This window comes from Phocoena sinus, chromosome 12 (genome assembly GCF_008692025.1).
Source record: "Phocoena sinus isolate mPhoSin1 chromosome 12, mPhoSin1.pri, whole genome shotgun sequence".
In the NCBI taxonomy this organism is placed as follows: domain Eukaryota; kingdom Metazoa; phylum Chordata; class Mammalia; order Artiodactyla; family Phocoenidae; genus Phocoena; species Phocoena sinus.
Window position 1 is genome coordinate 82,538,767 of NC_045774.1, and position 72,089 is coordinate 82,610,855.

The 72,089-nt window shown below is 45.1% G+C and overlaps 1 protein-coding gene across 6 annotated transcripts; it reads right to left on the minus strand.

Moving 5' to 3' along the window:
- Nucleotides 1-19,397: 19,397 nt before the first annotated feature.
- Nucleotides 19,398-51,691, minus strand: OGFRL1 (opioid growth factor receptor like 1). 6 transcript variants are annotated; one of them, XR_004352495.1, is made up of 8 exons: nt 50,885-51,353; nt 46,319-46,405; nt 45,869-45,950; nt 43,061-43,139; nt 42,905-42,971; nt 42,655-42,800; nt 37,262-38,410; nt 19,398-20,181 (listed from the first exon to the last, which is right to left on the minus strand). XR_004352495.1 is itself a non-coding variant. In XM_032650937.1 (7 exons), the coding sequence occupies exons 1-7, from the start codon at nt 51,674-51,676 to the stop codon at nt 37,744-37,746; spliced, it is 1,134 nt and encodes a 377-aa protein (XP_032506828.1). In that variant the 5' UTR covers nt 51,677-51,691; the 3' UTR covers nt 31,396-37,743. The 6 variants fall into 6 exon arrangements, 3 of the variants coding, with proteins under 3 accessions (XP_032506828.1, XP_032506826.1, XP_032506827.1); XR_004352496.1 differs by lacking the exon at nt 19,398-20,181 and adding an exon at nt 25,457-26,638; XR_004352493.1 differs by lacking the exon at nt 19,398-20,181 and adding an exon at nt 31,396-33,336.
- Between the last annotated feature and the right edge of the window lie 20,398 nt (nt 51,692-72,089).

The following is a 72,089-nucleotide window of genomic DNA, read 5'->3' on the forward strand; positions in this document are numbered from 1 at the left end:
ATGTAGCCGGGACGTCACAATACTGTACATGTAGCCGGGACGTCACAATACTGTACATGTAGCCGGGACGTCACAATACTGTACATGTAGCCGGGACGTCACAATACTGTACATGTAGCCGGGACGTCACAATACTGTACATGTAGCCGGGACGTCACAATACTGTACATGTAGCCGGGACGTCACAATACTGTACATGTAGCCGGGACGTCACAATACTGTACATGTAGCCGGGACGTCACAATACTGTACATGTAGCCGGGACGTCACAATACTGTACATGTAGCCGGGACGTCACAATACTGTACATGTAGCCGGGACGTCACAATACTGTACATGTAGCCGGGACGTCACAATACTGTACATGTAGCCGGGACGTCACAATACTGTACATGTAGCCGGGACGTCACAATACTGTACATGTAGCCGGGACGTCACAATACTGTACATGTAGCCGGGACGTCACAATACTGTACATGTAGCCGGGACGTCACAATACTGTACATGTAGCCGGGACGTCACAATACTGTACATGTAGCCGGGACGTCACAATACTGTACATGTAGCCGGGACGTCACAATACTGTACATGTAGCCGGGACGTCACAATACTGTACATGTAGCCGGGACGTCACAATACTGTACATGTAGCCGGGACGTCACAATACTGTACATGTAGCCGGGACGTCACAATACTGTACATGTAGCCGGGACGTCACAATACTGTACATGTAGCCGGGACGTCACAATACTGTACATGTAGCCGGGACGTCACAATACTGTACATGTAGCCGGGACGTCACAATACTGTACATGTAGCCGGGACGTCACAATACTGTACATGTAGCCGGGACGTCACAATACTGTACATGTAGCCGGGACGTCACAATACTGTACATGTAGCCGGGACGTCACAATACTGTACATGTAGCCGGGACGTCACAATACTGTACATGTAGCCGGGACGTCACAATACTGTACATGTAGCCGGGACGTCACAATACTGTACATGTAGCCGGGACGTCACAATACTGTACATGTAGCCGGGACGTCACAATACTGTACATGTAGCCGGGACGTCACAATACTGTACATGTAGCCGGGACGTCACAATACTGTACATGTAGCCGGGACGTCACAATACTGTACATGTAGCCGGGACGTCACAATACTGTACATGTAGCCGGGACGTCACAATACTGTACATGTAGCCGGGACGTCACAATACTGTACATGTAGCCGGGACGTCACAATACTGTACATGTAGCCGGGACGTCACAATACTGTACATGTAGCCGGGACGTCACAATACTGTACATGTAGCCGTGACGTCACAATACTGTACATGTAGCCGTGACGTCACAATACTGTACATGTAGCTGTGACGTGAACATAACTTTTTGGAGGACATAATACTAACTAGAATTATGTAGGGGTGCTTTTTTAATGACATGAACAAAGCAGTGTTAATACCAGTAAGGTTTCTGAGTCCGCTGTGTTGAGCAAGCAACATGGAACCGTGGATCTAGCCGTGGCCCTTCCACGGACAGCCCACGACACTCTGAGTGAGTCACCCATCCTTTTATCCCTTGGATTCTCCTCCAGCAAAATCAGATCATACTTCCTACTTGTCAATACGCCGTGGGGAGCCCTTGAGAAGCTTAGCCCTGGGATCCAAAATCCCAAGGATATTCGTATTTCTCCTGGATGCCGCCTGGGGTGGCTGCCTAGCTCGCGGGATCCCCAAACTAGCCCCTGTGGTGCAGGAAGTTTGTCACAGAAAATGGTCATTTCTGGACCGCAGGAGGCTAAGCGCTTATCCACAGCTGATTAGGACAGGCATAGACACTTCATTCAAACTGGGCCGACTGAATTCTTCTCCCCGGACACCAAACGGAAAGACAGAAAGGCACACAGAGGTTGGAAACTGTCCATCTAGAGAGTCGGAAGACGTTTCTTTAAAACTCTCAGCTCCTCCCCACACACATCGGAGGGGATTCCTCACCGAGCCTACAACCATCACAGCCGGGGCCTGCTGTGGACCACAGGGACCCACACTCCCCATCCCTTTGGGGGGCTCCATTTGGCAGCCCTCCACCCCACCGAGGGTCGATCACATGCCCCCCAAGACTCATGCCTCTGGGTAACCCAGGAGCCCCATGGCTGGACCCTGGTTCTGGAAGTTGGCCTGGGAATTAACTCTCGCTGGCCGGCACAGCATCTCTTTTGTGGGACTGTAAGAGACTGAGCTGCTGGGATGCTGCTGACACACCAATTTGGGAGCCCTACATCACGCTATCCGTCCGTGTCAGAGAGCATCTCTAGTGGTAAGAATAAAGTTTGTTTTGTGAGACTTTTGTTTCATACGTATGTCTATAGGATTTGTATATATATTCATATAAATATTATTTATATTATACAAGTATTTATATAATATATAGAGATGTTTATGTGAATGTTTGTTATAAATTTATATTTATATATATTGGTATATAATAAATATCTTTATTGTGGGTCATAGTAAAAACGAATGCCCTTGCTGAACTACCCCATTCACCTGAAAATAGATTAATATCTGTAAAACCAGTGTTGGTAAGCAGGCAGTGGCAACACATGCTACAATGTAAAGTTTATCTCCATCAAAACAACTTAGAAGAGGTAGAAACAAAGGAGAAACATCTAGAGCAAGATGTTTATTTACAATTCCATTCATACCGTTCCATTCACAATCCATTCATCACGAGTGAAACAAACAAAATAGATACCTCCTTTCTTTTGTAACTGGGCAGAGCTGGACACCCTTAGCTCAAAAGGGACAAGTGGTAAATGCAGACAGGTTGGACTTCCCTGGTGGCGTAGTGGTTAAGATTCCACCTGCCAATGCAGGGGACATGGGTTGGAGCCCCGGTCCAGGAAGATCCCACATGCCGCGGAGCAACTAAGCCCGTGCACCACAACTACTGAACCTGTGCTCTAGAGCCCACGAGCCACAACTACTGAAGCCTGCATGCCTAGAGCCTGTGCTCCGCAACAAAGAGTAGCCCCCACTCGCCGCAACTGGAGAAAGCCCGTGCACGGCAACAAAGACACAATGCAGCCAAAAAATAAATAAAATTTAAAAAAATAAATAAAAGATAAAATAATCTGTTGTTTCAGTTTTTAAAAAATGCAGACAGGTCACACAGGCCTTGGTTCACAACTGCCTCGCTTAAACAAAGCCAAACAGAGTATCACCTCTAAGCCCATTCGGACATCTGAGTCTGTCATTAACACAAAGATCTCAAAGTATGACCTTCACATGTCATTGCCTCTACCCCATCTACCATTTTGCCTGGCTTTTAAAATCCTATCATGTTACTGATTAATAATTGAAATGTAAAATCCTATAACTGAGTTATTTCTATTAGATTTTTTCATTCCTATGGAAAATAAAATTAGTTAAGATAAGTAAAAAAAACCAAAATTCCAAACAATTTTACATTTGCATGACTCCTAGAAATGTCAAGTCTATTTTTAAATCTTCCTTAATCCATTCAGTCATTCGCGTTGAGAGTCAACCTGTTAGCACTGTCAGTGCCTGGTCAGGCCTGAAAGAAACAGACTCTATGAGTCGAGGCTGAAAGGAAAGTTCTAGTGCACGGAAAGCTGTCAAGTACCTCATGATTTCTTCCAGTTTATGGGTGCTCATTATAACAGCATCCATCCCTCTTAAAAATCCATCCATGACTGTCAGATATTCTTCCTTCAATTAAAGGTTATTCTCCCTGATAATGTTTCCAAAAGGATGCTCCTCTTTTCTTTAAAAAGTGCGGACAGAGGGGCTTCCCTGGTGGCGCAGTGGTTGGGAGTCCGCCTGCCGATGCAGGGGACGCGGGTTCGATCCCTGGTCCGGGAGGATCCCACATATCGCGGGGCAGCTGGGCCAGTGTGCCATGACTGGCACGACTGACGGGCCTGCTCTCTGGAGCCCGCGAGCTGCGACTGCTGAAGCCCACATGCCTACGGTCTGTGCTCTCCGGCAGGAGAGGCCACCGCAATGAGAAGCCCGCGCACGCGATGAAGATCCAATGCAGCCAAAAATAAATAAATAAACAAATAAATTAAAAAAAAAATTTTTTAAGTAACTCAGGAATATACAATAAAAAAAAAAGAAAGTGTGGACAGAGAAAACAGATTTGATCATCACATTCTTTGACAGCTAGCATCACCCAGCCCACTATTTTTGTCTTTGAGACACCACAGCCTTTTTATGTTGGTGCTGTCTCTGTGTCTATGACATCTATCACCACGTACCTGTTAGGGTAAAGCTATGGCACCACAGGGAGAGGCATCGCCGGCCAAATCCCTTGTAGGTTATGTCAGGGTGAGTGATGGTGGTGGAAGCGTGGAGAACAGCAGAAACTGGGAGATTCTAGGATGCTTTAGCGAGATCAGAATTTGTGCAAAGCTCAAGTGTTGAGTGTTTCCTTGAACATTTTTCATATTCAACCTAAGCCAAAATTTTATCTTTAAGCCCAGATCATTCCACAAACCAAGTGACTCAACTAAGGGTATTTTTCAGTATTTCGTTATCCAGTCTGATGGGTCCACAGTAATTCAGTATTTAATTCTGAACCCACTTGATATTTTTAGGAGAGGATCACAGCCTTATAAAGAAAAGGATATAAAGAAAGGGAAAATGCAACGATTGGCTTGTGACTGCTAAGCGCTCTTTTCAGAGAGGGGAACTCTTACCTTAAAGCACCATGCTCCACGTGCAATTAGAGGGCCTAGAGGAGCACCCTCTAATTATGGTGGAACATCTATAACCATGTCAAAGCTGGGTTGTGGGGATTATCTCCAAATGACACTATACACAGAGTCACAGAAATACACCGACAGCGTATTCAACTCTTGGTCACGCAATTTTAAACATGCCCCATTTGCTGGCCCGTTGGGCCTGGGTGGCTTTTAAAAATAAATCCTGTGATCTCCAGTGAATAGCACTTTTTGTGGGTGTGGGTGTTCATGGTTTTGTTAAATGTAAGCATTCAAAATAGATCACAATTTTCATAAATTTGTTTTGGCATTTCCTCAGTTTTTTATAATCTGGGAACTTCAATAGTTGGACGTGGCCGCAAGCTCTCTGCTGTCCTTTCACACACCCCAACCCTAATCCTGCTTTGGTCCTCGCTGTTCCTTTCTCCCTTTGCTGTTCCCAAAGAAGCAGGTCCAACTGACCTGCCCCCCTCACCGCAGAATTAGCGATCCCCTCCCCTTTGCTCTTTATTAAGATGCCATTACAGTCTGCGCTACGTGTTTCGTATGAGCGTGTCTGTCCCTCCATCTGCTGAGAGGACTCAAAGGCAGGGGTGTTACCATTGTCAAACTCAACAATGTTCTCCATTCCCCTCCTCAGATCTGCTGGTACCCAGGGCCCACTATGTACTGTGGCTGCTTGGCGTTGCTCACAATGTTTACGCCCTTGTCGCCCCTTTTGTGTTGTATACTAATCAAGAGTCAGTTTCTTTTATTCCCACCAGACTTACGGTTATTGTAAGTGTGTGATTTCTTTAAACACTAAGCAAATATAAAACGAGTGCAGCAGAAATGAAACATTTATTTCTGTGAAATGTATCCTGAAAGTTTTGGGGAAAAGTAGATGAAGGTGAATCACACAGACACACAGAGCTGTCAAATAAATAATGAGAGATACCACTATACACAGCTGAGGGGAACTCAAACACCTAGAAGGATTCTGTCCTCCGACTGACTGTAGGTATCTTTAAGTCTGTGCTCCATCTTAAAGAAATCACTGTTGAACAGGATAATACGCGAAGGTCTGGTTTCTCTCAAGAACAGGATAGAGATCCAGACTGGAAAAAACAAAGTCTTGGCTTTACATCAAAAGATCGGCAAATTAATTCAAGTTAAAATGAAATGTTTCAGAAATATCCTCTAAAGTTTTCCCTTCTTTAACCTGCTTTTAAACATGAACTAACGAATTCCTGATAAAAGGTCTTCTACTGAACCTTGCGCTGTCCCTATGAGTTTGGGTAAAAACTGAGCCAGACTAAAGCTAGGGAGGTTGTCCCTCCCTGACGGTGAACCTGAAATGTGACCTGAGGTACTGCCAGTGGCCCTGAGTCTCCTCTTGGAGGACGCGGAACACATCAGGGATGAGGGATGGAGATAGGAAGCCTGTGGATTTGGGTCCCTGAGTATTTCTCCCGAGGCCAGGCCTCCACCCTCCATCCCACGACTGGTGACGTGATGGCATCTTTTCCTTCTGCTTAAGTTCACTCAAGTTGGGGGTTTTTTTTGACACGTAAACAAAGAGACTGATCAAACAAAAAAAAAAAGACACCATTACTTTATATACTGTCATTACTATAGAAGGTGTTAGTTGACTCAACAGATAGTAGTGGACATCCCCTCTGTGCCAGGCTCTGAGCTTGTGAACAAACCAGACCCAAGGCTAGACTCTCACGGAACTCGTAGGCTAGTGCCCTGACGGCCGGCATGCATTGCAACTGTTCATTTTTATTTAGCCCACACTAATATTTGTATCATAATATAGATGTGTTTAGTATGCATTAACGACCGGTAGATCCAACATGGACATTAAAGAAAGAATATTTTCAAGGGAGCAGCCATAACCCTGTAGTACATATTGTAGTATATAGTTGAATACCAGAGAGAGTAACTACAGGCTCTAAATCATCTCCCCGGGCAACTGTCCAATGCAGAATTTGGTGTTGGAAGAACCGTGAGATTTAATAAGCATGGAAATTCCTTACATTAGCCTGATATAAATATACACAGGCCTCGTTTGGCTTGATCACTGCTACCACAATGCCTGCAGAGTTGTTAATCTGGGAGAGGTCTACAAATAAGGAAAGTAGAACCCAGAGAAATCAGTGGTCCATTCATGGTCAGCCAGACTGCCCGGGGGGCAGATCCCAGCAGGGTGAAGATACCTGGTAGATCACCATCGGTTGGAGCTGTGTCACTGAAGTTTGTCACCAGTAACACACAACAGTGACACCTGGCTAGCGAGAGAGAAGGGCGTCAGCCTGTTCCCTGCCGGTGAGCGGGGAATCGTGCGCTCCCCGGCACAGCCTGGGGAAGGGCTGTGCCCCTCAATATCATAAGTCAGGCGTCTCCTGTCACTGGGGCCCCAAAGCTGACAATCACGTGAGCTGGTGGAAAAGCCAGGACTCGCCCCTGCATCCTGAGGCTTTTCAGAGAGTTTCGTCTTTTAATCAACTTATGAAAAACGATAGGATAGACTCTCGATCTTTAAACACGGAGAAAGAAGAAAATTTAACTCATAGCTATGCGTGGCCCAAGGGCAATAAACCCGTATCACACGGAGCTCAGTCTGTGGTGTCTGCAGACCCCGTTCTGCCTCTGTTCCTCAAAGAGTAATCGTACTGACCTGGAGGGAATTGTATTTTTCTTCTTTCTTACTTAACTTCTGCTGTGGCTGAGGAGGTTAGTATCCTAGCTAAACTTGGACCTCGTAACGTGATACCGGAATAGGCCAACTAACGTCTTGTTCGAAAACCTAGGATGGGGCTTCCCTGGTGGCGCAGTGGTTGAGAGTCCGCCTGCCGATGCAGGGGGCGCAGGTTCGTGCCCCAGTCCGGGAGGATCCCACATGCCGCGGAGCTGCTGGGCCCGTGAGCCATGGCCGCTGAGCCTGCGCGTCCGGAGCCTGTGCTCCGCAACGGGAGAGGCCACAGCAGTGAGAGGTCCGCGTACCGCAAAAAAAAAAAAAAAAAAAAAAAAAAAGACTTAATTACACACTACACCTAGCTCCTGTTACATTAGCACAAGTTAAGCTCTCGACCCTGCTACCGCCATACACGTATATTTTTATCTTAGATTATGCACTGTTTGATATTACATTATATTATCACCACGTTATATATTTATTGTGTATTATGTTTCTCATATCCAATTCTCAGCACCCAGGAAGCAATAATCACATTGCATCCTGTGTCTCTCTGTCTCTCACAGTACCCCACTGCAGTAGTGAATCAAAGACCAATGCTGCAGAGGTGTTTGTCAATAAAGAAATGCAGTGCCCAAGTGCTGTCCGACATAAATGGCTTTAACAGAGTCATTTTCCACGATCAGGTCTAGGATGTGCAAACGGAAGGAAGTGGTGACAGAAATAATTCAATAACTCAATCTTCAGTAATTCAATATTAAGGCTGGCCACAGCTTTACGGAATAGTCCATTAGAGACCAGCCAACATATGAGGAGTGTGGTGTGCTGTGGTGAGGGAAAACGTGAACTGGGCATGGGAAACATCTGTCGTATTTTGTCTACCCAGCTTCCTTATAGCATCCTAATATCCTCCTGCGTAATTATCTCCCTTCTCACACGCAACCCTGCAGGGAAACTGAATCCAGGCATCACTGGAAGCTCCTTCAACTAACTTCCTGGTAAAACTTCCTGGCAGAGCTAAGGGCTGCTACATCACTTACACCTGGCCAATCAGTTCCTCTTTTCAAGAACTTTGAATTTCAGGCTATGTTATGCAAAGATAGAAAAGAAAAAGAACATTCCAGGGCTGGCACATACATGGAGTGTCCTTTGGCTTCTGCTTCTGAGACCCTCTGGAGGGTCTCTGGAGATGCGTAGGTCCCGTAAGTTCCAAACAGGGCTGTTGTGATCTACCCATAGTTTCTAATGAATTCATTTTAAATAGAACTTAATAATCTGCTGTTTACAACCAACACACTCTAACAACCATGTCAGGCCAATGTTTCCCCAAGAAACGTAGAAATGGAAAACCAGGACACAGTATAGTGTCTGCGAGGGTCGAGTCTGAGAGGATGCCATGAGTTAGAAAAGGGCTCAGAGGAGGCACAGAAGCGAAGGAAGGCTGTGATCATGCCCTGGTCAGAGACAAGGAGGGGCAGAGGAAGCTGACTCATGGGGTAAGTACAAGGACTTAGAATCACAGAATCACAGAAAGGAGCAGATATGCCACAAAGGTCCATGACTCTGACACCTTTGAGTTGGCCTGGCTCCCAGTGGGGGTCCCACTCCCAACCCTTTGTCCCAGGAGAGTCCACTGACTACTTCCCTGGAATGTCCTCGTTTTAATAAGCCCCTCTGCTGTTCCAGAGCTTTCAAAAGGGAAGAACAGCGGTTAAGGTGTGAGTTGTAGGGTCTGCCTTCGTTCCACCTCTCACTCTTTAAATTTCCCTAACCATAAATTCAGGTGCAAATTAGCTATGTCAGAGGGTTTGATGAGCTCTCAGTTAGATAATCCAGGAACGGTGCTCAGCCCAGTGTCATTCCGATGCAACAGTCACAAATCTCATGAACCTCTTAGACTCTCCCTACCACACAGCCTGCTTTGCTGGGAAGGCAGGGCCCACCCTGCCAACTCGCCACCCCAGGCAGCTGCACCAGACTTCCTGAAGATGCCTCCTGACAGCCTGCAAAAGAGAGAGTCAGCGCCCCGGGGGACAGTCTCCGATCAGTGGCAAAGGATGTGTGAGCCAGGCACACACAAAGCCCTCCTTCCTGCATCCTGGACCCTCAGAGATGCAGCTTCTCCGTTGGACCTGTCTGCGGGCGGAGGGTGGGGGGCGTCCCTAGAAGACCTGCTGTGTCCGTCGGGCTCCCACGAAGCAGGAGCCACAGTGCAGTGTTTCACATCCCACCCTTCGTCATTCTCTGCAGGGCTTCCTTCTTCCCCACTCTGGCGCCCCTGGGGTTGCACCTCCCAAATCAACTTCAGGTTTTAAAATTCCTGCTTGCTTCAATCTGTAGATAACTCGGTCTAAGACAGCTACTATTTATTATTAATTGAACTAGCTTGATTGGGTCTCCGTTACTTGAAACAATGGGATCCAGAATCAAAGAATGAGGCAGAGTACATGTTATAAGTTCAAACTAGATACTAAGAAATAGATGAAGCCTTCTATGGCTCAGAGCTCAGACCTAAAGATTCGTTTTGAAGTTTGAAGGTAATTTTGAAGAATTAAAGTAAATAATTCCTTTTTTTTTTTTTAATGAGGTAGTTAACACTTTATTATAAAATAGGCTTTAGGGACTTCCATGGTGGTGCAGTGGTTAAGAATCCGCCTGCCAATGCAGGGGACACGGGTTCGAGCCCTGGTCTGGGAAGATCCCACGTGCCGCGGAGCAACAAAGCCTGTGTGCCACAACTACTGAGCCTGCGCTCTAGAGCCCACGAGCCACAACTACTGAGTCTGCGTGCCACAACTGCTGCAGCCGCGTGCCACAACTACTGCAGCCCGCGCGCCTAGAGCCGTGCTCCACAACAAGGAGACGCCAATGCAATGAGAAGCCCGCGCACTGCAACAAAGAGTAGCCTCCGGTCGCTGCAACTAGAGAAAGCCCTTGCACAGCAACGAAGACCCAACGCAGCCAAAAAAACCAAATAAATAAATTTATTTAAAAAAATAAAATGGGCTTTATGTTAAGATGATTTTGCCCAGCTGTAAGTTAATGTAAGTATTCTGAGCATGTTTAAGGTAGGCTAGGCTGGGGACTTCCCTGGAGGTCCAGTGGTCAGGACTCCAAGCTTCCACTACAGGGGGTGTGGGCTCAACCCCTGGTAGGGAAACTAAGATCCTACATGTACACACTACCATATACAAAATAGACAACCAACAAGAACCTGCTGTACAGCACAGGGAACCCTACTCAATACTCTGCAGTGACCTAGGTGGGAAAAGAATCTTAAAAAAAAAAAAGAGTGGGTATATGCATATGTATAACTGATTCACTTTGCTGTACACCTGAAACTAACACAACACTGTAAATCTTAAAATAGTTTGCTAATACATAATGTACAAGATGCTTTATGTAAAATCACAGATTTTTCAAATGTCTGTATATATATTTGAGTGAAAATCTTAGAGAAACACACATTTAATCAGGGAAACAAAATATTTATTTGTTCTCCCCCGCTACTCCTGCCCTTAAGGAAACTTTCTTAGGCCGTTTACCTGTTTCTCCCCCAAACACTGTGGCTCAAAAGTCTTATTCTCTTGAAAAGAAACATTTGAAAGATGATGGTTTGCATGGAAGATGTTATGAAGAGTGTTTAATAATGCTCTGAAAATGGTTGATGGGAAAGATCATAAGATTATATGTCACAGGCCTGTTTTAAAAGGCAGAAATGCATCTTAAGGCTGAAAGGAAGTAAATAAAAATGTTGACAATGGCAGTTGGTGGTTGGTAAGTGAAAAGTAACCTTAGAGTGGAGACAGGTACGGACCCTAGAACCAGGCAGAACAGGCTCAGACCCCGCTCACAGCTTTCTAATTACAGGTCCTGGGCCAAGTTACCTTCCAGCCCTCAGGTTTAATTTTCTTCTCTGTGTTGTAATCGCTATAGGAATATTATAGGACAGATAGGGGTCAGATATACAGATACACTGAGATCTAGGATGGGATAAAATGCGATTAGGTGGGATAATAGAACCCACCACAAAGGGCCACTGTAGGGAACAAAGGGGGTTTTTCTCATCTCTGGAATCTTGCTATTACTCACCTCGCTGCTCATCCTTGGTTTCGCTCTGTTCGCGCCTTCCATCCCTCACCTCCCACATGTGACCCATCACAATTCCTGTGGGCTCGCCCTTCACAGAGTATCGTGCACCCCTCTCTCCTCCACCTCTACTGATAACATCCAAGCCCCCATCAACCCTCTCCCCCAGATGCCCCATTATCCACATGCCCCCAGACGCCCCATTATCCACCACGCCCCCAGAGGCCCCATTATCCACCACGCCCCCAGATGCCCCACTATACACCACGCCCCCAGACACCCCATTATCCACCACGCCCCCAGTCGCCCCATTATCCACCACGGCCCCAGACGCCCCACTATACACCATGCCCCCAGATGCCCCATTATTCACCATGCCCCCAGTCGCCCCATTATCCACCACGGCCCCAGACGCCCCACTATACACCACGGCCCCAGATGCCCCATAATCCACCACGCCCCCAGTCGCCCCATTATCCACCACGGCCCCAGACACCTCACTATACACCACGCCCCCAGAGGCCCCATTATCCACCACGCCCCCAGATGCCCCACTATACACCACGCCCCCAGACACCCCATTATCCACCACGCCCCCAGTCGCCCCATTATCCACCACGGCCCCAGACGCCCCACTATACACCATGCCCCCAGATGCCCCATTATTCACCATGCCCCCAGTCGCCCCATTATCCACCACGGCCCCAGACGCCCCACTATACACCACGGCCCCAGATGCCCCATAATCCACCACGCCCCCAGTCGCCCCATTATCCACCACGGCCCCAGACACCTCACTATACACCACGCCCCCAGAGGCCCCATTATCCACCACGCCCCCAGATGCCCCACTATACACCACGCCCCCAGACACCCCATTATCCACCACGCCCCCAGTCGCCCCATTATCCACCACGGCCCCAGACGCCCCACTATACACCATGCCCCCAGATGCCCCATTATTCACCATGCCCCCAGTCGCCCCATTATCCACCACGGCCCCAGATGCCCCATAATCCACCACGCCCCCAGTCGCCCCATTATCCACCACGGCCCCAGACGCCCCACTATACACCACGGCCCCAGATGCCCCATAATCCACCACGCCCCCAGTCGCCCCATTATCCACCATGGCCCCAGACGCCCCACTATAGACCACGGCCCCAGACGCCCCCTAATCCACCACGCCCCCAGACGCCCCATTATCCACCGCGGCCCCAGACGCCCCACTATACACCACGGCCCCAGACGCCCCACTATACACCACGCCCCCAGACGCCCCATTATCCACCACGGCCCCAGACGCCCCACTATACACCACAGCCCCAGATGCCCCATAATCCACCACGCCCCCAGTCGCCCCATTATCCACCACGGCCCCAGACGCCCCACTATACACCACGCCCCCAGATGCCCCATTATTCACCACGCCCCCAGTCGCCCCATTATCCACCACGGCCCCAGACGCCCCCTAATCCACCACGCCCCCAAACGCCCCATTATCCACCACGGCCACAGACGCCCCACTATACACCACGCCCCCAGACGCCCCATTATCCACCACGGCCCCAGACACCCCACTATCCACCACAGCCCCAGATGCCCCATTATACACCACACCAAGTGACCTTCTACAGCACAACGCGCCACGTCCCCCCCTGCTCAAACTCCCCAGAGGCCTCTAATCGCCACCGTCCACGGGCGCTCATGACCTTGGTCTGCCTTTCCCATCTCCTCCTCGCCCCCAGCTCACGTCTAGACTCTAACACACACACTGGCCTCCTTCTGCCCTTCGAAGACCTCAGGTCCATTCCTACCTCAGGAGCCTCCTGCCTGCTCTTCCCCTGCCTGGAATGCTCTGGCCCGGGGTCCTTGCATGGCTCATGCCTCCTTATCATTCAGGTCTCTGAGTGCTGCCTTCTCACACTTCACCTCTTTCCTTAGCAGAGCCCACACCATCACTCTTTATTCCTTAACGGTGTATAATTTCGTCAACTGACTTACTGTTGACAGCCCTCTGTTAGTTTGTTCCCTCTTTACTGCATTAGAATACAAGACCCAGGAGAGCAGAGACGTTGCCTAACTTGTTTTCTGCTCTCCTCCCAGTGGGGAACGAATGAGTGAGTGAGTGAGTAACCATGTGCTGTGCTGAGTGTAGTACCATTTTCCCCCAGCATCTCCCGAGAGTTCTACAGAGATCGTGGAAAAAAAAAAAAAAAAAGAAGCTACTTTTTCGTTAACCAGGAAATGTTATTCCTTTAAAAAAAATTCATCTGTCCTAATACTAAGTCTTTGGAAAATTTCTTTCTCTATTGTTCTTTTATGGAATCTTTGGATTTCAAAATGAGACCTGGTTTCTAAAAGACCATACTGTAAGCAAGACAAAGTTGTGTGCCCAGAGTCTAGGCAGAGTGCACAGAGCACACAGCAGGTCAGCTGGTTGTGGTGGACAGCATCAGGGTGGGTGTCCAGAGGGGAAGGTCACAGAGACCAGATGTCAGCAGACAAGGAGCTGGCCTCCAGCCTGAGAGCCGTGGACAGTGGGAAGAGCCTTATGCTGACGACGCAGGTACGGGGCTTTGTAAATGAGGACAGCGTTCTTTAAACTCAGAAGGAAGAAGGAAGTCACCTGAGTCAGCAAGGCAGGCTGGAGGCCAGAGCCCTCACAGGCAAGCCTCCCCTGTGTGAGATGAGTTAAGTCAGCTGCTCTAAAAACAAGCCAAGAAGTGACTGAGCCCTTTTCCAGAAGGTGGTCTGGATGTGATGTCCCACATTGAAATTGTTGCTGTCAATTCTTTGGGTAACACCCAACTAAGGGCACTAGGTGATGCTAGGCCAGGTGAGTCCAGACCTCCTCGGGGTTATTACTCAGGCCCCTGTGGGCTCACTGTGGGTGCCCTGGACAGGCTTCTGGTATCCCTTTATGAGTGTCGCCTTTGCCAGCAATCAGGGTCCCTTGCCCTGGACTCCGGGTCAGGATTGGAGAAAGAAAGTAAGCTGGAGGTTGCCATGAGGTCCAACCTCAGCACTCATGGTCAAGGAACCAGGTTCACTCAGCTAGGGCTCCACCAGAGAATGAGGCTAGTGTGAGATCTGTGGTCATTCTCTAAGTAACTGAAATAACGCCCCAGCCTGAGCGTGAGAGATCTGAAAAAGTCCATGGGAGACCCATAAGTAAAGAGAGAAAGCTGGTTGTCTGCCAGGAAACACTGAGCTTTGCTCCCAGACACCGTCCACGCCACCCACCGCCCGCTGCCTGGTGGACTGAGTGCTGGTCCCAGTGGTGCAAACCCCAGCATGGTCCAGATCCTGCCAAAGCAATTAACTTACATCAAAGAAGTGGACTCAAAATGAAAACAAAGGGATTTCAAAAGTCCAGCTGTGAGTTAAAAAGTGCACAGCTAGGGTTCCCTGGTGGCGCAGTGGTTAAGAATCCGCCTGCCAATGCAGGGGACACAGGTTCGAGCCCTGGTCCGGGAAGATCCCACATGCTGCAGAGCAGTTGAGCCCGTGCACCACAACTACTGAGCCTGCGCTCTAGAGCCCGGCTGCCACAACTACTGAGCCTATGTGCCACAACTACTGAAGCCCATGTGCCTAGAGCCAGTGCTCCACAAGAGAAGCCACCGCAATGAGAAGCCTGAGCACGGCAACGAAGAGTAGCCCCCGCTCGACACAACTAGAGAAAGCCGACGTGCAGCAACGAAGACCCAATGCAGCCGAAAATAAATTTAAAAAGGAGGGGAAAAAAGCGCACAGCTGCTGGTACTAAGTGGGTAAGCTGCTTTGAAAATTGGTGTTGGGTTCATAATGGGACTTGATTATTTCCACATGGTACTTAACAGGCTCATGAAATTCCTCTAATAGGAAAGAAATGTATTTTAAATGTTGGCTGACAGGGAAAATAATACTTTAAATTACTAAAAAATGCAAAAAGATATAGTATGGCAACTTAAGTATATTATATTGATTTTAAACTGTTCAAATAAGACAGAATTGCTTAAGTGACTTTTTGCTATTAATATGTATCCAGTTGATTAGAATGGAGCCTTTTTTGTTTCTAAGAAACTATTTTAGACTTTGAAATAAACTTCAATTATATTTGAAACTGTTGACCTGAAACAAATAAACTGCCAGGTATTTCTCCAGCGAACATGGGTTTATTCAGGATCAGCAGAGAATTGCAATTCGGGGTCTGCAACCGTGGTGAGCCACGTGGAAGGCCCCACACGGTAAGGGAAGGCGAAGGCTTTTATAGAGGGGAAAAGGTAGGAGGGCTGTAGTAAACAAAACATCTACGGCTTTTCATTGGCTGAGTCCTTGTCAGGAAAGAAGAGGACTCTTTTCTCCCTCCTGTTGGGCTCTGCCATCATCAAAGGGTGCTAGAGCGCCCCCTGCTGGCCCCCGCACTCTAATTTAGGTTTCTGTTTATTAATTTTTTTACAAAACCTTCCCGCAAAACATTCACCACAGATTTCCGAGACTCCTTGAGCTAGACATCCTTTGCTGTCTGGATTAATCTCTAACATCCGGACCCTTCTGCCTCTGAATTGTGGCTGGGCCATTCTGCTCTGCTTGGACTTGTTGACATACACATGAACAATCCTGGAGTCAGACTCTCTTGGTTCAGATCCTAGGCCCCTTATTAGCTGTGTAACACTGAGCAATGAGACATGTCTTGGGAAATGTGTGCCTCTCTGCTTGGACCACATAGTTACAGCCCTTAGACACAGAGACAGCTCCACTTTCTGAGAGCTACTGTATGCAAGGCACCGTGCTTATCATTAATACGATCTCGTTTCATCTTTGCCTTTATCTTTGCATTGCTGTGGGAGAAACAAAATTGTCAGCCAACCTCTGGTGTTGACTCTGTAAGAACAGATAATTCCATTTCCCAAGTTTCTCCACTAATTGTTCCGTTCTTTGTGTCAGGGGCTGATGGGCAAAAAATGACCCTGTATTCAATTCTGCTCCCACTCAGCATTTTTATCGGAACTACTGTCTTATTTTAAAAGCCAGTATGTAAAGTACAGCAAAGTTTAAACCCGTTTTTTTCTGGTTTTACCTTTTATTTGAAGTGTGAGAAACGTAAGAAAAAAATGCACACATAATAACTATACGGCTTGCTGTATTTTCACAAACTGTAAACAAGCACCCAGATAAAGAAACAGAACGTGGGCAACGTTGCACACTTTCTTCCTGTCACCAGCCATTCCACGATGGTAACCGCCACCCCAACCTGCAGCCCCACTGACATGGTTTTGCCTGTATTTGTCTCTATGGGATAGAGTCACAGAGGATAAAGTCTTTTGCATCTGACTTATTTCACTCAACTTTCTGTTCGTGAGAATCAGCTCTCCTGCCATGTACAGTTGTAAACAGCCCTGATCATTACTATATAGGATCCCATTCTTAAATACACTACAATTTATTTACAACTTTTAAAGGCAGTTTGATGGGCAGTCTGGCTGTTATGAACAGTCTATGTCCTTTGGTGCACGTATGTGCACTTCCATTGGGCATCCACCTAGGAGTTCAAGGGCTGGGCCACAGGGTATACATATGTTCTGCTTTAGCAGCTACTGTCAAATGGTTTTCCAAAGTGGTTACACCAGTTTACATCCTACTGTTTGTGAAGGAGCATTCCAGTTCTTCCACACCCAAACCAACACTTGACATTTCCCATTCTGTAAATGGTAGCCATTCTCGTAAGGGGATTTTAGCTCATCTCTGCCTTACTCTTAAACCCACACTTTCCTCCGTGGCTGCAAGGTACAGCATGTTCCCTGGCGATAGTACAGGATCACCACCTGCCCAACTGCACTGCACCTCCACCTGGAGGACAAGTGACATGGCCTAAAAATAACAAATCCCACCCCAAAAGCCCGGAAAAGCAACAAGGCCTCCACCTAGTCTCTTGAGAAGGAGGCAGAGAATCAGGTCACACAATGCACAGCAGGATGTCCTGCGGGAACACTCAGCACCGCCCCTCCCAAGCCCCGCTGTCAAGCCCTTCTTCCTCAGGACCCCACCTCTGCTCTCCTCCCCGCTGGGCTCTTCCTGCCGTTCGCCCGTCATTTACGACTTCGGGGCTCTCTCCCCCTCCTCCTCACCGTGGACAGCACCCCTCGGAGTCCACGACACACCGTGTGGCCAAAACCCGGTCCCTCCTCCCTCGAGGTGGGAGGAGCTGCAGATCATAAACATTATACCTGGACATTGCCCCGTATTACCTGCGTGGTGGGGATTCAACGTGCTGCACTCTTAGTTTTTCCCCCTGTCCCCTGTTCCAAGCTGGTGGCCTGTCCTGGTAACCACTTTCCATGACGACTTGGGGGAGGAGGCGGGAGGAGGGGGAGGGGTGGGAGGGGAGGGGCGGGAGGGGAGGGGAGGGGCGGGAGGGGAGGGGAGGGGCGGGAGGGGAGGGGAGGGGCGGGAGGGGAGGGGAGGGGCGGGAGGGGAGGGGAGGGGCGGGAGGGGAGGAGGTGGAAGTGCGGGAGGATGCAAGGCCGGGAGGAGAAAGTGCAGCTAGTCGGCACCAGAAGACTTTTTCCAGCGGGAAAAGCCTTGGCTCCACCCCCCATTTCCAGTCCCACTCCCCCCCCAACCCCCCCAAAGATGTGGGCAGAAAGAAAGAGGCTTCTGAGCACACCTGCCTCTGTCCAGCCCACGCCCAGTCGGGGCCTGGTGGGCATGCGGGCCCTGCGCCCCTCGCCCTCCCTCCAGGCTTCTGTGCAGACGGACACGAAGCGCACCACTGCCCAGTGACCCAGGAAGATGCAGCGAGATCTGGGGATGGTCACTGATCACCGAGGGACGAGGCACCCTGGGTGCTGGCCCCCCTGCCCCACTGCTGTGGAGTGGAGCCCGGAACATTCAAGGCAGCTCCGGTTTTGAAGGTTAACTAGGATATGTCAGCTGGGACCACGATAGCCTGGCAACTAGAGGCCCTTTCCTGACCCCGCTCCCTGTGACCCCTGGATGCTGATTTGATCTGAGGAGCATCTGGGACGCCGACACTGACTGAGATGGGGTTCCTGGAGTCTGATACGGTTGGAGTCAGTCTTTTTCATTTGACTTAAAGGCAGTAAGAACTGGGATATTTCTTGTACACCTGAGTTTACTTCCCACACCTGTGACACATGAAGTTCCTTTTCCAAATAAACCTAGTTTGATTAGTGAAACTATAAAATTGAACTTGCGGAATGACAGTGAGATAACTCCTGTGTAGGTCTAAATAAGAAGATTTTTATTTAGCCCATGTGAACATTCGAATACAATCTTAAATTTGAATGTAATCCCGTACATTTTTATATGATAATTGTTCTTAACAATAGGCTGTAATTCTCATCACATAAAACATGGGGAATTCAAGGTAATGAGTAAAGATCTGACATTTCCAAGTATTCACGTGCGTATTTAAGAAGATTACCTGTCAATCAATGGTTTCTCTTTGTTCCACTGCTTTTTAGGTTGCTGTTTGTTTTTCTTTTTTTTTTTAAGTGAGAAACAGAAACACCTGAAAGAAATATAACTGCTGTCACATTAGCACCTACTCCGAACTCTCTCCAAGTGTCTGCAACTGAAATGTTTATTTTTGAACACACGGCAGTAAATGTTTTCATGACACTGAAGAGTGGTAGTTGAATAATATACAGCCTGATGTTGACAGACCCAAATTAATTATGATTGAAAATGAGAATTAACTTCAAAGTTATTGTGAGGCGCTACAGTCATAATCAGAAACATCCAGAAACACAACGAAGAATTGTTAATGTTATTCTCATTTAACCTAGAATAAGTATGATTTTCTAATAGCTTTTCCTTATGAATAAAAGTCTGGGCAATAAAACAAATATTTATTAAAAACTTGCAATACATTTTTCTTATAAATTTTTCATAGAAATGACTCGGAGAAGGATTATATTATGATAGTGAATCAAATCATAATAGTAAGAGTGACAAAAAGCTGATACCTCAATTATGCTGTGGATTTTTAGGTGCCGTTCCTTTGAAAAGTTTGAAGTAGTTGAAAATGGATTATCTTAAGATATTCTATTTTTAGGAGGATGAAAAGGTAATATGACTATCCCCAGTGCATAAGCAGACTGGAGCACAAAAATTTAATATATTCCTCAAGACCACAGTCAGCCATTAAATTATTCATATACATGTATACTTTAATGCTTCTATGTTTTAGTGCCCCCCCCAAGATTTTACCTTCTTCACATGTTCTGTCCAGATGTGACCCCGTTCCTCAGGCAGCTGGGGAGACATGAGAACAGCCCCTGGGAATCCATGCATCTGTTTCAAGAAAGTGTGAGACAAAAGGCCAAATGGACACGTGGTGTCCGAGGACACTAGTCTCTCTTCCTTAAGTAAAATGAATAGAGAGGAAGAAGAGAGAGAAGGAAGAGGCGGTGACAGGACATCTCTGAAGGCTGAAGCCCAGCGGCAGTCTCCTTGTGAAGTGATTCTGAGGACGGGCAGCAAGTCTGCTCGCGTGCTGGTTGGGAAAATGGCCACCGAGGTGAGGGGTCTGGTCTGTGGGCAGCTCCGGACCCTCATCGAGCCACGTCTTTCCTTCCATAGAGTGTCCATCGCAGGGCGGGAGTTAGAAAACCGCGGGCCTGTGCGCCAAATCCGGCCCGCCACCTGTTTTGTAGAGAACATTTTATTAGAATCCAGCCATGCCTATCTGTTTATGTGTCGTCTTTGGGTGCTTTCACAACGCGAGGCAAAGACTGGCCGCAAAGCTGGAAATATTTACTGTTCACCCCTTGACAGAAGATGTTTCCCACCTCTGCTCTGGGGTGTGGACCTGGCTGTGTCATGGAAGCTGGGTCGTGGGCGTGTGGAAGTTCCAGCTTGTGAAAGGCAGACCGCACACGCCCAAGTACAAGGTCACGCCCCACGTCCCCCACCCACCCAGAGTAGCACCGTCCCTGCTGGACTCACGGGGTGGTGAAGAGTCTGAGACACGACACTCTGGCTGAACCGTGGGTCCAGCTACCACCTGCTGCCAGCGGAACAAAGGGAGAAGAAGTTTCGAGGACAGCCAACAGCCTCCATCACACGCGGTATTTGTTTCGTCCATTTGCCTTAACGTTAATCATTTAAAAGTAGCATCTATCCACGTGTGTCACGTCATAGGCAAATGACCACATTTTATCCACACAGGAAATGCATTTTTACTACAACCAAGCCTATACATTTTCTAGTATCGATTGTCAGATAGAAGGTTGATGAGGTACAATTTGGTGCAAGGTAGGGGAGCTCTAGGGAACGTAGAGCCAAAGCCAAGACAGACAGAGTTTCTACTGGGACTTGCAAGGGTGTGAGCAAGCTGGTCAGGACGGAACATGGCTCTTCCCAAACAGCATCGTGGTGTCAAAGGGCGGCCTTGGGAGTGTGCCAGTGAGTCTGCAGGTGGAAAAGGTGCCATCCAAAATTCTGTTTTGTGAAACCATTCCTTAAACACAGAAGAGTTTGAGGCCCATTTAAAAAACACCACAGGCTTCCCTGGTGGCGCAGTGGTTGAGAGTCCGCCTGCCGATGCAGGGGACACGGGTTCTTGCCCCGGTCCGGGAGGATCCCACGTGCCGCGGAGCGGCTGGGCCCGTGAGCCATGGCCGCTGAGCCTGTGCGTCCGGAGCCTGTGCTCCGCAACGGGAGAGGCCACAACAGTGAGAAGCCCGCGTAACCCAAAAAAAAAAAAAAAAAAAAAATACAGACCACATGCAAAATATCCTATAAGTCTCCAACCAAGCTCCATTTAAAAAGAAAAGAAAAAGTGTATATAAAAAGATCTAACGAATAGTCACAATTCCCATAGGGGACTTTACAGTCCATTTGCTCCACCACCTTATGAGATTAGAAGAAGAAAAGTCATCTAAGCTAATCTTTCTGCTAGGATGGCTCCCTGAGAAAGTTCCACTACCTTCTTGGATTCAATTCTGAATGTCTGGAGCAATGCACTCTCCTCGTCCTTGTCCTGGAGGCAGTTCAAAGGCCTGTGGCGGATTTTCCCAACACCCCTGGTGTAAAAAGTAATAGAGTGAGGAATAGGGGGATAGAAGTCTGGTCTTCACTCTTCTGCTTCTCAGCCACCAGCACCTGCATGATTCTTTCCTCATACTCATTCAATTTGTGTGTCCTTCCTACTGGATCGATGTCAGAGACAGAGCCCCAGCCTCTGAGAGTTTATAATCAAACACAGGAGAGGCTGCAGCAGGAAGGAAAAGGCTCTGGCAGGTGCAGCCACATCAGCCGTGAGTGATGGTGGAGGAGGTGACCTGCCAGCTGGCGTGGAAGGTTGGTGAGAGGTGGAAAGGCCGGGTCGGAGGGAAAGCATCCCACGTGGAAAGAGGGCACAAGCAAAGGGGTAGGGAGGAAAGGATGTAACGAAGCAATGACTGGGTGTCAGGCTCAGCTAGAATATGGCACTCACAGGGGAGCAGTGAGAGGTTAGTCGGGAAAGATAGTAAGGACCCAGACCGAGAAAACAAATTAGTCTGCTGTTAGTAAGCAAAGTGAGGGGTCCTGAGAAGGGGGGTGATTTGATCAAGGACAGACTTCAGAAGGATTACTCACACCACCGTGATTTGTAGACTGGAGCGCGGGTAGGGAGACTAGTTAGAAAGCTAGGACAACAAGACAGATGTGGGAGAGATTACCAATAAAGAACAAATCCAAGGAATTCTTTCCCCTGTGCTGAACATGGTCCAATCACTTATACTGGAGATGCCATTCATGAAAAAACGATGAAGTGACAAAATATAACACTTAAGTTGACAATTTGAAATTGAAAATGAGGGGACTTCCCTGGTGGCCCAGTGGCTAAGACTTGGTGCTTTCACTGCAGGGGGCGCGGGTTCGATCCCTGGTCGGGGAACTAAGATCCTGCAAGCCTCTCAGGGCACAGCCAAAAACAAAAGATGAAATTGAAAATGACTAGAAATGCATTTGAATTTTAGCCATTCGATTTGATGTTTATAAAGATGTTTAACTATGCAACAGGCAGTAACCTGAAACCCTGAGAAGGGTGCAGGAGCCTCCTGTTTATGAAGAGAGAGAATTACTGTCCTCCTCGGTCCTTCACACTTATTCCAAGTTAGAGGGACCGTCTAGGCACTACTGTTCCTGATTTTAAATGGGGAGGTAGTCTATTTCATTTATTTATTTATTTTACTTTATCAAACTATATTCTGCATATAATAAAATGCACCTATTTAAAATGTACAGTTTGATATGTTTGGCAATGTATACGTCTATATAGTCATCACCATAATTGAGTTACAGAACACTCCTTGGACTTCCCTGGTGGCGCAGTGGTTAAGAATCTGCCCGCCAATGCGGGGGACATGGGTTAGAGCCATGGTCTGGGAAGATCCCACATGCCGCGGAGCAAGTAAGCCCGTGCGCCACAGCTACTGAGCCTGTGCTCTAGAGCCCGCGAACAACAACTACTGAGCCTGTGTGCCACAACTGCTGAAGCCCGCGTGCCTAGAGCCCATGCTCTGCAGCAAAAGAAGCCACCGCGATGACAAGCCTCCACAGTGCAATGAAGACTCAACGCAGCCAAAAATAAATAATTGATTTTTTTAAAAAAGATACAGAACACTCCTGTCACCACCTGGCCCCCAAATTCCCTCCTAACTCTGCAACTGACTCCAACCCATCCTCAGGCAACTGCTGACCTGACTCCTGACACTATGGATTTAGTTTCGCCTGTTCTAGAACTTCATGGAAATATTATACAATCATACACACACGTTCTTTTGTGTCTGGCTTTTGCTCAGAATGTTTTTGACATTCATCAATGATGCTACATATATAGTTTCTTCTTTGTAAGTTACTGGATACATTGTATGAATATTCCACAAATTGTTTATCCGTTCATCTGTAACTGGATGTTTGGGTTAATTCCATTTTGGGGCTATTATGAATAAAGCTGTTATGAACATTAGTGTACAGACTCTTTGTGGACATAGGTTTTCATTTCTCTTAAGGAAATACCTAAGCTTGAGTCATATGGAAATTTATGTTTGATTTTATAGGAAACTGATGAAAAGTTTTCTGAAGTATTATAGTATTTTACATTCCCAACAGCAGTGTAGGAGAGTTCCGGTTGCTCCACATCCTTTCCAACACTTGATATCGTCAATCTTTTTCAATTTTCACATTCTGGTAGGTTTGTAGTAGTGTCTCATTGTGGTTCTAATTTGCATTTCACTAACGATTAATGATGTGTTCATGTCTTTATTTTCCTGTCCTCACCATATATATATATATATATATATATATATATATATATATATACATATATGGTGTGTATGTCTGTTTGTGTGTGTATGTGTGTGTGTGTGAAGTGCCTGTTCAAACCTTGTGTGTGTGTGAAGTGTCTGTTCAAACCTTTTGCGCACTTTTTATTGTCACCTGTCTTATTTTTGGGTTGTGAGAGTTCTTTACATAGTCTGGATATGTCCTTCTTCAGACATATGTATTGCAGATATTTTCTTCTGATCTGTGCCTGCTTTTTCATTCAGTTTCTTAGTGGTATCTTTGGAAGTGCAGAAGGTTTTAATTTTAACAAAGTCCAATTTATAAATTTTTACAGATAGGGTTATGTTCTCTTTACAACATCTTTGCCTGCCCCCAAATCTTGAAAAATTCCTATGTTTTCCTCTAGAGGTTTTATATGCTTAGATTTTGTTCTAGGTCTCTGACCCACTTTGACTTTATTTTGGCAATTCTAGGTCCTTTATATTTCCATACATGCATTAGAATCAGTTTGCCAGTTTCTACAAAGAAGTCCTGGGGCTTCCATTGTATTTTCAGATCAGTTTGGGGAGAAATGACATCTTAACAATGAGTTTTCTAGTCCCAGAATATCTTTATATTGTCTCTTAAAATTTCTCTTAACAATCTTTTGTAGTTTTCAACGTATGTATCTTGCACACATTTTGTTAAATGTATCCCTCAGTACTCCAAACAGCCTGCCTTAGAAGTTGTCTACTGCAGAAAGCAATCTTCCATTATTTATTAGTTTTATTAGTTTAATTCCCAGAATAATGATTTCTTCAAATTGATGGTAGAGGAGGGGTGGTAATGGGGGAAGGGTCATTCCCAGTGGGAAGCATTTCCAGTTACAAGATAATTCCCTGCTGTATTAGAAAAAGGTATCTCTGGATAAACACTGACTCCACCCCATTCAAGGGAGACTGCAGACGTGAACAAGTCTTGCTGGTATCAACAACGAAGCTACTTACTAAGACAATTAGATCTTTAAAGTTGAAAGCAGCTCTTTTATGGATTCCTCCATCTATAGATCTATGTGGAGTTACCACTCAAAAATTATCTAATTTATGATGGTAATGGGCACTTAGAAATTTTTTTCCTAGGTCTAGATATTTCTTTTCACAGAATTCCCGTACTTTAGTTTGAATCGGCAATAGCATTTGTGCAATTACGGAGCACTTGTAGGAGGCTATAGATTAAGAGAAATGTTTATCAGCAGAGTTTTACCTAGATGCACAAAATTCTCTTGAAAACACTTTTGGGAAGTGTAACTACCCACTGATCTTTTTGCTTTGCACACAAAAATGTTGATGGTAAAGAGGAAACTAACTTTCTGAACCATCAGGTATTATATTAATTATTCCTCTCACCAAATCCCCTGATGGGTAGTTTATAGATTTTCCTTCATTTAAAAAGTAGATTATTCAAGATTCCTGAAAGAATTATATTACAAATATAATGATAACACATTAGCTTACACAATGCTTCTTCTGTGATATCAATTTTTTCCTCTTAACCATCAAATTAGATAAAGAAGGATCAGGTATAATCTAATCAGGAACCCAACCCTAAAGACAAAGCAAAGAGCAATCTAAAATGTTATACAGAGCTCTGGTTCTGTGTTTTTCTTTATTCCCTTTCTCCTTTACCTCCAACTTTCTCTCTTTTAAATTTTGGCCTTTCAAAGAAAAACTCAGAAACCACAGATATTTAAGAAATACCGACAACAATTATAGTTTATTAACTGCTCTGTACCATGAAAACACAATGCAATTCTATAACTTTCAGTTTCCTCCAAGGTGAATATTATTGTCCCCACTTTACAGACAAAGAAGCTGGAGCTCATGGAGTATCAGTGACCTTCCCCAAGGCCACATGGCCAACCGTGAAGACGGGATTCAAATCACAGAACCCAACGTTTATCACACAGATGACTCCAAAACTAAAATATTTACTTAATTAATTCAACCAAAGGGTGAATAAAAAGGGAGACTACAGCATTTAGTTGAACAGATCTTCCAACCTCCATCTATTTAGGAAAATACACATACAGAAAAGGTGACACCACATCACGGAAAGAGCACAGAGCTAGGGGCTGGGAGCTAGATTCGAGCTAAACCAAAGAGCAAATTGTCACAAAATCGAAGAAACTCTTTAAACGTGTTTCTTCATGAGTAAATGCCAATGTTGGACTTCATGCTTTCTAAAGTCTATTCCAACTCTAGATTCTACCGAACACCACCACCAGCGACAACTTTGTGTCTATTATTACAGGGGTAATATTCTTTTCTCTTTTGAGTTTTACATAAGTGATCTTTTCAACTCAGACTGGAGTCTTTAGAAACACCATAGACTTCTAAGGAGGCTGGAGTCATCGGGGCAGGTGTCCTACTTTCCTGAACAACCTCTGTGGGCTAAAGCCTCCGGGAGACGCTGCTTCCACCACAGCCCGGAGCCCAGAACTGAGATGACCGCGGACAGGAAACTGAGCCCATATGTGTCAGTACTTCTGGTTTCCCGGTGACCACGAGGGCCCAGGGGAGCCGACGTGTCCATGACCCACATAGGCTTGGGGTCTAAATGGTGTGCTTGCTGCTCTACACTGAAGGCTGTCAGCTCCATCACCGGCACCACTGGCCTCAGTACCGATCGCCAGCTGAGACCTTGAACTTCAGCAGTTACCACCTTAGCAGCAGCCTAGCCCAGCCACTCCACAGGCCTGCCCAGAGGACACCCCGGGCATCTTCTCACCTGTTCTCCTCTGCTGCCACAAATGAGCAGCGAGACCATGTCAATGCCCACAGATGCCTTCCTGAGTAAGAAAAGAGAGGCGGGTGTAAAATCCCAATGACTAGTCCCTTTACCAAAAGAAACAGGGTCATTCCAAAGAGGCTGTCACTCCAGCCACGATCCAGATTTTGAACAGTCTGGATGTTTAACCCCAAAGTAGAAATAGGAACAAGAGTGACAGAGGTAGTTCCCGTTGACAAGCCTAAGAGGTCCCCATCAATCAGCAGGGTGGGACTCACGAGGAAGATGCGATGAGCTATTGCGAAACAGATGCTCCATTTTCTCTACATATCTCATTTCACTGTGACTGGTTTTGTGACCTCAAACGATTTTAGAATTTGAGTTCATTACCATAAGCGAAAAAAGGACAAACAAAATGAGGAACCGCCCTCTTCACAAAGTCACGTTCGGCTTGAGTGTTTTTCTAAGTATGTGGCACACTCAAGCCTTTCTTAGGATGGCCTGTAAAAAATGTTCATGGAGGTTAAAGGAATTTGGGCAACAATTTACTCCATCCATGAAAACTTCCATAGGGTTTCCATTTAATGAAACCTTAAGATAAGCGAGTTCTTAGTTTCAATTGGTTGTCAACATATAGGAAAAAGAAAAGCTCACATCGAAGAAGCAATACAACTGGAAAATTAAACATTAAGGTGAAAAGCCATTTCTTAAAGTGTAGCCTTTACTGTCAATCAGAATTTGGTCTAAAGTGTGAAACCAGAAGGGAAAAGTCAGCTCCGCTGTGAACTGCCAAGGAATTGCCTTTATTCTGCCAAAGTTCCAGATGCTTCTCTTACAGAAACACTTCTGTCTCATGCTCTCACTTGTTTATTTCCACGCGCATAACGCAGCCATGCACGGAAACAGGTACTCTATTAATCCACCAAATGTGATTTTTAAATTACTTCATCTTATTTCAGATTTCAAACCAGGCAGGAAAAGTAGGACCGTGTACTCCCCTTTCTTTTTTTTAATCTCGGATTTGAAACTTCCGAGGTTAAAACAACTTTAAACAACTGTTTTAAACTTAAATCAGTTTAAAAGCAATTAATGACATCTGTTACTAAGTGACCCCAAATCAGGAAGAAAGTATGATCCAAGTTGGTCAAACAAAGCATTAAATACTTAGGAAATGTTTCAATATAAATCTTTGTACTGTCATACAAATAATTCATTTTGAAAGCTCTTCGTCTTGTGGAAGACATCTAATTTCAGAAATGGATCCAGAAATAGCTGTCCATATATTCACGCTTGTTTCAAGATATCACTGCTAAACATCTTTTTTAATTCAGTGGCCGTGGATTGCTTATTATGTGCTGGACCCTAGGTTAGGCACCCGAGATACAAGACACACTGTGGCATCTTGGGAAGGCTGCATTCTCTCTGAAGGCAGAGGGAAATTTAGGAGTCTTTACACTAGATAAAGGACTACAGAGGCAGCAGGGGTGCAAACGAGGGGGTGGATTGCAGACAAACTCCAGAAGTAGAATCAAAGAACGTGTTGCCAAACCGGATGAGTTGACAAATGAACGTTCCCACGTAGCTCCCTGGTTTCCTGTCCCTTGGGGGGATCAGGTGATGCCATTCGATGAGCTTGGAAACGTCGGGGGCTCAGCCCAGCCAGCTCCGTGTCATCCCAGAGGTGAGCTCTGAGGAACGGCTTGTGTAAAAAGGCACACGTGGGAGGTGATGACAAAGTCCACTGGCAGAGCCCCGGTGGGTTCTTCCCCAGTGGAAATGTTTGAACCAACTTGAGAGCCTGTCGACGTGAACACTGGCCAGTGGAAAATGCTCGGGGCGGTGAGAAAGCCACTCTCACGGACAGGACTCTAGTCTTGGGTGACACCGCTGCACGGGCCAGCCCCGTCTAAGCTGATGCTTTTGAACCCTTCCAGTTCCCCGACGACGCTCAAGGGTTACAGGGCAAACACAGTGAACTGGGAGCCCGGGCTCCGGTGCCACCTCGAGCTCTTGCATCTGCAGCATTTGAGGGGGGACAGTTGTGTCGCCTCTCTTCATTTTCTAGGACATTAGGATTCACACTCAGTGTCAACTACGGAAGTCTATAATATCCCTTCCCATTTCTGGACAGGGAAACAGGTAAAACGAGGGGGAATTGGTCGAAATGAATGCCAGAGGGAAAAGAAAATATTCAGCTTCTATCGGCGTCAATGAGAATTTATTTCCCATCTTATTGATAAGTGTTGTGTGGTGCATTCCGAAACGATTTACGGTTGAACGAGACAGCGGCCCAGGAACTCTGGTGACCCCATCTTAATTTCACGGTATGAAGATGCTTATAGGTTAGAATTTTGAAAGATGAATATTTATTTAGTAGAAGATTATTCATCCTCCTGGTTCTGGTTGTTAGAAAACAATGGCAAGAAGGCCACCAAGTTCATAGAATTGATTGCACGCACGTTTTTAAACAGTGTTAACTGTTAAGTGGCCTTCTACTAAGGTATGACGTAAATGTCTATTTGGAGGGTTTTAAGTTAAAACTTCCTGCTTCCCATAAGAATCAATGCTGGTGGTGTCCTAAAATAAACTAAGATCATCTTCTGATGCTGATCAAAAGGCTTCAGCTCTGTCCCACACTCCAGCTCTTTCTTGGCAGAGAAGGGAAACCAGTTCAAAAAATTATTCAGGAAGTAATAAAGGGCTATTTTGTACATGCATTACATTCACAATGAGGGAAATTTTCTATCCTGTGAATATCAGTGTGTCTAATATAAAATCATCCATTTTATACCTGGTAGCTTTTCTAGTGAGAACTACATTAAAATAATAAACAAAGCTTAAGATGTTTATTTTGATCTATAAACCCTGTAAACATAGATTAGGCGAGATTGACTTCCATTGAGACAAATGCTGCACAATGTCTGTGGTGACCAAACATCTAGATTTTCTCTAGAATGCTAGCAACCACTATACAGAAGTGTCTTGAATATGTCCCTGGCATTTCACCCACACTCTAATTCTCCCAAGAAACTCACAAAGTAGACACTGTTGCCAACAGGAGACCAGAGACCCTGAGAACTTACGTGACTCACCCAAAGCCACACAGCCAACTGTAAGTGACCATGTTGCTACATGGACCCAAGTCCACCTGGCCTCGAAGCCAGCTCTCCCCGGTTAGACAAAACGCTTCTTTGCCCTTAGTTTTTCCTCCTTCAGGGATTTTTCTTGAAACTCTCTTCCTGACAACAGTGAAATCATCCACTCGGGGATCTCAGACACCCTCTGGGTCCTAAGGTGAGCCACCAGGGCTCCCTTGGTTCACATCAACCACCACTTCTCTGTTTATTCTTTCCTCCTCTACCCCGTTCCTTTTCTCAAGCTGAGAGTAGAACAAACAAGCTATTTCAATCACAACAAAATATGTTACACACCATTTGAGAAGAACATATTTGTATATTCCTCGGTAGTGCTGAACATACATTAAGGTTATAAAAATAGTGGAACGCTAACTATTATAGCAAAATTAGTAAACCCAGTCTTCCTTAGTAAAGTCAGATCCACGCTGGCTCTCTAATCTCTCTTGTGAATAACCTATTTTTAAAACGCTCTTCCAGTTAACTCCACATATTCACGGAGATAATCCCAAGGGAAAGGATCATCCTTACACGTTCCCTGTAATCAGCCCAACTCCTTAGTCAGTCACAATCACGGAGCCTAAACTCACCCACGAGAGGCCACCCTGACCATTGACACTTTTCTCCAGGCTGGGATTTGCTGCCATCCCTGGAACACCAGCTGGCCTTCTCTGCATCCACTTGAGGCTTAAAATAAGGAACGTGTTTTAAACCTCTTCTGCGAACTGTCTCCCGTATTATTTAGATTTTACATTCTTAAAGAAATGTAGACTCAGTCCTGCTTTTTTCACTCTACTGACAATCTCCATCTTTTTAAGATCTTAGGTTGCCTTCTGACATTTGACCCTTGGGGAAAAGCAAACATCTCTATTTTCTGTTACCAGAATGCGTCCGTTCTTCCCTTAGGATGATAATTGCTTGTGTGCGTTGCTCTCTCCCTAAACAGCTCATCCCAAAGGCTGCAGTTAAAATCATGCTTGCTCGCCAGCATGGCTGTGGTTTGTTCCCTCTCTCTCTCTGCGTTTCTCAATTATGCACAATGTGATTTCATTCTGACTCTTACTAGTTTGTTCTTAGTTCTTTCATACGCTCTTTTCCCGCCTCTACAGGTCAGCGCAGGCAAGCTCCAACGTGACGCCTTTCCTCACCTTCATCCCCGCTGTCCTGCGGCAACTCGAGCAACGTGCTCAATGGCATCTCACAGCTGCATTTTTCTTAATCAAAAAATTGTTGTTAGAAGACCAGCTCTATTAAGTGAAAAAAAATCTGTCCCCTCCATGAGTTATTCATTTTCAGTCATCTGTATTAAATATACTTTAAAAACTTTGCATTAGAGAAAAGTGAGGAAAAGAGAGAACAGTAAACATCCAGGTACTTACACGTGTGATCTGCCCTCCAAAATCTCCCGACAAAAATAAATGCCTGTGTAAAGAAGATTTCACTCTTCAAAATACAATATTTATTTTAGGGGATAAAAGGGAAATAATGTTGATCTCATACCATAACCATAAAAACAGTCTAATCAGAGAAAAACAGCAACGTCATTTGTTCCAGCTCTTTAAAAATATTTTAATCATGCAAAATCAGCATAATGCTAAAATGCTAAGTAAGATGAAGTGGCTTTTGGTCATTTTACAGGATGTATATTTGGCAATAGTTATTAAAAATAACAGAACTCTAAATATATAGTTTCAGAAATGATATTTTTAAATACAGCAGTAAACAACAGACACTACTGCACTTTATACATTTTCTGGCATAACACTGCCATACAGTTACAGGATTATAAAATAAGTGTTTCATAGTACCATACAGATCCAGAAACTGGTTACAGCTCCTACCACATACACATGGTATTGCTGTGCACAGACGTGCACGGCATTCTGTAATTCATCCTGCAGGAGATGACAGAGCACAGAGAAGGCCCACGGCTGCTGGAGAGTCAGCGCTCATGCAGGAAGGAAAGCACACATCTTTCTAAGAATCTACCCATTTTCCTGAAATACTCAAAATACAAAGGACACGATAGTTTCCCAGCTGAAGCGGTGACTGGACCCAGTTAGCCGTCTATCTTCTTAGGTAACACGGAAGAGGAGTGGACAGCTCACTTGGGAAACACGGAAACAACCTTCTTATAAAAAGGACAGGGCTTCCCTGGTGGCGCAGTGGTTGAGAGTCCGCCTGCCGATGGAGGGGGCGCGGGTTCCTGCCCCGGTCCGGGAAGAGCCCACGTGCCGCGGAGCGGCTGGGCCCGTGAGCCGTGGCTGCTGAGCCTGCGCGTCCGGAGCCTGTGCTCCGCAACGGGAGAGGCCACAGCAGTGAGAGGCCCGCGTACCGCAAAACAAAAACAAAAGCAAAAAAGGACAAAGAACAAAACGCTTGTCAAACCCTTGCTGTGGTTTCTTGCTCTTAACTGTGGTGCCACACGAGGAAGACGCCATCGCTCTCGCCGGCGTGGGGTATACAGTCACATCGTTAGAAACAGACTAGCGCGGGACCTCCTTCCCGTCTCTGCAGCCACTGCCTCCACTTAACTTCCTGTCAGTAGAACCACGGGCAGAGGAATTAAACCTGGTGGCGCATCATGTGATTATTTCTCTCAGTCTGTGAAAGGTTTCCATCTACTGTGGAGTAAGCGGAATCCAGGCTGAAAATGCGAGCATGAATGGGACTGCTTCCCATTCACACCAGTCCAGATCTCCCTGGCACGGATAACACCGAGCACGTTCCCACCGTAAAGCTTCTGCATCCTCATCTATTCCTCATTCCAGTAAATTCTGGCACTCCACAAACCTACAGTCAGTTACATCTTTATATCTATAAGTGAGTTTCTAGTGACCGTTTCTAATTTTTTGTTTCGATTGTTATTTTCCTCTTCTCCACATGAAACTAAACCCACCAGCACTGAAAAAGGTGTTCATGACCAATGACTGCAGACCTTGGACACTTCTTAGGACCAAAGCTTATTACACAACGAATCTCTCTAGTTAATGTAACTGTTCCACAAACTCCATTATAATTTAAAAACAAAAATATGATAAACTTTATAGCTTCAACATAGTTTTCATATTAAAATATATAAGGTTTCTGATTTGTCTAAAAAAGGTCTCTCAGCATAACAAGTGCGCACTGGTGCCTTTTCCCTTTCACTTCGTCTTTACACTAAAAGAACAACCCCAAATAATTTTTGATGGAAATCAGAAGTTTTGAACTGGCGAGAGGGGTAGGCAGAACTGGTATTTCAATGTTTCCCGAGATAGAAAGATTCAGCTGTAATTTACATAGCAGGTGTCCAACTGCTCACAATCTCCTAAACAACTGCAAAATGGTGACGAATGAATTATAACAGGTATTTTATGAAAATTGATACCCAGTGAAACTGTGCATGAGGTCCAAGGTGGCCCACCTTCCTCAGAAGACAGCGATCACGGGGTGCGACACCCTCGGCCTCCAGGGGAGGCTCCGGAGACCCCTCCTCTACTGGAGAGGATGCAGCCCAGTGTACGTGCCCCTTCACCAAGACGCCCACTCTGGTTCTCAGCCACCTCCCCATCTCTGAACTCAACCTCCAGGCAAGAGTTTGGGCCATAAAACGAAGCAGTTAATTGTGTCCTCCACGTGAACACTTTAATTCAAGGAAACAAACATATTAAGAAGTTATTTCCCACAAGTAACTAAAACAATAAACTTCTCAACAGATGAGGGAAAAAGTAGATGACAAAAGACATTCTCTCTAATCTAGGGAAAAAGCAAGAACAAGTACTGTTTAAATGTTTCTAATAAAACTACAGCATAAAAGTCCAAATTAATCTCAGATTCCTCCAACTATCTACTGGAATTAAACTTTTAAATCATTTCTCTAATAGAATGCCATTCTCTACATCCCTCTGTATCTAAAAGCAAAAGTAAAACACAGATTAATATTACTTGTAGTAACTGAGAGATGTTTACAATGAAAATTACAGGGTGTAGCAAAATTAGGCAGAAGCATAAATAAATGTAACAATGAAGTTAATCTTTCTGCTTAACTTCACACCTTACTTCTTTCTCAAATGTAACACATTTTTGAACACTGTGGCTAGTACACTTCCTTTTGAACTGATGTTACTGATACAAATGGAAATGTCTCCAAAATGAAAAAGCACGAAAGTAAATTTCATTAAATTAACTGATCTGTCACGGTTTGGAATGTTTCTTATGGCAAGATTTTATAATGAAGTAAAAATTTAAACTTCTGAATGAAAAGCATTCACATTAGTTAAGGCACATCTGGACACCTCCAGGCATTCATATTTATAACTATATTATTCTATCATTAACTTCAGTAATAAGGAATTTCTAAAACATGGTCTGTCCCTAAGCACAGTCTGCTGGGTGGGCTGGAACAGGCAAAGAGGCAGGGTGTACTCACTGGCACCCTAGAGATTACTCAACAAATATGCTCATGGAATAAACACTAAAGAATTCTAAATTGAAAGAAGTCAACCCTTTGTACACCCCTAATTTTCCAGATCCTACTGTGACCCAGGCCATCATTTTCTACAACTGCACCTACATTTGAAACGATTCTTGCTTGTCTAACTTCAGCCTACCTTACACTTAATGGATATACCCCAAAGGAAAAAAAAATTGGAACTTTTTAAGTGGGAAACAAAATAGAAATCTTCAAAACTACTCCTATAACAAAGAGTCCCCACTCACCCCAAATAAACTTGAGAGACCCACAGATGCAATTACAATCAAGCAAGATCAAGAACGCCCTTCTCTTCTCAGGTTAGAAAATAAAGCTTTTAGAAGAGCCTCAATTATAGAAAGACAAAGAAACTGGCTTGATTTAGTTACTCAGTAGATTAGACACTCAACCATAACTCTACTATAAACCTGGGAAATTTAACTTTAAACAATTAAACAAATATTCCCTCTCCATCAGTTCAACCAATTTTTGACAACTGGATAAGGAAGTTTACTTTCTAAAATGATTTTTTAGAGAGTAACTCAAATGTAATACTGTACTACAATACTTTTCCTTTTTCACCAGAGCATTCCTTCTGTCAGGTTAAAGTGTAAAAACTAGAAACAAAAGTAGGTAATTTTTAAACATAATCTTTATATTTTTAATACTTAGCAAAAAATCTTAGAACTTCTCTGGTAACTCCAGAGTCATAAGTTTTGTTTTCTCCTTGAAACTGAAAAAGGTTTTCTCAAAACTAAAATCCAAAATAAAACTATACCAAATAATTTTTGAACTGAGAACTGGACGTGACTTAGAGAAAGCAGACATATTTTCAGTTCTGTCATGATTCTTTTCAGTTTCTTATGAGATTGAGCATGAAGATGTATAATGGTACAATACTCTTACTGTTGTAAACTTTTTCTCTACAGAAATATATCTTTTCATCATATATCACTTTACAGTATTTCAAAATATTTTCACATATATCGTCTCCTTTGGGATATGAAAGCACAAAATATTAGAAATATACTAGACTAACCAAGCGGTGTAACATCTATTTGCCTGAAATGCAAATTAGTATTTTATCAATAGCCAATACTTAGTATATTCACAGTCCATGGTACAATGATAAAGTCTATATATTCACAAAAATTCAATAAAGTTTCTAGTCATTTGGCCATGCTCCACTGCGTTTTTAGAACAGCTTCTTAGTTTCTGCAAGCACATGGTAGTTCTTAAAAATACAAAACATCACAGTCAAACCCAGAGGGCTGTTTCGTGTCGTAACACACACACCTAAAGACACACCTACAGATCTTATTGTAAAACTATTGAATGTACAGAGTATTCTTAATAGAAAAAAACTCTAGACGTTCATAATTTTTATCTGCAAAAGGAATGCCATCCTCTCACTTGTTTCCACTGAAGAATTCTCTCGTAAGTTATGTACAGATTAAGCGTAGGAATCAGACTGTTTCACGAGCGTATGCATTTCAAAACAACATGGTAGAAAAAGGCCACTGTTTTAAGTGGAAGCCAGGCAGTTTTCCCTTGAGACTAAATATTCTCAAATTAAACAGTACAATCTCATCAAACCCCTAATTAGGAATACGCTAAAAGTTAAATTATTGAATGAAACATTTTTACTTCTAAGGGTTCTGATATACTATTAGTTTCTAAGTGATTTAGATTATATCCATTTCTTTTCGTATCTGTCCACTTATTAATATTTTAATATCTGGTCACAAAATTTTAACATTATGCACTTAGAAAGTGGTGTGAACACTTTATCATGTATGCAAAATTGGTAAGGTATTTCAAGTGAATCATATTCCTACAATTCAGCCCAATGTGACAACCTACTCTCACGCGCTAAGCTGTAGAACTGTTTATTGAGCTCGATGGGGCCATTAGAGGGTCCATGTGAAAAAACAAAGAAATTGAAATGCAGAAGCAGAATGGTTTCCCCAAATCCTAATGCTCACTTCACAAAACAGTAGAAAGCAAAAACTGTCATTTCTCAAATCATGAGAAATGATAGTGAAAAAATATTCTATATTTATTGGAATACAATATATAACATAAGCGTTACTAACATTCATATAAAATAAGTCAGATTTGAGCAACAATGCTGTTTCATGTAAACTTCAAGGCAATGTAACCCTTCTAAAGCATACTACTTGTGTGTCTATTTTCTAGAAACCCTCCGCTAAAAATCCTCTGGTCAATAAAGGTAACAGAAGATGACATAATGTGATTTAAAAATAGGACACAGTAAAAATTCTCTGAGGGTTAAAGTGTATAGAACTTCCCTTAAGGGCCTAAGAAACACACAAAAGCCAATGCCTTTCTAAATGAAATGAAAAAAAATTTTTTCTGTGAATTGCTTTCACTATATGTGTACGTATGCTCTGAAGTTCTCACCACAGTGTTTGACTGTTTTCGAATGTGTAATAATTAGTGATAATAGTATAAGCAAGAAAGTTATTTGCTCTTACCCAATATTAACACATTCAGTGCTTACTAAAACTGAATATACGGGATGTCCAGTCTGTTCTCAATTTCGAGCTTTCACAACTTAGAGATGCAGCAGATTATATTTTTTCTAAAGATATACTGTGGACTAAGTCATATTAATGTCATAGTCTACATAACGCTGAGATATTCATGGTTTTAGGGACCACTGCCTTGTTGCCAGTGTCAGATGCGTGCCTTTTGAAAACGAATAATTTCCTTTCTTATTTTTTAATTCTTTAGTCATTTGCATTCAGAAACAAGCACCAAATTTGTACGGAACAGCCACAGAAGGCAAAATTCTCTTCTTGGACTTGTGCATCAAAATTTGTTTTTAAGCACTTAACACAGAAAACCATGTTTATTATTTTAAACAAATTCTTGAAATAATACAGCCGACAGTTCCCTCTACGCCACGTAAATGTCACTGTAGTAGATCATCCGAATGTACACTAGAAATGCGCGTGCCCGCCGACACAGGTGGCCAACGAGGGAGAGAATGGAGAGGGGAAGAGGAAAAACAGCAGGACCGACAAACGGGGAGGGGCAAGTGTATCTCCCCAGGAACATCCATCCCACTTACCAGAAACTAAAACTAAGCATGCTGAGGTGCTGTAATGAAAAAACTCCCAATTTCTTCCGAATACATCTGAGAAGACCAAATTCTTTCTCGCAGCTTAAAAACAAAGGAATCCATAAAACGGGCAAAGGGGTGGCAACCTAACGAAATTATCCACTTGATTTTCTTCATGTAGAGCGGAGTTTCTCCAAAGAATTTATTTGCTGTATCGAAGACTACATGGTTATTTCCAGATACACTGAAAATAATTTAAAAGTAATTGTTGTGTACCGGATTCGAAAACTCACGTCCCCGAAGTGTTACAGAATGCATTCACGAATGGGGTCCTGTCTTCAGACTTCTGGTGAAATATTAAATTCACTGTCATCCAAAATCAAAACCAAGTGACAACTAAATGCTTACCACAGAGATCACCAACAGCCGGCTACCCTCCGAAACGTGGCCTCTGTTCCTCACCCACACGGGTCTGTGGGCTTCCTGATAATTCACTGTAAGAGTGCGTCATCGTGGGAACCTGTCTCTCCGGGACTTTCACAGTCCTTGTTACGGTTTTCACGCTCTTCATCTTTTTCAGAGGGAGACGCACGCTCCTTTTTCTCCAGCGCATGCGCAACTGTCTCTTCTGGTTGAGGACTGGAATTGTCGGCATCACCCTCTCTCTCTGGGTCTCCCGACCTGGCAGCCTCGCTGCCGGCCTCTGAGCTGGGCCAGTCTGTCTCCTCCTCCGGCTCCCTAGGTGTCACTTTTTTGTCTTCGGCAGCTTTGCTATTTACGCGCCCAGCTGCGGAGGGATTTTTGGAGTCCTTGGGTTTTTTGTGCATAGACGTCTGGCTGTGATGCCCCGAGGTGGGCGGGGCGGGGGTCTTCGGGGCTTTGCTGCCCTCGGGCTGTTCCCTCCTGGGTGGTCCCCAGATAAAATTCTCCGAGGGCGTGTAATGTTTCTGGGCGAACCGCAGGAGTCTTCTCCTTTCCCTTCTGTCTCTAATTGTGTACACGAAATACTCCAGTGCGCTCTGTTTAATATTGGGGATGGTATTTTCCACAAGAGCCTCATGAAGAATAAGTTTGACAAGAGGAGATTTAAAACTTTCATATCCAAGCTCGCCGAGGCTTTTCAGAATACGAGTGATCCTTAAATAGTTGTGCTGAGACCTGGAAGAGGATTGAATACAACGAAGGAGGAAAATTAGCGGAAAGCAGGGGCGTAAAAACCACTGGGAAACTATTTCTGATGGAAGAGTAAGCTGCGAAAACATGCCTTATAATGACTTGGCTAAAAGTCGTAGTAGACACCGCTAAGAAGAATAAAACAAGATGTGAAACCCCTGTACCTCAGTGTAACGCCAATCTGTGTAAAACTCCAATGCATAAAATAAATTCTCCTTTTTCCTTTAGTTCTTTGTACTTGAAAAACATTTAGATTTTCAATGTATTCCCATGGGTGTCGAACTGCTGTTTGTTAACTACACTGAGGATGACTATCTACTACACAAATGTATCGTACCTGTCACAGGTACACAGTGCCGAGCATTGGTTACCGGCCGAATGTACGACTTACAGGGTCAGCAGGCCAGCGGAACCCACCATATCAACCGACTCAGAAGGAAAGCAGCAGAAACCATTCTACCTCGCTGGAACAATTCTGACAAAGGAGGCAGAAGTGACTTATTTAGCAGAGCAAAGAGTACAGGCTTTGGAGTCAGAACCGAATTCACACCCTAGCTGTGCCACCAACAGCTACATGAAATCACGGCACCGCTAAGGCTCAAGTACCCTCATCTTTAACGTGGGGGAAAGGGCCCACACCTCACTGCACTTGTAAGCATCAAATTAGCTGACATATATGCAGAGCATGTGGAACTCAATCAATTTCAGACACTTTAACATCAATATAATTATTGGTATTGGTATTATTCAGATTTGGTACTAAGGACTACCTTATGTGTACCTATCCCACCTTAATCACCTCATTCTCTTCCGTCTGTGGCCTCTCTCTCACCTCCTCTTTCCCTATCACAGAATTTAACATTTTACTTCTAATGGCATGGACTGCAAAGACTCCTCTTTCCCCAGATTGCACTAACATCTTTCTTTTCTTGTCCCAAAACTAAAGCCATTAGCAGATGAAAACTTTCCAAACCTATTTTGTCACGATTCATAATCTTGCCCCCCTACCTCACTCAGCCCAAGAGTTGCTTTATTACAAATACCTGGCTGCATCCTAAGGGAGCCTTCAGGTCCATGTATTAATCATGTGTGTCATCACCAGCCCGGGGTTAGTTACTCACCCAATATTGCACCACTTATTCCTCACTTCCCCAAACCTGTCTATACCTCAGACACTGAACTTTAGACAAGCATCGCATACACCTGCCTTGGCTTCCACAAGTGCTTGGTATTCGCTTAGGAATAACTAGCAGCTTATTTGGGAAGCCTGGAAGAGGATACTGAATTATTTGAGGGATGGAAGGGCGTGGCTCCATGGCCTTATATTTTAAGAAGAGAGTTAGTTTGGACAAAACTAAACCCTTAATGATGTGGGCTCACCAGACGCTAGAAATGACAAGTCCAGCAGTTTTCATTATCTCCAGCCTCCTGGATGTTTACCAAAATAGTGTTCTCTTACTATTCGACTCTTTGAAGGCCAAAGGGTACAATGTAGCACAGATACATTTCGGTCTTATGAATCTGTATTTTTTAATAGTTAGGAAGTACCAGTCTTTGGAGACAATACAAATTTGAGTGAAGTTAAGACAATGTCTTTATCAGCAAGACTGATCCAATGTAGAGTTTGCATACTCTAAAAACTTGGTGGTAAAAATCCCAACATCTGCTTCATAAGTCTATGAGAAAGAGAGATATGGAAAAGCGGAAGAATGTTTTCCTTTAAAAATCCCAAAGAAGAGTTACACGACACAACAAAATTTACTATATTTGCAAGCAGCTCAGTTTCACATATCCAGTCCGGGATGAATGGCCAAGATAAAATTTCCGTGCACACTTAATCTGTATCAACACGTTCGCCAATTAAAAAGGTTACATAACAGTAGAAAAGGACAAACACTGGGGTTGAAGAGAATGGAGATCAGGATTATAGAACAAAATTATACAAGAAAGAAATCGGGTGTTACAGTATGATTTGAAATAAATGTCACAAAGAAATACAAAAAAAAACACCCCACACTCCTAGAGTCGTGAGTAGACTTTGGGGTCGCATAGCAGATCAAAGAGAGAAGCTGGGCTTCCAGACAGCGGTGAGGGTAGTAAGAAGGACTGAAGCTGTCAGGAAGAGCAGCTTAGCGAGGAAAGGACACGCAAAAGCCAAGAACCAGGAGACAGAAAGTAAAAGTGAGAGGGGATTCCAGGGTCTAAAGTACAGCTCCATAATCCAAGGTGATTACAAATAAAATTGGAAATCCATCTTCGTGGTTGGTCTATATGTCTGCACTCTCGTGTTTGAAAACGTTTTACCTCTTTTAGTCATGGTCACTTGTTCACTAAACTTTATTTCACTTGATTTTCATTCAGTAGTTTTTATCCGCTAGGCTACGATAAATGTATTGAGTTCCCTGCTTACTGTGAAAAACTCAAGATGTCATACAGCTTAAAACACAAGTAAAAGCTGTAAGCAATACCCACGGAAAGGAAAAATGATGGTGGAAAGGGTGCAGCACGGGGCAGTAGGGGTCAGGTTCCCCTCCCCACACCAAGCTAGGACATCACTCAACGACAGCCTTCAGAAGGGCGGCTTCCAGCTACTAATCTGAGGATCTGACAATAAAACCCCAAGGAGGATTTAGGCAGACAAACCTGTTTTGTTCCTCATTATTCATTCAACAAACATTTACTAAGTATGACTGCTATTCCGACCAAAACAAAAGCAGGTGGAAATTCTCTAAAACGATAGTCGTGGGTACATGGAAGATGAGATGCTACCAGATCCTCTTCAAAGGCTGCCTTCTGCCATCCTTCATGTCAACAGGCTACTTGCACACAGCTTTCTGTGACAGTCTGACATAAGTGCTTAGAAACTCTGTCCAGAGGTAGCTACCTGCATTGCCTAGGCAGAGGCATATATACTTCTGCTATAAGTGCTCTACAGAAATCAAAGTGAACTCGAGTTATGAGTTAATGGGTCTTCTCGTCAAGATCATAATGCTTTATGCCCATATCCTGCGTGTTTTAGTGCAAGCTACCATTTTAACAGCGTTGATTATAACTAATAAAGTAAATGGAAGGCTTAAACATTCATATTGTACTCATACTCATTTTACACAAGCAAGATAAAAGTTCTAGGAAAGCACAAAAAATTGAGTTAAGCAATGCAAAAAATTCTGTTTGGGGCAAAGAAAAATTTCTTAGGTTAGTTTTAATTTTTTTTTCTCTTAGTACTTGGCCAGTTCAGCTAATTACAATGTGCTAAAAATGTTTAAAGTTGGTTTTATAGTCCAGTGCTCATAAGTCACCCTATAATTAAAAAGAAAAAAAAGCCAGTTTGCATGCAAAGAAAATAATAATAAAAAAAACCCAACTTTGGGCATATGTGTTAATGAAAGTTATAAATATCCAAGCAAAAGAATATAGCAGGGCTTCCCTGGTGGCGCAGTGGTTGGGAGTCCGCCTGCCGATGCAGGGGACACGGGTTCGTGCCCCGGTCCGGGAAGAGCCCACGTGCCGCAAAGCGGCTGGGCCCGTGAGCCATGGCCGCTGAGCCTGCACGTCCGGAGCCTGTGCTCCGCAAAGGGAGAGGCCACAACAGTGAGAGGCCCCCGTACCGCAAAAAAAAAAAAAAAAAAAAAAAAAAGAATATAGCAAATCAATTCCAAATAAACTGGTAAAATTTTCTTCCAGGTGTTTGGCTTTATTAACCAAAAATGGGCTTCTGGTTTTGACCTAAATGGCGAAGATTCTAATTTTCCCTCTTTCTTAGTAAAATGTATGAGTACCTGTCGGTCTTATGAAATGATTTTTACATGTCATAGGCTTAATTCATGGATTTAATCTAAGAAAGCACTGTACCTGAGAAGCGTGCTGAGCTAGCAGAATCTCACAACCTAGGGGATGGGTCTGGAAAAGTGTACACAAACAACAACCGCAAAGGTCAAGCAACGTGGTGTAAAGAGGGGGCGAGGCCACACTTGGCTGGGGGCAGCAGAGATGCTTCAGGAAGAAACAGCTCTGAAACCGAGCAGCCGCGTTTCTACCTGGAATGTCATTCTTTTTTGGCTGCTACTTTGTTTTGCTTTAGAATACAGAACAAGAATAAAGTGCATTTCAGACGAGCTTTTGAATTCAAATTCCTGAGCCCGTCTGTTGCTTGTTCTGCGAGCCATAGAGAATTCCAACCCGGGGAAAACACCACGCCAGCCCGGGTTGCACTGCGGGGCTTTACTTACTCGTTCAGGTGCTGAAACCTTTCCTGCCAGTTAACAGCCCGAGCAACATTTCCAGTTTTATCTATCAGTTTTATTCCAAAAAATTCCAACATCATTTTATAAGCCAAGAGGAATCTTCTAATTGCCTCTTTTGTTTTCTTGAATTCCTAATGAAAAAAGAAAAGTCAGCTGGGTGACTTGGACTTACCAGGGCCATCAAATGGCAATATAATCTGGCTAATTCACACCAAATGAAATGAGCTGGCCTTACCTCAATTTCATACGTAGTTAGTTCTTTAGCGTAAAAGTTCAAGCCTTGTTCTCTCAGGGGGAAAAGCCTACGTTTTAGAAAAATAATATTTTTATATTAATGTTGCCTGGGAGACACACATGATGAAACAGGTGCGAGACAGAGCACACGACTGACCATTGGATGTAGGTGTGGCTGTATTCCAGCTTCTCGTAATCTCCTTTCCACTTACTGAGAACTTCTTCAATGTAAACACCTAAAGAGGAAAGATTTAGAACACGAACCAGACGTGTAAAACATTGTTGGAGGCATTTTAAGACTGAATCGCTTAAGCCTTATGTTAAAACTTAACAACAGCACACAACAACAATGCTTGTGTAAGATGAATACCCTATGCCATATACTCTGTTATGTAATAAGTCTAATTCTAAAAAAAATTTATGGCACCTCAGATCGGAGAAAGCGCTACTGGACAGTTACTCTAAAGCAGAGGCTGGCAACCTATGGCCTGCCATCTGTTTTATAAATAAAGCTTTATTGGAACACAGCCAGGCACATCCATTCACGTATTTTCTATCATAACAGGGGAGTTGAGTAGCTGCAACAGAGATTGCGTGGCCCGCAAAGCTGAGGATATTTACTCTCTGGCTCTGTACAGAGAAAGTTGGCCAACCCCTGCCCTGGAGGGCCATAGAGTTCTTGAAATACTAGATCAAATAAAAATGAAATGTATGCCAGGCAAAAAGAAAGGAAGGAGACAAAGATGGGAAGAAGAGAAAGGAGAGAAGCAGGGAAAAGGAGGAAAGGGAGGAGAGAAAAGGGAAAGGAAATGGTGGTGAGCGCCTCCTAGCGGCGGGGGCCGGGATTACACAGGGTGTAACCAGCCCGCTGAATCCACCCAGCACTGTCTCAAACCAGCGTCACCAGCCCCGCTTTACCACCGAGGACATGGTGCGATTTGCTCAGTCACACACTAACAAAACCAGGAGTAGAACACAGGTCTTTCTGGTTCTGAAACGTAAGCCCTCTTCTTCACCACATCCAGTTCTTCTCCTATAAGAACTTATCACGGCAAAATCCTCTGCTTCCCAAATCTGTCTAGTCACAACTGACTGTGCGGCCAACTTAGTCAATTTTATAGGAAAAGACACAACAACCTAACACCTTTCTAAACGTAACTCATCTCCTTCTCGTTTCCTCCAGAGATCACCAGTTTGTACTAGAGGTCCACACTCAGGGTTTTTGGTAAAAGGCTGTTTTTTAATCATCAGCATGTTGAAGCCATTTACCTCCATAATTTCCCATTTGTTTCCCCTTCCATCTATCCCTCCTCCTACTTAATAAGTAACATACATCGTTGCAGCCTTAGGCTTACTGACAAGCGTGGTGTGTGTGTGTGTGTGTTCACACATACTGGGAAGGAAAGTGAGAGTTGATGTAATTTATATAATAAACTAGAATAACATTTTATGTGACCTTAGCTAAAACTTCTGACCTCCACCAGGCTTACAAGATTTTCAAATAACTTTTGTGATAAAGATTACAAAAAATTAATGCATTGCTTTAAGTTATTGCTCTACATCACCACCTCGAAAATAAATTCACTGTTAGAAACATAAAAATAATTGAGTTAAATACTGTCATTATCTCTATGTTCAATGTTTTTAATATTTTGAAGGCATTCCTTTGGGAAAATTTTTTTAATTCACATCAGAGTCAAATTAGCTACCTATCATTGCATTTCTTCAAAAGGTTTTCTTACTCCACGTCCTAAAAAACTAATTTAATTAATACTATTTCAATTAGTAAATAAAGCAGTACCTTTCTACCGTTAGTCAATACAACAGGGCATTTTTATCTAGAGGGCTCCTTCCAAAACAGGGCAGACTTCTGGGACACCAGAAATCAACTGAAGATAAGGGGATCTGGCCATTGCAGCAATGTTCTTACATCCTAATTTCCAACTGGTGCGTCTGCCAGTGCACAAATATAGGGAATTCCTTAGATATTCTTCAGCCAGTTAGTTCATCAAAGAATGCAAGGTCCTGCCACTCGGAGAGCTTTGCAATCCATGACCCTCGTTCCCTGACTCACGCTGCTGGGGATTTGGCCGGGTTTCCACTGAGAGTAAAGAGCAGCCGCCAGGGCCATCTGGTCATCTCACAGAGATAAAGCCTCTGCGGACGGGGAGCAGCCAGCTTTCTGGTTTGACCTGGATAAAATGAGGACGCCCACCACAAACCACGGCCTGGTGCCTGGGTGAATCCTGCGTATTACCACGGAGACTGCACCCTCTCACTAAAGGTTTAGGAAAGATCCTGGGAGGGCAACTGTAGAGTGTGGAGGAGGGCCAGTATATCTGACAGAGTTGCGTGGAGATCTACATGTGTGCAGTTCCCTCCCTGGGATGTTGGAACGCTGAACTGGGGCTGCTCTAGCTCCCTGACCTTGAATCTGAAAATCGACAGGAAAGATTATTCTAATAGAAAAAAAAAACCACCTTTCAATTATGTTCCAAAGATTTTCCGGGTTTGGCACAGTGAAAAGAACACCGAACTCTGGAGCCCAGATCCAAGTCTATGATCAAGTCTATGATCGAGTCGGTCATCAAGACCCAGCAACTTCATCTTTAAAATGAGGAAACTGAATTTGATCTCCCTTATGGGTCCTTAATAATCTAATATTCTATGGTTCTCAAAATCTCCTCTTTTCCTCTCACAAAAATGGCCCCCACTACCTTTCAGATAGTAGCCGCCACTGTAAACAGGTGGTGGGAAGGATGGCCAATCCTCAAGTTACTCCCCCCGAACCTGTTGAGCAGATGCTCACAGCTCAAGGGTCTAGGACTCTGGGGACACAGTGGACGGCAGGGCAGAGTAAAGCCAGTCAATGAACAATGAATGCACCGACCATGGAATGAGCAAAGAATGACTAGCGGTACTACTATTTAAAGTTTGCTTTTTACCAAGGGAGCGGATTACTCACCATCAGGCTTAAATGGAATTTTATTCTTATAAAAACGAAGGTTGCTCAAGTCATTTTGATATCGGATATCTTTGAAGTTCTGCTAAAGGAAAAAATAAATCAATCTCCAGCATATGGACATATAAAAAAAGGCACAAGGGGCTTCCCTGGTGGCGCAGTGGTTGAGAGTCTGCCTGCCGATGCGGGGGACACGGGTTCGTTCCCCGATCCGGGAAGATCCCACGTGCCGCGGAGCGGCTGGGCCCGTGAGCCATGGCCGCTGAGCCTGCGCGTCCTGAGCCTGTGCTCCGCAACAGGAGAGGCCACAGCAGTGAGAGGCCCGCGTATCGCAAAAAAAAAAAAAAAAGGCACAAGGACCTTCCTTGCACATTTGCTCACTGGCACCACAAAGTAACAAAAACAGAAGGGAAATATTTTACATTTTAGAAAAAAAAAATTCTATAGTCTTACTGGGTACTGGTGTCGGTATTTGTACAAATCCCTCGCAGCATAAAAACTTCTCTTTGGTTTGGCAGATACTTCAGTGGAATCAGCCTCCTAAAATAAAAAGTGAAATTCCATTTACGTGTTGAAGCAAGATAAGTTCATCAAGAAGTTTCCAGAACAAACTTAAAATAATGAACATCCATAAAGAAAGCCTGAAAAGTGTGAAGATGTCCAGATAAATGAAGGATATTATAAATGTCCTCTTAATAACGCTTACAAGCAACATTTGTTGGCATTCTCGTTTCCTGAGTGGAAGCCAATAACATTTGTCCTAAGGTGTTTCACTAAATGAAAAACTTTATTATTCGCCAAAAGCCTATAGAGGCCAAATGTTATGGATCGGTATCCAGTAGAAACCTTAAAACCTTAGAATTCTTAAAATGAATGCAAGACCTATATTTTACCAGAGGTTACACAAGTGATTCTTTGACCAAACTTATTTTAGAATACTTTACATAACACTAAAAAAAAAAAGTGTTAAGATAATAAATCAATTCCTCAAAGAAAACTGTCATTAATTTTGCAATGTTTAGCTGTACTTGGAAGTCAAGTAATAGTAATGCAAGGAAAGGGGGCTTTTAACACAAACTAAATAGCTTTCTAAATTCCACCCTTTACAGCACCAGAACAAGTACACAAAGGTATGAATAACCTTCCATTAATTCAGTGATAATACAATGTGGTTAAAGCTAGAAATTTTCAAATATATACACAGAAAGCAATAAAAGCTCTCAAAACCAAACTCCCAGCCCCATGACATAATTTTGAAAATATAAGATACAGGTCAATAGAATCAGTTCGCATTCTCGAACTCCATGTATCAATACTATGATAACGTGCAGGAACGTGCTTCGGGTCCAGGGTCACGCAGTAGGGCAACAAGACTGGTGACAATGATGAAACAGATGACAAAGTTTAGGTCCGAATATTCCTTAAGACCTTTGCCCCTAGCCTTTTCTCCTCAGCCCCCGCCCCCATCTGTGCTGACAGACTGGCATCCTCTAGGCAGTTTTCACACGTTTCTGAAGTGGCGTGATTCTCACTATTACTACAAGTACAGAGATACTTAACCAAACTCGCTGGTGTTTAACACTGGCTACTCTGTCACATTACATAAGCGAGGCAAAGCTTACGTTCTGGTCCTTGCCACACGTTTCAAAATAGCTCTGCCTAGCAGGTTTCTGGATCTATTTAGCCTGAGCTACAACCCCATGACTCATCATCCGACATGTGTATAGAAAGCACTTTTCCATGTACAAAGCACATATATTATTTCCTTTGATTCTCATAACACACCTGGCAGGCAGTTAGGAGTGCTTCCATCTTAGAAACAAGGTAACGCAGGCTCAGAGAATTTCACCAACACCCAGAGGCCAGTGACAGCGGGAGAATGAGAACCCCAGGCTCTGGGCTCCAAGTCTAACTAATTAGGTCTGAATCTGTTTCAGCTCCACCAAATGCGAAGGATCATTATAGAAACGGTGGTGTCATTTCAACAGCCCCAAACTGGGAGTCCGGATACTTGGGCTGAGTCTTCACTCTGCTGCTGCTTTGTGAAGCTTTTAACTGAATCCTAGTTTGATCATCTTTGAAAGGAGAATGACTCACACCCTGCCTATTTCCCAGGATTATCACGGGAACGCCCACCTCCTCCATCCTCTAAATGTGCCAACCTGCAGGCAGTGTCCCTGCTCTGCCCCCACTTCCCGCTCCTTTGGTCTCTCTATCCCACCCCCTTTCACCTGCTCAGACACCGATTTTGTTCCTTAACATATGATTCCTAGTTCCTGTGTCACCAAAATGTTCCCTTTTTTTGCGGTACGCAGGCCTCTCACCGTTGCAGTCTCTCCCGTTGCAGAGCACAGGCTCCGGACGCGCAGGCTCAGCGGCCATGGCTCACGGGCCCAGCCGCTCCGCGGCACGTGGGATCTTCCCAGACCGGGGCAAGAACCCGTGTCCCCTGAATCGGCAGGCGGACCCTCAACCACTGCGCCACCAGGGAAGCCCTGTCCCTGTCTTCTGGGTCATTTCTTTCAGCAAACATGCTGTAGTATCTCTCATCTTAAAACAAACATACAGGGCTTCCCTGGTGGCGCAGTGGTTGGGGGTCCGCCTGCCGATGCAGGGGGCGCGGGTTCGTGCCCTGGTCCGGGAGGATCCCGCATGCCACGGGGTGGCTGGGTCCGTGGGCCGTGGCCGCTGGGGCTGTGCATCTGGGGCCTGTGCTCCGCGGCGGGAGGGGCCGCAGCGGTGAGGGGCCCGCGTACCGCAAAAAGCAAACAAACAAAAAACATACATAAATTGGAACTGACCCAAACCCCACCTGAATGACAGATCCATAGCTCTGCTCCCTTTTACAGTAAAGCCTCGCTGGAGAGTTGCCCAGAGGCCCAGTCCGTCTCCTCTTCTCCCATTTACCACCCCAACCAGGCTTCCTTCCTCCGCATTCCATCCACAACCAAACGACTCTTGTGAATGCCACCTAACAAATTTCCATCTCACTGAGCACCCTTCTTGGTGCTCAACTCAGGCAACCTCCCAGCAGCATGGGGCCAGCTAAGCCCTGTCCTTCCTGAAACACTGTCACCTGCCACAGCTGCCCTGGTTTCCGTCCCATCTCTTCGGTCGCCCCTGGTCAGCATCATCTCTGGTTCCCCCTCCTCACGTGCTCTCAGTGGAGGAGTGCCCAGGGCTTGACCACATTTCTCACGCTCCTTGACGACCCTGTATCTTCCCAGGACTTTCAATACCTCCACTCTTACATGCTGATGACTCCAGTCCTGGACTGAGGCTCCACTCGTAATTAACTACTCACCAGCTCCACTCGGATGTCTCATAAGATATTAAACCCAAGAGCATTCTTGACCTAACCTCAGATGCCGCTTTCCCCCTCGACTTCCCCATCTCAGTGAATGGCACTGTCGTTTGTCAGCTATTCAGTTGGACTAGGAATACAGCAATGGAGCTGGTAAGAAGTAGTCGGTCTGGGATAGACTTTAAAGGTAGCTCCAGTAGTTCTTGCAAATGACTGTGGGGTGTAGGGAACAGAAGAGGTGGACAGTCAAAAGCAGTATTAAAAAGTAGAAGTTACATCAAAAAACAAACGAACAAACAAAAAGTAGAAGTTGCATGGTGATACAGAGAAGAAAAATTAATCATTCGAGGGGAAAAGGAAGGGTTGGTGCCATTTACCATTTACTGGGGTTGCAATTAACTGATTGAAACATTAATTATAAAACTGTTTTATATAGATGGACCAGGTGAGTTGGACTGAATCTGAGCGGGTGTTTTTTGACATCCCAAACTTCTTCAGAAGGTTTCTTCATTTGGAGACAAGTGGGAGAGAAAAACACTGGAATACAGTGTCTCATACTTCCCTGAGGTTGAGCTCCCAAGGCAAGATGACCCAACAGCAAGGGGCAGAGTTACATTCACGACTCCAGCACGTCCGAAGTTCTGATGCTGGTGACAGGCATACTTGGGTTTGCACCTCTCTCTCTCTGGATGATCCTGGGCAAGCTTCTACTAAGCCTCAGTTTTCTCTAAAGTGGGGACTCAAAACAGGAACTCCCACCGCGCCCCACCCCTGAAACTGCAGTTGATGGAAATGACCTGGATAGCATAGAGCTTGCACTAAGACTGTTTCCTCCTGACCCAAAAAGAAATGATCGTCAAGATGTAGAAGGCAGCCTTCCTATAAAATATACCGCTGATTCCTCTCCTCAACCCAAGAGCCCGTGGTTACATCAGATTTGGGGCTCCATTTCCCACCCTCATCCCCCCATGGCTGATGGGAAGGAGGGCCTGACCCGGGACCACCAGCCTGTCAGAGCTCCGCCAGGCGCACTTCTTCAGAGGCTTGGCCACGCAGCTCCTCCTTCTGAAGTTTTCTGGATTATTTTCAGTCCATCAGAGGTTAAAAGGGATATTTATCTCGTTACTAACCCCTCCTCCGAATTGCAGTGGGCAAATGACTTCAGCACAGCTGGATCAACAAGTCTTCTGCGTGAAACAGGAATTTTGAAGCGTGCCCTGAACTCCTGGGTTGGAAGGCCTGACTTGGAATAGGAACCCTGGTGTTTTAACGTCGGATGGGGACTCCCGCCGTAGGGAGACGGCTCGCTGCTCCATCGTAGTCCCACCTCATTCCGGGTTTTTTTTTTTTTTTTTTTTTTTTTAACCAATAACACGCACTAGATGGGTTTTCACAATCCTCTGTTCTGAGGCAGGTTCCTCCCACCCCGCCTTCCATCACCCGTCTGCGGAGGCAGAGAAGACACCCCTCCAAGTTGGGTTCTGCCCGGAGGGACCGCCTAGTCGCGCCCGCGCTCAGGCCCCAGGCCGGCAGCGGACGGCTCCGGGCGACCGCCGCGCGCAGGCCTGGGTCCCGGGGCAGCGGGACGGCGGGGGGAGGACGAGCCGCCCTGATCAGCCCCCGCCCAGGCCCCGCGAGCGTGGGGTCGCCCGGGGCCGCCCCCTTCCCGGCAATGTCTCCCCCATCCCGGCCCGAGGCCCCCCCCGACCGCGTACCTGCTCGGTGCCCGCCGCCTCGGCGTCCCGGTCGGGCGCGGGGCTGGCGCGGGGCCGGCCGCCGGCTCGCTCCGGGGGCTCCGGGGGCTGCGCGGGCTCCCGCCCCGGGCCCTCGCCGCCGCCCGGCCCCGGTTCCTCGGGCTCGGGCTCCGAGTCCGTCTGCCAGGTGGAGTCGCAGTCCTCCACGGTGGTGGGCTCGCGCACGCCGACCCCGCCGAGCAGGTTGCCCATCGGAGAAGCGGGCGCGAGCGGGCGCAGGGCTCCGGACTCCGGCTGCGGCGGCGCTAGGGCCCGGGCAGGGCCGCGGCCAGGGCGCTGGGCGGCACCTCGGCGCCCAGCCCGCTCTGCCTGCTCGCGGCGAGCGGCGGGCGCAGGGCGGGGAGGAGCCCGCGGCCCCGGGACCGCCGCCCGCGCCCGAGCCCGCCCATCGCTCCCGCCTCCACGGCCCCGCGCGCCGCGCCCGCCGCTCTGCCCCCCGGAAGGCCCGCCTCCCTCGGCCTCGGACGTGCCTTGGGGGGCGGATCGGGGTCCGAAGAGGCGTCGCCGTCTGCGGGTTAAGTCCCGTCCACATCCCCCCCACCCCTCTCTCCCGGCTGTTCCGGGAGGAAGACGGATTGGCCGCGGCAGAAGACAAAGCTGGTGGTGACCGGGCAGCACATCAATAGAAACCCCGAGCTACCGAGACTGCATCTGGGCAGCCACCCAGAGTCCCCGCGGACCACAGAGTCAAAGCTGTCTGCTACCTCATCCAAAGAGCAAAAGCAGCAATAACCATCAGACTTTCACCTGCATCCGTGGATGGTTTCACTAACACCCACTCCGCATCTGTGCTCGGAGGAAAAACTCAGAATCCTCGGCCCCTTGGTCTGTTCTGTAAATGGAAGGACAGCCGGGGAAAACGTGTTTTAGAAGTACCTAAAGGTGAAACAGCACGCTGGAACAAGTGACTCCTGTAAACTTTGCATTGTGGCCTCCGGCTACAGGAGGCCACGCCCGCACATGCGCAGCCCGGCGGGTGCTCAGCTCACATCTACAGACTGTGGGCTGAGTAGACAGGTTCGACGTACACGTCTAAAGCTTCTTTCTAAATGTTTCGTGGTGAAATAGGAGACCACAACAGGGACGATGGGCTGTTTCTAGGGCGAGGATAGGTGAACAGGATGCCCATTCCACAGGTAAATCAGGACTGCCCGTCTTCAAGCACTATGGCTGTGGCTCTGCCCCTAATCAGTTTCTGGCCTTGGACAGGTCACACAGCTACTTTAAACCTAAATTTCCTATCAAATAGGACCCGATTTTCTCTTCCACGTCCCTTGCAGCCCTGACTTACTATGATCCACGAATGATCTAAAACTAATAAGTAACAGACACACAAATAGACCTGACACACAAAAAAGACTTGTTGGTCATAGCGGTTTAGTGAAGAAAACATGGGGCAGGAGTAGGCCACATGAATCTAGCTGGTCCGATCTGGGAGTTTGGAGTCATCATCCAATAGCAGAGGACCAGAACACGTTACAGAAGTAAATGCTGTCCATCTAGCCGTAAGCATCCCAGAAAAGAAAGTCTAGTGATAGTTGCTGTGCCCTTGTGCTCCTGGTCTGGCTGTGTGTAGATTACAATTGGCCTCATGTTCTTTGCTCACCTCCCCTTGAGAGGTACAGTCTAACTCCTTACCCTTTGAATCAAGGCTGACCACAGGGGCTTGCTTTGGAAAACACACTGCAGAGGATTTTCCAGAATATCTGGAATTTGCAAGGTAAAGCCTATAAGGAATCTTGCCTCTTCTCCTGAGGTCTCAGGAACGTACTATTGTGTAGCCCTGAGCTGCCACATAATTGTGCAGTAGTTACACAAACGCTGGCACAATGGAAAATGTCTGTGAAAGCCTATATGTATTTGTATGTATAACTGCTGCAATTGAATCTTTACCTTTTCCACCACCTTTTGGCAAATGTATCCGTTTTTATAGGGCAATAGGATTTTGCGCCAAGTTGTGCGATATATTTTCTAAAGAATATAATTTTACATGAAGTATTACCAAACACCTTAAGTAGTGATTTTTAAAAGTAAGTTTGGAGCAATAGTTGATCACACTGTGTCCAATCTATGTTAAGAAAGTTAATCCTGGAGGTCTCTCATCTCCAGGTTCTGTATAGGAGTTACCCTACCGGAAAACCTAAATTTCTTCATTATCCCTACCTTTGAGAGCATTTAACATTCATTCCCTCATTGACACTAAAGAAGTATGTCTTTGCTTCAAATAAAAAATCCAACACTTAGGGCCATGCACATATTAATTTATCAATACATATTAACTCTAATCATTATTCACCAGTATATCTTCAAAGAATATTGAACTCAGCAATTAAATAGATATACATGGAACGAGGAGAAACTACTATCATAATGTCCTATTACAAAGTATAACTTCTGACTCCCTGTACCCAGAATCTACCCTAAGCTCTCCAGATACTATAGCCATGCTCCAGTGTAACTGTTTCAACCTTGCCATGGTTTCAACCATGTCCTTGAAGGGTAAGGCCATGGTCAGGAGGACATGGTACTTCAGGAACTAAACTTTTTTGGCTAGAATCCAAGATACATGTGACATAAATTTTTTTATAGTGAATTGTGTTTTAGGGACTTAAAGAAAGAAGGCTTATTGTTATAGAATTTCCTTTGAGAGCCTTTCATATAAAAGGAAAAGGTACATCAAAGGCCATTTTATCCAACCTCAGGAGTTAACTTCTCAGTAGCTCCCGGGAATTTTAGACCCATGGAGAAAGAAAAAAAAAAAAGTTATAAAAAAAAAATCACCCTCTTTTATCAAAAGCCGCTCTATTTCCATTACTTCCGAGGGGACACTTTTTGTTTTATCATTTTGTATTAAGAGGAAAAGTGTAGGGAATAGATAAATGACATCCTGAACAGAAGTAGGGAGTCGGAGCTGCCCTGGCGATGTCCATCACATGTCCTCTGCAGCCCTTTCCAGGCCACTGGAGTATTTGGCTAAAACCCCAAGTATGAACGTACCATATTCAAGGAACCTAAGAAGCAAATGATTCTAAGATGCATCTTATTCCAGAGATATTTAAATGTGGAAAACTGTACGTTCTACAATTCATGCAATATGGCGGTTTGCTACAAGAGAGGTTTAACATTTTTAAAGGACTCATTTATTTCTAAGAAATAGTTTACAATTCGGAGGCCAACTCTAGATTCATATCCAATACTGAGTATTTTCACTGCTTAAAGCCCTTTTTTCCCAATCGCACGAAAATTATTAACAAAGCAAAGGTAAAATGCTCATAGAATTTATGAGTGTTGAATTAGTGGATAATAAGATATCAGTGGAGGTAAGCTGAAATTAATGTGATAAGAATTTGGTAATAAATCATCATTTGCATAACGAAACAAATAAATTCAGCCTGTAGACTAAAATTAGAGCCATGTTTAAAAAGTAATAACCTTTGTTCAATAACAATGTTTGGAGTCCTTAGTTGAACAATTCAGCAGTATTTAGACCCATATTTTGGGTTTTGATTTAAGATGCTGTGCTGAAAATAGAAACTGAAAAGATCTTTTCTAGCCATACTTTAAGCAAAACATTCAAAATTTTTAAAGAAAATTAGTATAAAAGCTATTAAATATAGAAATTTTGACGTCAATCAAAAAAGGAAAAGAAATGTTGCCTATCACCTCCAAAGTTATTACTTATTTTCCATGAATAAAAATAGATATGTATCCCCACATTCCCTTTTTCCAATTATTACCATTAAGTATTTGTTATTATTTTATACAGTTCTTTAAATTGTGTGGCCCTTTAAATTTATCTGATCACTTAAAAGCATTTCAGTAACTGAATAAGAAGTGGATATGTAAACACATTCTGGACTTCTCCCCAGCTCAGAAGGGTGCTTGTTATTAAATTTACAGCCAAGGAATATGTGATTCTTGTGCATTCCTCCAGTCTTCCTCGGAGTTTCTGCCCTTCTCATTTACAGTTACTCTTAACCTTGTGAAAAGACTCCCCGAGGCATGTTGTAGGAATGGATCTCTTCCAGGCTTCTCAGAGCACAGGTGCCCCTATGAGGACACATCAGAACCAGCAGACGTGCTGTCACTGAGCCCAGGGACATGCCAGAGAGGATGCAGAGAGACCCAAAGGCAAGCATTCGGAGCTCTAGCCCAGGACTTAATGGCGCCTCAATATAGCAGAGGAAACGAGTCTTGCTTCTGCCCAAAGACAAGTATAGGCTGGCTAAGCCTCAACCAACCCCGGACTCGGGTCTGGCCTTCCATGAGATGGCTGTGCCATTTGGGAAGTTAAAGCGTCATTTCTCATAGACTGTCAGCAACTCCATTGGGAGAGAACTTGGGCCTGGGTGTTGGTGAAAAGGCACACTCCATCCAGATGACCATCTCTTCACAGAGAGGCACTGTCCTATTTGGCAACAACTGTTTCTTCCAGGCTTCAGAGCCCACAACCACCTTTAGATGAATGCCAAGGGATAGCTTTGTCTCAGTTTGAAACTTTGTTTTCTGATGGCTAATCATCTATTCTACCCCATTTCCGAGATAGCTCTAATCATCCCCATTTCTTGATATTCATGCCCTTGCAAAGTCCCTTCCCGCACTGGATGAGGACTGACCCTGTGTGGGCAATAAAATATGGCGGACGGGATAGCACGTGACTCCTGAGGCTAGGTCACAAGCGGCATGGGGGCTTCCACCTTGACCCGGATCGCTTGCTCTGGGGGAAGCCAGCCGCCATGTCCTAAGGATGCTCAAGCAGCCTTATGGAGAGACCCACAAGGAGAGGAACAGAGACCCAGCCAACAGGCAGCACAGACGTGTCACCGTGTGAGTGAGCCACTTGGACGTGGGTCGTCCAGCCCAGCCATGCCTTCAGATTCCTGCAGCTCCAGCTGGGCGCTGACAATGACCACTCTAAAGCTGCGGCCAGATGCCAGCTGAGGCTCCCCTCCAACAATGAGAATGATCCAGCCTAGCTCTTCCCGAATTCTTGGCAAAACAGAAACCGTGAGAAAAACCATGAGTGATTATTGTTTTAAGTCACTACATCTTGGGGTGACTTATTACAAATCCCTGGGGTAACTGGAGCACCATCACCGAGTCAACACCAGTCCCCAGCTTCATTTATGCCACAAACTTTTACTGAGCATCTACTATATGCCAGGCCCTGGGCTAGGCTAGGATACACTGGATGCTCTCAATCCCTTGGGAGCTCAGATGAGTAAATACAAATGGCCACAGAAGATCTTATAACAAAATCCTAAGAGAGTCCCCAAAAGGGGGTGATGATTTTCTTTCGTTCGTCAATAAGAACTATTCTTTCTTTCAATAAAATGTATTGCATGGGGCTTCCCTGGTGGCGCAGTGGTTGAGAGTCCGCCTGCCGATGCAGGGGACACGGGTTCATGCCCCGGTCTGGGAAGATCCCACATGCCGTGGAGCGGCTGGGCCTGTGAGCCATGGCCACTGAGCCTGCGCGTCCGGAGCCTGTGCTCCACGACGGGAGAGGCCACAACAGTGAGAGGCCCGTGTATTGCAAAAAAAAAAAAAAATGTATTGCATGCATTCTGGGAACCAGTCACTGTGATCTGTGATAGACACTGGTGAAAACGCTCACTCCCACTCTCAAGGTCAGCATCACAGGCTGAGGAGATAACATAGGGAAGGAAATTGAAGACGGGGTAGCTGAGTTTGGCACACTGTGACCTTAGTGAGAGCAGTTTCTGCAGCATGCTGAAAATAGATAATAAATTAGAATAGAAAGAGGAAGCTGAGCCTGCTTGGGGTAGAATTTTTTCTTCAAAAATGTTAGTGGCTGAGGAAGACAGTAAGGTCAAAAGCTTGGTTCTCCTTCCCACCAGTACCCTGGGTTCCACCAGCCCTACTGGTTTCACCCCATGCTGGTCACTGCCTCTTCTTCATGGTCAGCAGACTGAGATCATTGGAAACGCTGGCTAGCTTTTACTCTGAGAACTTCCTGGGTGGCACAGGCAAAGTCTGCAGGGCTGAGAGGCCATCCCAGCCACACAGGCCCAGGATCTCTAACTTGTCAGCATCACCCAGTTGACCCAAGGACTGAGACAGCATGACATCAGGGCAGGGGACACTAGGTACTGGGGTCAAAGCCCACTGCTTCCTCTCATATGTGATGGGGACAGAGCCGGGCACCCTCTAATCCAGGCACTGTTCTTTTAGCCCCCTTGTGCCTCTTAGACACTGGTTCTATCTGAAGATCCATCAGGGATCAAACGATCCAGGTGGATTATTCAGGGAGGATATTCCAAGCCTCTGAGAACCCATCCAACATGGGCTGTAGCCAGGCTGAACGCCCGCAGGAGGGCTGGAGGGTCCGCCAGCTGCTGACTTGTGGGAGCTCCAGGGCAGCTGGAAGAGGGCCCTGGGTAGGGCCAGGGGTGGATCGTGACAACATGACAACTGCGGGACGGTTTCAATTTCCAGCTACGGTCAGGCTGACTGTCAATCTCCCTCGATTATGTGAACACCTTGGTGGGGGACAGGCTCCCTTGGAAGTCCTTCTCTTTACAGTAATCGCTCATTGCAACCCAAGTCCATTTAATGCTGAGTTAGAATTTTGTCCTCAGAGGAAAACTCTATTTCTAAGTTCTTGAAGACACTCCATTGTTGCCGCAGGTATTATTTCTAAAAAAAGGCAGCAAATTGCAATAGGGTTGATAGTTTTCTTCCTCAGAGCTCTCTATAGTAGGTGATACATTACAGGCATTTTTAAATGCTCTCTAACAAATTATTAGATTAATGAACAAACAAGCCTAACCCAGTAGCAGTGTGTTCCTTTAAACTGATATCTATGACTTTCATCAAAATCTGTTAACGAACAGGGTATTAACACAAAGTTAACTCACCGAGCTCCTTGTCATTGGGAGCTCTTAGCAGTGCACGGATTTCAATTACAACACATTCACTCACTGATTGTAATGACATGATATCTCTAGCTGTCTTTGCCATTACGAAAACACAGAAAGGGGTGATTTTTGTTTTGAGTTTCAAAAGTGTAACAAAAAATAAATGAGACAAACATTTAATTGTGTCTGTGCTATAGGTTCATTGAGAAATCCTTGGGGGGATCATAGACACAGCCCAGTCTGATCCCAAGTACATGAACCACAACTGCCAAATATAAAAAAATAGATGCATTTTTTTAACTTCAAAATAATTATTAAGTCATCTTGTCATTTTTCCTCCCAAAGTAATGGCATGACTCACTGGTTGCGACCAGCTCTTCTATTCATGTAATGCTGCATCTAGCAATCCATTTAAGTGGAAACTTTCCCCTCTAATTTCTTCTTTTATATTTTGTAAAATAGAAGGAACAAAAAACTCAGTCTAATAGATTTCTGGGCTTGCACTTGGGAGTCGTGGGAATCTATATGGAATAATTCCCAAGAGGGCATTTTCAAGGTTCTACCTTAATAAGTAAAATGCCATTCCTAGGAATTTACAGTAGAAACCAATCAGCTGCACTGTCTTTAATCCCTGATACGAAGGGAGTTTCTCAAGGAATATTAATTGATGGTGACTGAGAATATTACATGAAATGTTTTAAGGTGAGGAGAAGCAAACCTGGGTAAATTCAATAGAGGAAATTGATCGAGAAGCATTAATTCCACTTCAGAAGAATATAAATACTCTAACAGTTGTACAGTTTGGTTACAAATCCAGAGGTGAAGACTGAGGGGGAAGTAGAATTTTGCAACCTCCCCCCAGCCAAGACCTAAGGGACCTTGTTATAATTTCTCCTGCTCTTCTTCCAACACTGTCAACCTCTCCCTCTTTACTGGCTTACATACATGCCCACACACACACACACAAGCCCACACACACACGCACGCACACACACACACAACACATGTACACACGCACACGCACACACACAAGCCCCCACACACGCATGCACACACGCACGCACACGCACACACACAGATCTTCCCCAGCTTAAAAAACAGTAACCTTGACCGGATACTGCTACAGCTACTATCCTAGTTTTTACCTTCCACTCATTACCAAACCTCTCCACAAATGACAAATGATCTACGTGCTTCCACATCTTCATGATTCGCTCCCTCCAAAACTGCATTCCATTCCCCAACACTCCATGGAAACTGGAAGAAGTTACTGCATAAGTTCTGTGACGTGTCACTCTGCTCGCTGTATTTACCTCTTGGGTGACCTGCTCCATCTTTAACCCTGTTCAGGATCCCACCCCGTTCCGGCTCTCCTTATACCACCTCCCAGTCTTGCCTTAGTTCTCATTTCCTTGGATACCCACTTATTTCTCTCTGTACTGACTCCTTTGAAAAAGTCATCTGTTGTGACAATTTCAACTCTCAAAATCTAACCTCTCTGCTGATGGGCACCATTCTATACCTTCAGTCTCATTCCCTCATGGGGGTTCTATTGTTGGCCCAAAAGTCTGGAAATAAATCTTGTTACTTAATGTTTTCACAGGTTGAACTCTCTTGATCACTTCTTGAGTAAGTTAAAGGTTTGTTAGTGAAAACCAGAGACACAAATCTTCCAGGGAAATGTATGACATGCATACGTGCATTGATGGAAATGCTGCACTTTGTGCAACATTCACTGCCATTTTGCATGCAACATGCACAGCTCAGAAGGAGCAATACAGTGAATACATCATTAAATGCTACTGTATGTATTACAATACCCTAAATGATTTATTATGCATATTTGCTTACGTTTACAGACCTTATGGCCGTCCTATACTGTACCTTTGAACGATTACGATATAATTCCTATGGGTTACTTCTCACCATCTCAAAGTCTCAATGACATTTATTTGAAGAACAAGCATTGGGTAGCAGGTGCTGGGCCAAGGGCTGGGACACAAAGATGAATGACCCATAAGCCCTGTTCAAGATACCGTAATCCAAACTCATGACCTTTCTCTTCTGAAACCAGAGGCTTTCCTAACTTCTCTGCCATTCTCTTAATCACCCAAGTTGGGGACTTCCCCGATGGTCCCGTGGTACAGAATCTGCCTTCCAATTCAAGGGATGTGGGTTCAACCCCTGGTCAGGGAAGTAAGATCCCACATGCCACGGGGCAACAAAGCCCACGTGCCACAACTACTGAGCTAGAGTGCCTCAATGAGAGAGATTGCATGCGGCAACCTACAGAGCCTACGCGCCCTGAAGCCCACACGCCACAACTAGAGAGAGAAAAACCCACACATCACAACTAGAGAGAAGCCCGCGCACTACAATGAAGAGCCCGTGCGCTGCAACTAAGACCTGACACAGCCAAATAAGTAAATAAATAAATATTTTTTTAAAAAATCACCCAAGTTAAAAATCTTGGCATTATCCTTGATTAGTTCTTCCTGTTTATTTCTCATATTGGTAAATCCTCAATATTGGGTTCATTTCTTTTTTTTCTTTATAGTGGTTGTCCTAACTGTTCCTTTATGTTTCCATGGCCCATTGTCACAATGCTAGTTTAAGCTCCTGACACTGCAAACCTGAATTACTTTGATAGTGTCCCAATTGCTCTTTTTTTTTTTTTTTTTTTTTTTAACGCGGGCCTTTCACTGTTGTGGCCTCTCCCGTTGCGGAGCACAGGCTCTGGACGTGCAGGCTCAGCAGCCATGGCTCACGGACCCAGCCGCTCCGCGGCATGTGGGATCTTCCCGGACCGGGGCACGAACCCGCGTCCCCTGCATCGGCAGGCAGACTCTCAACAACTGCACCACCAGGGAAGCCCCCAATTGCTCTTTGTGGTTCTACCCTCTCCCCTTCTTCTAACCCATGGAGTATATCATTGCCAGGATTATCATCCATAAGAGTCCATTTAGGGCTTCCCTGGTGGCGCAGTGGTTGAGAGTCCACCTGCCAATGCAGGGGACACAGGTTCGATCCCTGGTCCGGGAAGACCCCACATGCCACGGGGCAACTAAGCCCATGGGCCACAACTACTGAACCCCATGTGCCTAGAGCCCGTGCTCCACAACAAGAGAAGCCACTGCAATGAGAAGCCTGTGCACCGCAACGGAGAGTAGCCCCTGCTCGCCGCAACTAGAAAAAGCCCGCGCGCAGCAGCAAAGACCCAACGCAGCCAAAAAAACCATGAAATTAACCCTAATGAATGTGTTTAGTAAAAACTATTCTTATAGCAGTTAAAAATCTTATAGTCCTCTCTTAAAGGATAGTTTCTTTGTAAATATATTTAATGCCTTTTATATTGAGATAAGGAATGCAGATGTTCAATAAACACTTTCTGAGTAACTACAAAAATACAGCAAATGATATCTGTAATATTTATTTGCAAAATGCAAATACTTATGAGGTTTTTTTGATATTTATGAGTTTAAAATGATAATTATGAGACAGAAACAACGTGCATCGTACTAGGTAATAAAAATAATTATGATAGTGGTTATAATAGCTCTGAATTAACAGATCAATTGTAGGTATAAAGACCACCATATTAGTTAATTTAAAATGTTATGTTAAATGTTCAGTGAGGATACAGACTGTAAAGAAAACCTGTACATGTTTGAGGATGTGCCACTGTGGAGAAATGCCAGGTGACACAGATAGCAGAAAAATCTCTATGAATTTGCTTATACAGGTCTTCCCAACACAGAGGCTTGCACAGAGTTGAAAATCACAGAAGATCAACCTTGATCCCCAAAAAGAAGATATCAAGTTTTTCATAAAAACTCAATATACACTTTATATCTCTGATATGCCTTACTCTCTGTAAGACATTCAATATGTATTTATTGAATACATTTGAATTAATCTACTGTAGCAAATATAAAGCTAAGTAAACAATGCAAATTGAATTTGTGAGGAAAAAAAAAAAAAAGAAGCCCTGATGTGTAGGGAGATAGGACATCACCATGGTGACTGCATTCTAGATGCCAAGAACCTTCCACAGTCTTCCCGGTCTACATGTAAAAGAGACACGGATATGACTCTTCTTTAGGACAGTCCAGGGAAACTACAACCAAACCTGCCTGCTCTGAACTGGACACGTGACTTACGGAAGCCAATTACGAGTCTGCTCGCCAACAGCAGCGATGAGCTGGGCTTGTGGAGTCTGCGTGTGCGTGCAGTGTGTATGTATGCAGCTGAAGTTCTTTTGTTAGTACAACTGTTACGAATCAAAGATTTGGCTCAGGGATGTAGAGAACTTAAAAGAATATCACTTCTTCATCGCTCATGACCAAAAACTGTCAAAATGGCCGCAAGTCCATCATTTTTCTTGAACTCATCAGAGAGCCGAGGTTGCAGGACAACCAACCAGCCCCTGATCTAGGGAGAGACAGGTTTCTGCAGGGAGGGACGAGCCATGGCCGCCTGCTTCCCCAGGGCAGACACAACAGACCCTCAGCCGGACTAGTTAACAAACAGGCAGAGGCTGAACATGGGGTAGTGAGAGACGTGGAGCCCCTGAAAACTGGAAGTGGACGGCGTGCGCCTTTGCTCTCCACGTGTGCTTTTCTCCACGAACCCCACCCAGAGGGGACTGAGAACGCGCCCCTGGCTGCCAGAAGAGCAGCCTCTCCTGGAGGGGTCAGACCGCCCCACCCGGACACTTCTTCCTCATCTCACCTGTGCAACAAAAGCCTTAAGGTCTAAGACAGGCAGGGAACAAGCGCTGTCACCCTTAGGACATGGGTGGAAACCTGTTGCAGCTGAGAAAGGGAACAGAAAATAATCCTTGCACCCCTAGTTTCAGTTCGCCTTGGACAGACAGGGGACTTTCAGCACTGAAACTGGGGAAGTCCCTGCAAACTGGGAGGAGGCAGTTACGCTAAGCCCGGCGAGGCTCTAGAATCCCTCTTGGGTGAAGGACCACAGTGTGACTGAGGGCAGAACAGGAGCACAGTGAAGACCACAGCCGCAGACATGGTGCCTGCCTGACACGGAGGCTTCACAACACCCTTCCCACCCTCTCCCACCCCCAGGCTCACAACCCGAGTGACAGGTAACGGGGATGCTGCTGGAAGAGGGCCTGCAGCTGCAGACAGACCCTCCCAGAGGTGCAGTGCAAAGGGGGAAACTACAGCAGAGGGTGGAGCAGACATCAGACATCGAGAAAAGGTACCAGCAAACTCGCCCCCAGCTGAAACACAAGGAGTCGCTGAAGGGATCTGTTGTGTGCGGCACACCAAAGAGGGAAGCTCAGACTCCTCCAATCCCAACTCGAATTCACACGCTGAAATTCTAGTCGAAGGACGGGTGTGTGCATTCCGAGGCATAAAAACGATTTTTCTCACCTCTAGTGTCCTCAACGCGGTGTCTGGCTTTCAACAAAAAATTATGAGGCATGCAAAAAGGTGAGAAAACACGATACGCTGTCAAAACATAAAGCAATCAACAGAAGCAGATTCAGATATGCAGAAAGGTGAGAACTACCTGACAGGGGATTTAAAATAACCGAGTAACGTGATAAAGCTCTAGTGGAAGAGGACAGTATGCAAGACCAGAGGGGTAATTTCAGCAGAGAGATGAGAATTATAAGAAAGAATCAGGGCTTCCCTGGTGGCACAGTGGTTGGGGGTCCACCTGCCGATTCCGGGGACGCAGGTTCGTGTCCCCGTCCGGGAAGATCCCACATGCCGCGGAGCGTCTGGGCCCGTGAGCCATGGCCGCTGAGCCTGCGCGTCCGGAGCCTGTGCTCCGCAACGGGAGAGGCCACAGCAGTGAGAGGCCCGCGTACCGCAAAAAAAAAAAAAGAAAGAATCAATCCAACTGAAATGCACAACCAAACCACAGTAACAGAGGAAAAGAATGCCTTCAATGGGCTCTCAGCAAACTTAACAGAAAACCAGTGAACCTGATGAGTGGTTAGTAGAAATTACCCAAACTGAAACACAAAGAGGGAAATACATGTTGAATCTCCTAGGTATTTACCCAGGAGAGTTGGAAACTTGTGTCCACACCAACACCTATCCTATCCGTATTCATAATCACCCCAAATAATTTCCAGTCCGTGAACAGAAGAACGAGGCGTGGTACACCCACGTTCTGGAAACCTGCTCAGCAATTAAAAGGACTGAACTATTCACATTGGCATAGTGTGAATGATGACTCTCACATATATGTGCCAAGTGAAAGGAACCAGACCCCAAAGGCCATACAGTATATGACTCTAATTAAGTAACTGGAAATAACCCAAATAGAGACAGAAAATAGAAGCATGGCTGCCAGGGACTGGAGTGGCTGTCTGCGAACAGGTAGCCCGAGGGGACTTTGCGGAAGAGAATTACGCTGCCTCACGGCTGCCGTGGTGGGTATGTGGATCGAAGCATTTGTCAAAACCCAGAGAATTCTATACCACGACGAGTGAATTTTACTCTAAACCAAAAGAGACCAGGATGTGGGAGGGCACCCCCAAATGGAATACAAACTCTAACAAATGCTGCTCTCCTAACCTATGAATATGTCACATCACCACCTAACACGGGGGGGGAAGGAAAGACCCAACCCAATAACTTTGGAAAGCAGTATTTTGCTTGATGGTATTAAGGCTAAAGACAAGAACGGTTGTACGGATTTGCCATACTCTAGTTAGTAAATGCGCTCCTCACAGAAATATGAGTTAGCAATTCTGCACATGCTTGTGTGAGCTAGACTGAACAAAAAAGTAAATATCCTGTAAACCCTGAGGGCGAGGTTTCCAAATGTCAGGGAAAGAATAAACCCCGTCGTATTGGTATTGGATTGAAATTGGATTGGAAAGGTAGAAAGATCGATCGATAGATTGATAGATAGATAGATGATAGATAGACTGATATATTATATACAGGCCAATAAAGATATAAACATAAATGTGTTTATTTACACATGCATAAATGTGTATCTTCATTATGTGTGCACGTGTGGTTAATATTATACATATTATGTATATACACACGTATATGTGTACCTACATATTATCTATTTTTTGTTGATTCAAATTCATGTGTCTCTTTAACGCCAGCTCAGTGCCACCTTCTCCATGAAGCTTCCCAGTTATAACTTTGTAGATTCCATGCACTTTATAGCTCTTACAGCACTGATCAGATATGTCCTGTACTTTTGTTCATATCTTACATGTCCTTCCAGAGAGCAAACTCTGAAAGGTCTTGCTGGACTTTTGTCTTTTATGACACCCATGATCTCTTAAATGATACAGGTCCTCAGAAAATTTCCTGAACGGAATTCAACGCAGAGATGTCTATACGCCAATCGGAATGTCTAGGAATCAACGTGCCCTTGGGGTAATAGTTCTCTTTAAGCTAGACTGCCCAGGGCCTTAGAAAGTCCAAAGATACTCTCTAGGCTTCAGTCCTGGGCCCTCAACTCTTCCCATTCTCTTCAGTACCATCTGGTGCCGATGGCCATGGGAATGAAAATGGTGACCCTGAATGTACACAGCCAGCCTTAACTTCTCCCCCTCCTCCTGTGCTCCCTCCCCATCCCTTGGTCCTCACCCACCTCCACTCCACCAGGAGGGCCTTGCCAGCTCTCTTCCAGTTCTCCCCAGGGACACCCTCTTGCCCACCACTGCCAGAGTCTTTCTCTGAAACTTCTGAAGGCTTTGGGGCTGATCATACCGTCATACACTCTTTATTTCATTTCAACTCATTCTGTATGAAGCAGTTACAAGGATTATTTAAAATCTAAATCATATCACGCATCGGTTGACAATTCTTCAGTAGCTTCCCATCGTGCTTAGAGTAAAATCCAGTCACTTTATTTATTTGTTTGTTTGTTTATTTATTTTTGTCCTCAAGTTTCTGCACACAACTACATGCCCAGTCCGGAGCCTCCTGTCAGTTCTCAAACTCAGCTGCCTCTTCCCTTCTTTAGGGCTTCTGCATCCTCAGTACTTCTGCTAGAGCACAGCTTCTTAAATGGTCTGCAGTAAAAGATCAGATCTCTCCCCGCTCCCGCTCAGTCTATCACGGAATTATACTTTGTAAAATATGGTAAAAATCAAATACCAGAAAAAAAATTTAAAGACGTTTTATTTTTAGGTTGAACAGACGTCAGGGTAGTCTATCAAATTACTATAAATGTTTTCAAATGGTTATTCTCAATTTCTGTACAGATCTCATTAGGGTTCAAGAACAGTTTGCTGATGTGGGCTACTGAGTCACTCTGTGTATGACTGGTCCCATCTTCTCTTTAAGGTCATGGCTTAAATGTCACTTCCTCCAAGAATCTGCCCTGACCATGCTGTCTAACTAGGCCCACCTCCCTCTATAACATTTTCTATCACTGCATCCTATTTGTTTCATTCATAACACTTATCTAAATTACACACACACACACACACACACACACACACACACACACACACACGTTTCTCTGCTTACTTTTCCCCCTGCCTCTTCCTCGTAAACTCCATATGGCAGGGACTGTGACATTCTTTTTTCACTAATGCATACCAACTGCAAAGTCAAAAATGTCAAATTCTATTGGAGACTAATGAATTTCTCGGAGACTTTACTGTGCTAATATGAACTGTGCAATTCTAAGAGAGGGTTATAAAGTACAGAGTTTCCCAAACTCATCTGACCAATAGACCCTTTCTTAAGATGTATTCTGTAGAGTACGTTGTAGAAAACAATGACCTAAAGAAACACCCAGAAATGTTGTATATGCTGACACTACTTTCACCAGGTTATAAAGTTTAAGTTGCATTGATATTTAAACTTAATCTTCCATCATTATTTTGTGGGTGGAGAAAGTAGAGAATTGCAATCATACCACAAACTTGGGGGGATAGGGGTGTGTGACCCTCATTGGCCCATTTTGCTCTCAGCTTCCCTTCTACCTTTTCGTATTCTGGGGCTGAAACACTTATAATTAAATTTCCCAGACTTCTCAGCTAGATGACTTCTCTGGATGGGCTCTTCCAAAAAGAGGAACTAGAAGGAAACTGGGAAAGCTGAAGGAAAAGGAAACTTCTTTTAATTCTGTTTCTGACAGCAGTGAGTGGCCTCAGGCTTCCCTTGCCCTGTGAATGACGGCTGGTGGCTGCAGCTCGGGCACGGTCCACAGGTCCAGCAGCACAAATCAGCCAGCCAGCTGTGCCCTCCTCAGCCTTCTGCAGCTGCGGCAGCAGCGACAACGGGTTTTGCGGTGGCGTGGCTTCTGGGCTTCAGCAGTGTCTGCTGCAAGCATCCTGCCAGGTCTGGCAGCACTGCCCCCTCCCTTGTGTCCCCCCAGCCAGGGCCGGGAGTGACTTGTGTCGTCACTGACTCTTCATTAGCCTCTGCCTTCGGCCTCTGCTCCATCAGACCTTCCAACACTGTTGACACCGATACCCTGTGTGAAATCCCCTCCATTTGAAACACCTAGAGTGAGTTCTAACACTGATTGATACGGCGTCAGAATGGGAATAGGTGATTCTATCTTCCAAACTGTTGGGAAGCAAATATCTTGGATAATATCCCCCAAACTGAGAAAGAACGTTAAGTCTGAAAATGAAGCAGGCAACCCCATGAAGTGCAATTATGAAGTTTATCACGGAGAACTACATAGGGGCAGGATTGGGCGGACGATGACCCAGAGGCATTTGCAGCTGCAGTCCCTGCACCTCCAAAAAGGGGTACAGGGGGACTTAAAGGGACCAAAGCTAACATCAGAATCTGTCTACTTGGGAGAAGTTCCCGTGTCTGCACCAACGGGAAGAGGGGCTTTTCCTCTTCCTGGGGGTTCTCATGACTATTAACCATCTGAGTCAGCAAAAGGCACTCTTCCAGTTTTCATATCAGATGAGGGCAGAGGTAAAGGTTGATGGGGAACTTATCTGGCTTTGCTCGATCCCTCGTGAGTTAGGCTAAAGCTCAGTCATGCAGAGGGGGTGCGGGTATGACTGGGGGCTAAGATGGAGCTGACAAAATGCAGTCAGTGTGGCTCAGCCACACACAAACAGATGGCATCAGGGTAGAGAAGTGTCACCTGTTCTGCCTGGTGTCAGTATGAGTCAGGAAGTAAACATTATGAGAAACTTCCAGAGCAAGATTGAACAATGAATCATGGGAACAAAACCATGAGTGGAGACAGAAGCCCAGGATTCTAATCCCCATCAATCACGGAGTGACTTTTGCAGTCACTTCTCCGTTCTCCCAGCTTGTTCCAACACCAAGGGGTGTACAGAGGCCCATAGCCACGCGCCCACCATCTCTATCAAGCCCCCCGAGAGCCACGCCCGATAACCGATCTAAGTAAAGGCCACGTGTTCACCCTGCCAATGTAGCTTCAGGACAGGGCTCCTAGCTCCCAACTCTCTCTCCAACTGGACTATCGCCCCAAAGCGCAAGTAGAAAAGCTGGAGTTGCATCTATTCAACATCTATTAAGTCCTTCTTTTGTGAAGCACTGGGCAGGGATACAACTCACATAATGATATGTGGGAGACAACGATGTGTACAAACAACAGGAAAGCTCTGAGTGAGACAAGACCTATAACTATCGTAGAGGGAAGAATAAAGGCAACAAGGACTGGCAAGAGGGAGCAATGAATTCTGTGGGGATCCTTCCAAAGGCTTCACAAGACAATTCATTGCATGCAGTGGAGCACAGGGTTCACGGGCCAGAAAGGGGGAGAGGGAGTCTGACTGAGTGGGACCATCAGAGGCCAGACCCACAGTACCATCCTTTATGGCACTAGGAAGCTACATGAGGCTTTTAAACTGAAAAGGAAAAGAAAAAAAAAAGACACTAAAAAGGGATGTGAAAGAGTTTTAAAACTTGAAATATATAAATATAGGAATAATGTTACTTGGAGAAGAAAATACTGAGCGTTTAATGCTATTCTTACGTGTCTGCTACACTGAAGAGTATATGTATGGTATCCCACCAGTAGGATGCCCGAGACATAATCAGCAAAAGGACTGTCCGATAGCAATGACACAACCAGGTCAACTGACATGTTGTTGGAAAGAAATCATTATGCTGAAAGACTAAGAATGCAGTTGTAAGAATTTAATGTCTCTTTGAACAATCTAGAGTGAAAACAATATTTTTTAAGCTTCCAGATGTTAACTGATTTCGAAGGACACTGAGAAATGATAATAGGTTATGGATGTAAAGAAGCTGGAAATGTGATTCAGTATTGCATAATAAGAAGCAAATTACAGAAATATATTCCGAACTGCTTGAACTCCTGCATGTTCCATGATCAGGTAAGAAACGGTAATGGCACAGAGACTTAGAATGCCATTACATGGGAAACTAGTTATGAGCTTTCAAAGGGAAATGGTAGAAACACTGATAAAGTCAGCACTCTTCTGAGCTATATATAAATGAGGATGTAAATGAGGAACTCTAATCTAGGTGAGGAAATTCTAAACCCTCTCAAACAACCTTAGGATAAACTGCGCCCAAAATATCTCATTTACTTTTGATTAGCACTTTATCAAGAAGATGGAGACAAGCTGAATGGGGAACTAAGAAAAGCAGCTTAGTATTGAGGAAATTGATTTATGAAAAATATTATAGGAACAAAATATGTGCAACTTTGCAAAAAGATGACTAAGGAATTACGACAGTCTATAAATATTTGAAAAGTATAAACATCCAGTAGGGGAGGAATTATTTAGCATGTTATAAAGAGTTATAATTACGGTTATGGAATGAAATTAGACAACCAAGATTTAAAGCATTTGAAGCCAGTTTCCTTGGGATACTGGAGAAGTGTATTTGAAAAGGTAAATAGTGTGGCCTTTTGGGACATCTGAATGCTTCTGTCTGCTTTGGTTGTTTCTATTTTTTAAAAAATATAATTGGGGCTTCCCTGGTGGCGCAGTGGTTGAGAGTCCGCCTGCCGATGCAGGGGACACAGGTTCGTGCCCCGGTCCGGGAAGATCCCACATGCCGCGGAGCGGCTGGGCCCGTGAGCCATGGCCACTGAGCCTGCACGTCCGGAGCCTGTGCTCCGCAACCGGAAAGGCCACAACAGCGAGAGGCCCGCGTACTACAAAAAAAAAAAAAAATATATATATATATATATATATATAATCAATGTCATGAAGAGAGATAGGCATAAATCTCTTCATAAGTGTATTTTATTTTGCACACTCCCTTGTTCTAAAAGATCAGGTGGCTCACTCAATTGTTTGACAATAGAATACAGAAGACATAAACAGAATCCACTAACTTCTTCCCCAATCAAATGTTAATCCTTTCCACTAGACCTACTTACTAGCAATGAACAAAACTCACTAACTGGAACTTTGCCTAAACATTACTAAGGGATTGTAAAATCACTGATCTGGACTAATTGGAGTTATGTACCTAATTGAGGTAAAGACAAATGCCCGCTCCTTTACGTTGAAAAGAATGAAGACTTGATTCACGCTTGACACTGATTACCGCCTCTTTCTTGAATTGTTCCCGTCCCTGTGAAAGACCTAAATATGCAGCCACAATGACTTTGCAGTGCCAGGTTCCATATCTTACCCTGGACGTCCTGCGGTCTCCTCCCACTCAACAGGCTCCAGATCAAATTCATTTGACAAACAAAATTAAATGTGCTGCTCATTTTGTGTGTGCTGGCCCTGTGGTGCCCAGTGAGAGATAAAACCATGACCGTGAAAGAATCCCTAGGGGAGGACCCCTGGATCTTATCCCCCTGCATCATGAACCATTTCCCAGTATTAACCTACATCGTTCTGTTATAAACACTATCTAAGGCTGGGTTCCCAAAAAGTACATGATTTGCTGAGACTGTGGTTCGTGATTTATTGAGACAGCATCTTTGGATAAAAGGAGTAAGCGAGATACGGCGGATGAAGGAGCTATTCGATAAGGCTGTGGTACCAGGTGGAGCCCGGCTGCGGCCTGATCTGTGGGGAACTCTGGAGCATTAATTGTACCAGTGAGTTGACCCCACCCTGAGGCCATAGGGACTGAGTTTTGGATGTGCACGTCAGTTATCACTGACCATGGGCTGCTGTCTCCCTGTGAGCACAGCATGCCCCCTCTCAACGTTTATACTCCCTTTCTTTTAGCAGATGGCAATCTTCTGGAGAAGAAGGCAACTGCGAGTAGTTATAGCCAGCTCTCAGAGCAACTGGGCACGGATGTATTGATATTATCTGATGTAGGACACCTCACTGGCCACCAGCCATGCCCACTATAAACATCACCACTGTCCAGCCACTTAGGGTCACAACTGTTATTCCTATCAAGCCATACTGGAGTAGTCACTGAATCTTGAAAAGTCTTCCTGTGCACTTTGTTTCCCGTGTTCTTCCCTTCTTGTTTTTTCCCAGCCACCACTCAAAGCCATCCAGGTTCTTATGGACTCACACTTAAGCTTCAATCACATTTTCCTACTAGTCTCTAGACTTCCAGAGGCAAAAAGGTATCATTGGTGGGCAGAGCCATGAGGTGGGGATGAGGTATCCTGGAAAGCACAAGCTCTGATGAAATCATAGACATCAGTCAGCTCCAGACGTGGGAAACTGCGCCCAGCACTGCAGATCTTCTGATATTTTAAGTCAGAAACCCAAAATTTTCGTGAAGTCTTCTAAATTTCATATGGGGTAAGTGATCTCAAGTTGTTTTGTTTTTGCGTTGTATGTGAGGTAACAAAGAAAAAACATATCTGCAGGTCAAATGGACCCACCATAGCCATTTTGCAAATTCTGGCCAAAAGCCCAGGAGAAGAGATGACATTTAAGTTGACAACTATAGTTCAAAGTGAAGAGAGACAAACATTTCAAAGGAGACCCAGGTAAAGTACTGTAGAGGTCCAGGAGAAAGGAACCAGACCCTGAGCCTTCCTGAGTAAGGATCTTGTCTTTATTAGGGTTTCCATCTCTGGTTTCCAGCACAGTGCATGGAAAAAATCCTAAACAAATGTTGAGATGAATAAATGAACGAAGGAGCAAACAAGGGAACGTATATCTCTGTATGTCCTTGAGAAGGAAAGGAGCGATGCTACAGTCCACGACCAAACAGCCATCCCAGCACCCGCTAAGCACCATGCTGACACTGTCACAAAGTCCTCTGGCAGTTCCGTCATCCAGGGTCACTTAGAACCCCTCCCCCTGCAAACTCTCCTCCTCCTCTCAGCCTCACTTCTAGAACAGAAAGCACAGGTCAGTGAAGTGTTGCTGGATGCTGCTCCGAGCCTGCCAGCAACAGCGGCAAACAAAGAAG

What these genes read in the sequence shown, in the direction of transcription:
- OGFRL1 (XM_032650935.1), bottom strand. Translation starts at nt 51,115, where the DNA reads ATGGGCAACCTGCTCGGCGGGGTCGGCGTGCGCGAGCCCACCACCGTG. An exon ending in AATTCCATTTAAGCCTGATG is followed by an intron (nt 43,140 to 45,868) that starts GTGAGTAATCCG and finishes TTTCCTCTTTAG; the next exon opens with GTGTTTACATTGAAGAAGTT. An exon ending in AGGTTTCAGCACCTGAACGA is followed by an intron (nt 38,411 to 42,654) that starts GTAAGTAAAGCC and finishes ATCCTCTTCCAG; the next exon opens with GTCTCAGCACAACTATTTAA.